We start from the raw sequence: 72,089 nt of genomic DNA, 5'->3' as shown, positions 1-72,089 counted from the left end.
AGGTGAATAAATTAGACGTGGTCACTTAACTCTTTCACAGACTGTATGATTTAGTTCCCAGTCTTCACAGGAGCAGAAAGGCACGTGAGCCCAATGCCCCTCTAGTGCCCCCTTCAATCTCCAGCATAACCCAAGAGATTAACTAGGTCTCCAGGGGGAATGGGGATTGGGAAAACAGAAAAGACTGACTCTTCTTTTTCTTAGAGGCTCTGCTGATCACCTTGCCTGTCTTCTTGATGGTAATGTCTTTTCAGTGATGGGAAGCTGTAAAACAAGCAAACAATTAATCCACCTCTCAAATCAACTATCTGTGACTATTTTATTCAAAATTAGGTTATATTCTCTAAACAAGTATTTTCATCACCATTTAGTTCAAGACGTTTGCTTCTCTTCTGTCTTTTATATGTATTTGCAATCCAGTAGTAGGTTGTCAAACTAATTAATTAACTTGTATTCTTACTCTATATGTATTACTAGTTATTCACTGTTGATTGATGTCACCATACACTCTCAAGAACATTATGCTTTTCGATTTTATTCTCTTTTTTTGCATCTTCTAGAAATACTTGTGTGACCGAATCGGAAGATGAGACTGAACTGTCATGAAGAGTTTTGGAATTCAGGTAAGTGTCTTTCTCTCTTCCGTGGTAGTTTTCTTGCAGCCCAAACTTGCTCGTTAAAGGCGGCTCAATGACTCTGACACAGGATTCCAGTGAGAAAAAGGCTTTGCCTCAATGTAATATCTTTTAAGGATTACAAATGATGTCTCCCGTTACAAGACCAATGCCCAAAACTGCTTCCCAATACTGCTTGACCGACATGCAAAACAAAATGTGTTCCTGAGACACAAATCTAGAATTACTGCACATGTGTCAGGAAAAGCTGCTTCATGATGGAAATGTCTCAGTGAAGTGTGCATCTAATGAAGCTGCGCTCTTCACACTTCTCTGTGGTCCTGATTTCCCGGCAGTTTTTGGCTGCCGGAAAATTTAATCCATGCGGAGTGACGTCGGTACGGATCATACTTCCTGGTTCGTGAAACGCAGCCTGAACGCGTCCGGATGTCACGTCGGCGCTGTCCCGGATCACATTGGTATGTATTTTATGTTCGGTCGGTGTTTTTTACGATTCGTACGCAAATGGTGTTTGCGTACGAATCGTACTTGCATGTTTGTAATGTTTTTTTACCGTGTACGAGTCAGATGGAGAAAACGCTCCGTCCGACGGTTCGTACCCGGTTTATCCAGGATCGGAATCTACACCTATATGTGTAAACAAAATAGCTAAACATTTATTTGTATTTATTGTTATTTCAACAGAATAAGCAAAATATGAAAAACACGAAAGAAGAGCAAAAACGTTTTCAAGAAACCAAAGTATCTATGCACCCCACATATGTAAGTATAACAACAAATGTGAAATATTAAAATGTAAAACATTGATATAATATGTATTTAACCTTTTCTATATACATTTAATTGCAGTAAAATTAAGAAAATTACATAAGGTGCAAAATGTATCTGTTCACAAAAAGGCACAGTTTTGTTATGCTATATGAGGTATACATACAGGCAAGAAAGAACAACCGCTAACCACACCAATTGGAAATGTACAAAATAGTATTCAAATGCTTGCTATGGGAGGGTAACAACTAGAAAAACAACTGTTATACGTGTTAAGGAACACAAGCACCCCCCTAATATGACTGAAATCGAAGTCAGAGATGTACTAGAAAATCTTAAAGAAGCAAGCACTAAATTCCAAAAACCCACAGAAAGTCTCGAAGACATTTTGCCTCATGTCCCATAGCACATAACCGGTCAGCTGCCTGCCATACCAACTATCAAACAACTAATTCCAGAGCTAAAAAAGCCACATCTCATACACCACGTGCCCCAAAAACTTTTAGGGCCTCAGTTATAAAATGAGGTGCATCTCTGCGCTGCTGCAGACATTGTTGCTAAAAAATGATGCAACTGCCATAAAAGTGGCGTAAGTCACAATTGCGCATTGAGACACACGCCAAATTATCATTGCACCAGTTTTTGTTGCCTCAAGATAGAAAAATAGCTATAAAATAATAGACACAAATTATTTTAAAATCAATTCTAAGGCATAAAAGACATCCATGGAGCAGGGAGGAGACACCAGCAGTCAATAAAAAGCCCCCACACCAGCCAGGATGTCCAGGCTGATACTGAAGGGAAGAGGTAGAGGAAATAAAACTTCAGTGCAGAGGAGAATGAGATCCTAATTAATAATGTGACAGGCCACCAACACCAGCTGTTTGTGTCACCTCTAAGTTGCCATTATCAAAAAAAAGATGCCACTTGGCAGACCATATTGGCAAAGGTCAACTGTGTGGCTCAAGCAAAGAGGACAGTGCCAGAAAGGCTGGCATGATATCAAGCGCAGGAAAAAAGAGATAATGGCCAAAAACCTGAGGGCACGATGCAGACCGGAGGAGGGAGCCCAGCACACCAGGAGGAGCTGGATGCCCTGGAAGAGCGGGTGGAAGCTGCTATCCTAGAAGAGTTGTTGGCAGGACTTCCAGGACATTACTGAGCATGAGGCACTGCATGACCCACAGGGTATGCTGCAACAAGGGGCTGTTTGGGTAACATGGTAATGTTGTGCAGTGAATATAGCTATGTACCGGTCCTCTATAGCACCATGTGCATGGCAAAGGGCAGGTATGTGTGTCATTTACAGTTAAGTATCACATAAAAGACACATACACTGGACAGTCAGATGTTGTCCAGCTCACTCTAGATCCATCATGTAACTCACATACATGTTTGAAGGGAAGTATCATGCCACTGTCACCTCTGGAAACTTCCAAATGGAGTTGTATCTGCACCTTATCCCACCAGAACTACAAATCCCACTATACCCTGTAAACAACATAGGGCCTCATTTATGATGTTTGAACTAACACGATAGAAAGCCTTGGAAACTGTGCTGCCTCAGGATTCTTGTGAGTTGAAGTGTGCATTTGTTTGGTAGCGTGAGCTCGACATTCTATTCAGGTGTGAGGAAGGAAAGGGAGGGAAGAAACAAGTGCGCTTACAGGGAAGGCTGAGCTGGCAGACATGTTGAATTTCCAACGTTGCCAGCTCAGTCTCCGCTTGTTGCTCTGAGTAATCTTTGGCCACCACTTCCTCAATTCACTGGGGGACACACTGGCATGTGTTGAGTTGTTAGCAGGAATCCCTTTAAGGATCCTAACAATCGGGCTCCTGGTTGTCTTCGCACAGGACTTGGGTTGCACTGGAATTGTCTGTGCATGCTGGCCTGTTAGTCTCTCATGCTTGGACCTAAGCATTCATCGTTTGCTAGGTGGCCTGCCGACTCTTTATGTTGACAGGTTGGAATATTCTAATGTGGGCAGAGGTGCAGTGAGCACCTCTGTACCTGCATATGGTGGGGGAGGTGCTAATGCCTTGCTTGCTGTCTATAGTGTAGGACTGTCAATTTGGACTTCCTCGAAGATGGCACAGAGTGCTTATAATGTATCTCTCCTGTCTTTATTTTGACCTGTGTATTTGGCTTATGTGTTCACATGCATTATTGTCAAAAGTTCACTCCTTTGGACAAGGAAACCTGTGTGCCTTCATGTGTGGACTCCATTCTTAGTAAAACGTATTACGTTTTTTAGCCTGTGTGGGGAACCTGGTTTACATGTGCTTTAATGGTCACTCCATTATTAGGTTGGTAGTTCTAGAGGACAAAGTCCACCTTAGCTTTTTTGTTTTGGGGAATCTTTGGTTGTGATTTAATCATGGGGAAAACTATATGTGGGTTACATCTTAAAATTATGTAACTACGAGCTAAGTGCTATCTTCAGATGCATCAACAATTCAACATGAACATTTCATCCACATAAATACCAATGCACGTGAAGGGTTGCAACATTGGAAAAAGTGCAATTGTCAATAAGACAGTATTTGAACGATATTGACTTTTGACATCAAATACACTTTGTTAGAAATAGCAAAACTCTTATGTGAAACATTGAGTCATTGACAAAAAACACATTACAGAAGGTACGGGTACTTATAGTATGGCCCGCAGGCCGTCAGCAGTCCGGCAAGCCTGTCTTGGCGGCCCGCGGTCCTTGCAGACATCGTACCAGTGTTTGTTGTTTTTTTTTTACAGTGTCTGCAAACACAGACTCTGCTCTGTGGGGGCCGGACGATTCAAGTGATAGTCCGAGTGGAGCTGCAGGGGCGCTAAGAAGAGGTTAAATACAACAAAGCCTCGTTATCATGCAAATGGTCTCTTAAAGACCTGTGAAGTACTCGGGTGGGGCTGTGTGTGTGCCCAGGAAGGGAAGCTGCCTCAGCTGCCACACAAGCGGGGGTGAGGTGACAAAGAATGACAGAGGACAGCAGGGTGTGAGAGTTGGGTGAGGTGACAGAGGGTGACAGAGGGCAGTAGGGAGACATAGAAACAGACAGAGACAGATAGAGATAGAGACAGAGACAGACAGAGACAGAGACAGGGACAGACTGACAGATAGAGACGGAGACAGAGGGAGGGAGTCAGGGGAGACAGAGGGAGGGAGAGGGAGACAGAGAGACAGGGAGACAGAGGGAGGGAGACAGAGGGAGGGAGACAGAGGTAGGGAGACAGAGGGAGGGAGATAGAGGAAGAGACAGAGGAAGGGACAGAGACACAGAGAGGTAGGGAGACAGAGAGGAAGACAGAGGGAGAGACAGAGGGAGGGAGACAGGGAGGGGGACTGAGGGAGAGAGACAGAGGGAGGGAGACAGAGGGAGCCAACGAGGGAGACAGAGGGTGACATATAAAGGGAGGGAGACAGAGGGAGGGAGGAAGAGGGAGGGAGGCAGAGGGAGGACGGCGACAGGCAGAGAGAGGAGGGCGGCAGACAGAGGGAGACAGAGGGAGGGAGTCAGGGGGAGACAGAGGGAGGGAGAGGGAGGGAGAGAGACAGAGGGAGGGTCGCATAGGGAGTGAGGCAGATGGAAGGAGGCAGATGGAGGGAGGCTGAGGGAGACAGAGAGAGGGAGACAGAGGGAGGGAGACAGAGGGAGGGAGACAGAGAGAGAGTAACACAGAGAGAGGAAGACAGAGTGAAGGAAAAGAGGGAGGGACGCAGAGAGAGGGAGACAGAGGGAGGGAGACAGAGGGAGAGAGACAGAGGGAGAGACAGAGGGAGAGAAAGAGAGGGAGGGAGACAGAGAGAGGGAGACAGAGAGAGGGAGACAGAGGGCGGCAGACAAATGGAAGGAGACAGACAGAGAGAGACAGAGGAAGACAGACAGAGGGAGGAAGGAGGCAGGCAGAGAGAGGAGGGCGACAGACAGAGGGAGGGAGTCAGGGGAGACAGAGGGAGGGAGAGGGAGCCAGACAGAGGGAGACAGACAGAGGGAGGTAGAGGGAGGGAGGCAGAGGTAGGGAGGCAGAGGGAGGGAGGCAGAAGGGGACATAGAGAGAGAGGGGGACAGAGAGAGAGAGGGAGACAGAGAGACAGAGGGGGACAGAGAGAGAGGGGGATAGAGAGAGAGGGGGACAGAGAGAGAGAGGGGGACAGAGATAGAGGGAGACAAAGAGAGAGGTAGACGGAGAGAAAGGGAGACAGAGGGAGGGAGACAGAGAGAGGGAGAGAGACAGAGAGAAGGAGAGAGAGATAGAGGAGAGAGAGAGAGAGAGAGATAGAGAGAGAGAGAGAGAGAGAGAGAGAGAGAGAGATGTGTGTGCCGGGTCCTGTGCCTCAGTGGACGAAGAAACTGAACGATAAAACATTGTGAATTAGTCAAAAATATCTTAGCCCATTCTTAGTGATTTGATTTTTAATTTGAGATTTATAAAGCACAGCACATACCCTGGGGTGTCTAGGCGCTACGCTTGATAAATATTGAACGGAAGGAGGAAGGAAGGATTTATGCTATACCAGCCATGTTTTTAGGCCTTTTCTGAATTTGAGAAGATTGCGTTCTCTCTTCAGAGCAGTAGGCAGGGAGATGCATAAGCTGACAGTTGTGGCTGCAAAACTCTTTCGTCCCCATCTCACCTTATTGACTCTAGGGACAATTAAGTTTCCCGATTCAGCAGATATGAGGGCTCTAGTTGGAATGTAGGGCTTTAGAAATTTCTTCAGCAATATGGGTTCTGAGTTATTACAGGATTTAAATGCTAAACACAGTGATTTGAATTGTATCCTCTTGGCCACTTGTAGCCAATGTAGTTCAGCCAGGGCAGGAGAGACTGAGGTAAATTTAGGAATGCCCAGCAACATTCTCGCTGCTGCATTCCGGACCATTTGAAGCTTGCTTATACTGCGCCTCGATGCATTAGAGAGAAGGTCGTTACAATAGTCCAGTCTTGAGGATATCACCACTGACACTACTGTCTTCCTTAATTCAATGGGTATAGCTGGGAGAATTTTCCTTAGGATTTTCATGATGAAAAAGAAGGCAGAAGTGAGTGTATTAATGTGTGCTTCAAAATACAACATATTGTCAAAAGTGACACCAAGTTTTTTTGCCTTGTGCACTAGGTTGGGAAAGGGGCCAAGATGAGCTGGCCACCAATTGTCTGTCCAACATGATGGATTGTTCTCCAGCACCAGGACTTTGGTCTTTGAGGAATTCAATTTCAAACAGTTATCAGTCATCCATTTTGCTATGTGTCTCATGCAAACGCAGAAGCTTGATGCTGTCTGACTGGCGGAGCTGCTCACCAAGACGATGATCTGAGTATCGTCTGCGTAAGACACAATGGGAAAACCATAACTTCTCACAAGGCAAGCAAGAGGAGTAACATAAAGGTTGGATAACGTTGAGCTCATTGAAGAGCCTTGGGGAACCCCACAAGGTAGTGTAAATGGGGGGGCTATCATATTCCCCAGAGCAACTTCCTGAGATCGTTCAGACAAAAAGGAGCCTAGAAGGGACAACGCCTTGCCCTTGATACCGATGGAACTCAACCGATCCCGCAGCCGCCCATGATCAACCGTTTCAAAGGCTGCTGACAGGTCCAGGAGGATCCGGGCCGCATCCCCTCCTCTGTCTAGGATCTGTCTGAGTCCTTCCATAGCGGTGATGAGAGCCAACACTGTACTGTGTTGAGCACAGAATCCAAACTGAGAGGGATCTAGGATGCTGTTGTCCTTGATGAATGCTGAGAGTTCTGTATTTATCGCTCTTTCAATTACTTTAGCAGGAAAAGAAAGTCTTGAGATCGGTCTATAGTTGAGGCGTTCCTTAACGTCCAGGTTATGTTTCTTTAACAGAGGAAGTATTGAAGCCTTTTTCCATTCTATAAGAAAATACCCTGAAATGATCATTGAATAAAAAATACTTTTCAAAGGAATGGCTATAATTTGTGGAGAAATATGAAGAATATTGAGAGGACATGGGTCAGAGGGAGAGCTGGATCTCGTAGCAGCAATGAGTTTACTGGTTTGTTCTACTGTGAAGGTTGTGAAGGAAGGAAGTGACTGGGGTGATAAAAAAGAGCAACAATGCGTTGTGACAGAAGAGGTTACAAGGGATTTTTTTTAAGCTCAGTCAATGTTTGCACTCAGTGGTTATCCTGCTGTATAAATAGGTGAAAACAGACTTGACTTTATTCTGGAAAGATTCAGCTAGCACATTGCAGAAGTCTTGGTTCATATTGGTTTCAGGTGCAGCTGGCATCTTAGCCAATATTCTTACATTAGCGAACTGAGTTTTGAGACATCTGTTTGCTGCTGTCATTTCCTTGGAAAACTATTGAGCCTTCTCCCTAAATATACGTTTTTTATAAGTTAGAAGGGACAGCGTATATGCTGTTCGTCATGTTCTCTCTAGTTTGCAACACATTTGTTTCTGGGCTCTCAGAATATCATTAAAGCAGGATTCGGATGATGTACTTCTGACAGGTTGATGCTGTTTGGGAGAGGCTAATTGTGCAAAGGCCGAGTCCAGCCAGGCTTGGTATTAAGCGGTGGCAAGGTCAGAATTAGTGGACACATTTGGTAGTGTTTTTAACAGAATTGGACTTAAGGAATTGGCCTCAACTTTCTTTCAAGGGCGACTAGTATAATGATCTCTGGGTGTCTTAAGAAACTTTTTATATGGCAGTTGGATGTGAAATAGAACAACCTTGTGATCGGACCAGACCAAAGGCAAAGTCTCTTTCAAGCTTTGAAAGGGATTATCTGTAAAAATTCCATCTAGGCAATGTCCTGCTGTGTGAGTAGAGCCCTATACAAGTTGTCTGAGCTCTACGCTAAAAGGGCTTTTGTATATGGGTTGGTGGGTATTTCCAAATGGAAATTAAAATCCCCTAACACCGTTAAGTTAAGATAATTGGCTTTACAGGCTAAATAACCACCTAAGTTATCCAGGAAAAAAGCCTTGGATTTAGGTGGACGATAACATAAAATTGAATTAAATGAACATTTGACCTTGCAACTCTATTTTAAAAACAAAAGCTTGACATTCCTTGATTTTCGTGTTAACTTGGATATAGGATTTGAAGCTAGTTCATGCTATCCTGTGACCAGGGGAAGCTCTGCGTGATACACAGGCCTAAGTGAGCCTGAATAGCAAGCCACAGGTCACTCTTGGCCAAACACAAGTTACACCTAATCTCCCAGGTCCAAATCTTTTTCCCTAAATGTCAAAATTGCACCCTGCATCACACCTAGGGGTCAAGCGTACCATCTATGTCATACCTAGTGGTCCAAGCGACTAACACCTTTCAATTCTTTTAGATAACAACAGAGTTAAGAAACCGGTGGCATTGGGCAAGACCACTATTGCTTCTGCGAGCATGGTGTCCGTGATCGGATTAGCACCTCCAAAGGTGTTAAATGGCCTGGTTAAGATCGGTGCTATGATGGGGCAGAATATTTTATAGAGAGGAATGGGAACCCGTCCAGGCCTGGAAATTTAAGCACTTTCAGGCATGAGATTGCTGTGACAACCTCCTCCGTGCGAATGGGAGCGTCCAATGATGCTGCCTGATTTGGAGACAGTGTGGACGTAGATTTGAATTGCAGGTAGGCTGCAGTGTCGCGTTAGAATGGGGTGTCTGCTGTGTAAAGCTTCTCATAGAAGTCACGGAACGTGTGGGCTATTCCTTCACCCCCTCTAACTTCCCACCAGCCATCCCTCTGTAGCGAGGAAACCAGTGATCATTGTCTTTGAGCACGTAGCCGGTTAGCAAGTAGCTGGCCCTTACGGTCCCCCAATACAGTAAGAATGTTTTAGGCGTACTGCCACGTATTCCGCTTTACCCAAGTCTAGGGCGGCGAGCTGCGCCCTGGCTGCCTTGAATTGTCTCCAGACCCTAGGGGCCCCGGTCCTGCTATGCACCCGTTCAAGTTCCTGCATATGTGCTGCCAAATTGGATCGCACCTACTTGCACTCTCTATTGTGGGCTGCCGCAATTGCTATGATCTCCCCCCGTACCACAACCTTCATCACCTCCCATAATGTTGGAACCTGTATGTCTGGGGTGTCATTAAGTGTGAGGTAGTCCTTAATACCGTTAAGAAGTTGCTGTTCCACTACCTTGTTATGGAGCATATTCTCTCTAAGTCTCCAGCTCCCGGGTCAGTGTGCTCGTGGGGTCATTAGTACCTGTACCGTCAAAGCGTCAGGATCAGACAAGGCCATAGCTTCAATGCACGTCACCCTTACTAAGCTGTTCAAGCATAAGACTTGTGCGCGTTGGAGTAGAATGTGTATTGTTTCAATGTTGGGTGGGGTGGACTGCCCTCCAGATGTCTATCAAACCCATCTCCCTCAGCCATTCCTTCCCATCTCTCGAGAGCTCCCCCGTGGAAGTAAGATGCCTGCGATCCATCTATGTTGGAGTCCTTGACTATGTTTAGGTGCCCCCCTACCAGTGTCATGCGATGTTGTGGGGCCAGTACATCTGCTTAGGCAGCTTGGAGGAATTTCTCCTGACCCGAGTTAGCGGCATAAACAGAGCCGACCACTAGGAGTTGGTTGCCAAATTGAAGTGTATAGACCAGTAACCTCCCCTTGAGTTCTGCCACTTTCTCCTTTACCTCCCCCTTGCAGTGCCTAGATATGATAATGGCCACCCGTGCCTTTTTCTCCCCCAGAGAAGAGAAGTACTGATGAAGAAAAGCCCTTGAGCGCATGTGATGGCTATCTTTGAGAAGGAGGTGTGTCTCTTGTAAGACACACACGTCAGCCTCTGCGCTCTCTAAGTAGGATCGTATTGCGTGCCTCTTCACCAGGTTGTTGAGCCTCTTAACATTAATCATAAGTATTTTCACAGTTTCCATAGCTAAAGCAGGGGTTTGCGGGAAAATCTAAGATGGCCCCTAGAGAATGGCATGGCTCCCGGTCTGGTGAGGCGGCTATGTATAGGTGAAGACTGCGTGTGTTGGCATGGAAACACTCCTGTGGAGATGCCAGGGACCCCCAGGAGATCTTGAAACAGTGGATTTTGGATATCAGACCCCACCCCCCAACCCCAACCAACCCAACAGGAAATACCCCACAAAGTTTCCAGAAGTCGCAGTGATTGACTGCGCCTCCTTGGTGAAACAGTTTGTAGGCCGCATCTGTGGCCGATGGTGCCCGGCCCACCCACCATCCCCCGGCACTGCAATGGTCCACTAATCTGACCCCCTGCTCAGTTCACTCGCCAGCTCTGAGTCCGGATTCTGCAGTCAGGGAGGCCAGGACAGCTCGGCACTCCTGTGCCATCATCTCCGGATTCGGTTTTGAGGGGGTCGCCGACTGCCTCTGACTCGTTGCCACTTCTTCCATTGGTTTTTCCTGTCTTTGCTCAGGGACTCTGCTGGTGGGGGCTGATCAATGCCCAGGACTTGGCACACTTCCTGCAGGAAACAAATTTGCCATAGTTTGCCATCCCATTTGAAAATGATGCGGAATGGATACCCCCACGAGTAGGAGACGCCCTGGTTGCGAAGGTGGGTCATGACCGATCGAAAATCTATCCATTTCTGGAGCGTGATGGCTGCTAAATCCTGATATGGGGCTATGGTGTGCCACTGGTATGTTAAGGGGTGTGCATCCCTCACTCGCTGCAGGATGAGCTCCTTAAGCTGAAAGTCCAGCAAGAAGGCCAGGATGTCAGGGGGGGTGCTGGGGCCCTCTGCTGCAGGCCGACTCTGTGAGCCCTGTCAATTTTGATGGCAAAATCCTGAGATTCTTGCAGCACATGGCGAAAGAGGCCTTGGAGAAACCCAGTAATGTCTGTGCCTTCTTTGTTAGAGGGATATCCTTCACCCGTATGTTGTTTCTGTGTGAGCGGTTTTCCAAGTCTTCCACATGGGCCTGGAGGTCTATTTGTTGTGCCTGCAGGCAGATCACTTCTTGCTGCAGTTACACAACTTCCTCATCATGGGATTGTTCGTGGTCTTTCATTGTTGCCACTCTTTCTCCCACTGCGTCCAGGTCCCTACACACCTCCTTCATCCCGTCTGCAAAATCCTTTTTAAGGGCGTGCAGGTCATCCCTCAGGGCCGAGAACAGTTGGGACAAGAAGGCCCTTATGACTGGTTCATCCATGTTCTCCTTCTCCTGCCCCCTGGGGGGAGCTGGAGAGGAGCGGCCTCCTTCTCCGGTCGCCTCCGACATCTTGGCAAACATGTCCTTCACATTCCTGTCTTCCTTCCCCTTTTCTTTTTCCTTCATTCCCCGCGTGGTGAACATGTCTGGTCTGCGGCTGTAAGAGTGAAGTAGCCGTCAGGAGGCGGGGGTCCTCCCTCAGGAAAAATGGAAGGCCGTCCGCTCGTGGTGTGGAAGCAGGCAGTTGCTCATCTACCGATCATCGAACACTGGCACCTCCCTTGTGATGGGTGCGCTGCAAAACTGTTCTGAGGTGGATAGTCCGGTCCGGTGCCCTATACTGCCAACGAAGCGGAGTGGTGTGCGACCCAGTAACCAGTGGCTGTGATGTATCCTGTGCCAGTGTACAGAATCAGCAGGGTGAACCCAACAGCCCTCTCAGCAGCATAATTCGTCCTGCAGCGGGGACGCCGCCAGCGCGGTCGCTCTCGTCACCTGGTGAACCCCTCCTGCACCAGAGCTCTGTCTTCTTATGGCCCGGACTCGATTAGTGATAGGCAGCACATTGGCCCCCTCAGGTCTTGTGGCAGTGCACCCCCTTCGATGTGGTACTATGGCACCGCTGCACCTTTGGCTGCCAAAGCACTGGCCTTGTCTTCCCCCAGTCTAGTAGGGCACACAGCGGTCATTGTCTTTGTGCTAGGCCTCAGTCCCGCTCCCTTCGGTGGGTCACAAGTCCCCCGCTTTCGACTTGCAGCTGATTGCAATGCTGAGACCCCCCGGGTGTCCCCAGGGATCCCATGCCGGCTGAGCAGGGGCAAGTCCACGTGGCCATGCAGTAGAGAGGCCTATATGATGGGGCAGGGCATTCTGTGGCACTGCATCCCGCAAAACGTTTGGTGCTGGGGGCCAGCCTATTGCCCCATCTTCAAACCTCACTCCGGGCTCTCGATGGCACCTCGGCAGAGACTGGTCTCCGGTTTTCCACGTGAGGCCACAGGCCTGAAGCAGTGTCGCTCAGCATGTCTGTCTCATATGGCAGGGGAGAGAAATGCCACTGGGTCGCTCACCTCCAGTGACCAGAGACCTGATGCACATTGTTTGCGGAGGCCCCAGGCGTGTGCATTTGGCCTCAGGAACCCAGCCTGCTCTGACTCCGTGTCAGGTTCTTACCGGATAGGATTCTGCAGGAGCGCCACCGAGTCCCCACGCTGCTGTTGCGAGGTGTAGAAGCTAATTCCCAACTGTCCCTTCTCACACCATGTGGCTATCAAACCCTAGAACACACGGGTAAGGAGGGAAAGAGGGGAGACAAAACAAGGAAAGGAGGGTAGCATCCAGAGAACTGCCTGCTTGGTTGTCACTGTGGTTTTGAGAGAGTGGACGTCTGAAAAAGGCACAAAGAACATATGTTAATGAGAAGTGAGGTGAATGTCCCTAAAAGCCCCCTCCACCTGTCCTGGCTACCAATAGGAGGCTCGCCTACCTAGTGGACTGGTTGTGAAGGTTGTGAAGGGAATCCTAAGAAGTTTACTGGAACTGCCCCTGGTGTTATGGGAGACACATCTTTGATTAGGATCTATGAAATCATAAAAGGAACAGGATAAGGATGAAATGCTCGTAATATGAGAACTAACACCCCCACCCTCAATGCTCCCCCAGCACAGTACCTTGAGTTGTGAAGAAAGGAGCCTTGTATGTAGTCCCAACTGCCAACTGTAGTGAATATGGCCAGCTCTCCAAGTAAGGAAACACAGGAAAGTGGGTCTCTGGAGGATGGGGCAGATAATGAGCGAAACGAGAGAGGAAGCGTGGAAGGACAAGGGTGCAGGAGCAGTTAAACCCGGCCGGCCCATGGGACAAGATCCGGTAAGGTGGGCGGAGTACACTACTGCCTGCTGAAGTATGCTCGACAGAGCAAAGGAACAAAGCGCCAAACGGCGCGAGACAAAAAGGAGCCCCCGAGCCGGAGGAACCAGGCTCGGGTGTCAGAGCTCTGACAAAGAGGGTTGCTGTAAAAATAGAGCAACTGTGGAATCCTCGGAAGAGGATGGGCGAAGGACACGGGAACAGAACGACTACCGAGGTAGTCCAGGAAACTCAGAACGCTGGAGAACAATTATCGCAACAGCCTGAGGAGCCCCACTGGAACGCGAAGCTCCGAGTAAACCGGAAGTCAGGCTTTTCAACTCGCCTGACCATGTTGCGCCTGCGCACTCAGGAGCGGCCATCTTGGACAGGGAACGGAGTCATCTGGGGGCTGGAATCGGCAGGCGTGACAGTATACTCCCCCTAGAACCCCTCCCACAGGTTTAGGCTTGTGAGGATGACGTCTATGGAAAAGACGGAGTAATCGAGGGGCGTGAACCTGACTAGCGGGTTCCCATGTACGTTCCTCTATACCGTAGCCTTTCCAGTTTATCAGATACTGCAATCGCCGTCTGTTTCTTCGTGAATCGATAATGGCTTCCACTTCATATTCGTCCTCTCCCTCTATGGACACTGGAGCAGGTTTTGGGGGAAGCCGGGTCTCAGGTTCCATGGGCTTTAACAACGAAACATGGAAGACAGGGTGTACCTTGAATGACACTGGCAACTGCAGTTCCATAGCTACGGGGTTGATTACTCTTTTGATTTTATAAGGCCCAAGGTACTTAGGTTTGAATTTACAAGGACCCCTTAGAGGTATATATTTTGATGATAGCCATACCTCGTCCCCGGGTTGATACAAAGGTTCTGTCTGTCTGTGAGCATCCGCCCCTTTTTTATACTGTGCCTTAGCCTGGTCTAGATTGTCCCGTGTGACCTTGTGTATATCTTGAATGTTATGAATGAAGTCACTGACCGCTGGGACAACACAGTCCGCGATGGTCACTGAAGGAAGGGTCTTTGGGTGGAAACCGTAAGAACAGTAGAAGGGTGTGTTTTTTGTGGATGCATGTTGACTGTTATTGTATGCATACTCTGCCGTCCATACCATCTTGTCCCATTCTGTTCTGGAGTGTAGTGACTGGCTTCTTATGTATTGTTCGAAGCACTGGTTTACCCTCTCAGTCTGGCCATCGGTTTGGGGATGATGACTTGAGGACAATCTGACTTCTATTTGTAGCAGGGAGCACATTTTCTGCCAAAACCGAGAAACAAACTGAGCGCCTCTGTCTGAAATGACCACGGAGGGAAACCCGTGTAACCTGACTACATGATGGAGGAAGATTGTAGCTAGTTCAGCCGCCGTAGGGAGGCCTGGTAATGGAACAAAATGGGCCATTTTAGTGAATAGATCTACAACCACCAATAAGGTAGTGTGGCCACTGGTCGTAAGAGGTAATTCTACTACGAAGTCCATGGACACTGTATGCCACGGCATCGGGGGGGTAGGGAGAGGTTGGAGTAACCCCATGGGCCTCTGTCTGGATGTTTTACTTTGGGCACACACGTGACATGTTTTCACAAATAGTTCTACATCCTTTCCTAGATTTGGCCACCAAAACCACCTTCTGACTGAGGCAAGAGTTTTCTTTATTCCAGGGTGTCCGGCCAGAGGATGAGCATGACACCATTCTAGAGCCTGTCTTTGCAAATCCAAAGTAGGAAGAACCAGGCCTTCCTGTACATACAGGAACCCCTTCCTGGTAACGTGTTCCACTGACTCTACCATCTCTTGTCCGCTCCCTGTCTGTTGTTCTGTCCTTACTTTAGTGCAGAAATCCTCCTCTGACAGTCCTCCCACTATTCTATGTTGTGGTATGATGTGGGGTGGATTTACCGGTTCTTCAGGCATCTCAAATCCTAACCGAGACAACGCATCAGCCTTACCATTCTGTCTGCCTGCTCTGTATTGAATAGTAAAATCGAATTCACTAAAGAATTGGGCCCACCGTAATTGCCTCATGGATAGGGCCTTGGCTGATTTTAGAAATTGCAAGTTGCGGTGATCTGTGAATACCATAACGGTATGTCTGGCTCCTAACAGGTACTGACGCCACTCCTCAAAGGCCTTCTTAATGGCTAACAGTTCCTTGTCTCCAACTGCATAGTTTAGTTCCGCGGGTGTGAATTTATGGGAAAAAAATGCCACTGGATGTAATTCGCCTGTAATGTGGTCTGCCTGGTGTGGAAATATGGATTTTTCTGGTCAGTTATGTCCCCTATCTTGGACCCCAACGGTTCTATGTGCATGTTACAAGTACATGTATGTTCCCTCCAGTTCCAGTTATGAAGACGCAAATACATGTGCGTCCACCGTTAACATGTCCTCTGTCAGATCCGCCATGAATAGGCCGGATATTCCATTCCTAAGTATGAAAGGCCACCGGCTTTATATGGTTCACTTATGCCATTTTACAGTCCAGGCAAGTAGGCCCTGATTCTGTCATCAAACTTTTCTTGCTTTCTGCCTCTGAAGCTCCAGTCTGAGCCTGCATCTGTGACCATGAACTTTGTCTCATTCTCTGCGCGGCTCACGAAGCCTGACATCAGCCTGCTGTCTGCCAAAAACTGTATTTCACCTTTGAAGTTATCTGCTCCGTTCCCTGCCCGATGCATTCCTGTCTAGTAGCTTAAGTAAACATTCTTCCAGCTACCGAGCAAAGGCCCGGCTTCTCTGTCTTCATGCAAGTAATTCATAGCCCTGTTACTATGGAAGATTCCGCCCTCGCATCTAGTATAGACACTTAGACGCTTGTACACGCACTAACAGTCAGTATAGTCAGTATAGAATAAGATTCTACTCTAAGAGACCTCTCTTTTGGATAACATAGTTCTTTAAACATAGGATGTTAGATATGATTTGGGATTAGGTTGACTTGACCCTCCAGACTTCTGTCGCCACATGTAGAGCTAAATGTCAAGTCCCCTTCACCCCCTAGTTGCACGTCAATTACACGTCATGCTGCTGCGCGCGCATATCTGCCAAGTATTTCTGCTGACATTGTGAAATTCTTTCATGTAACCACCCTCTTATGACATCACATCTGATGACGTTCTTTAAATCACTCCCAGTTACGCCTATTTTTGCCACGTACGAATATATTATCACCACTATCAATTGTTACGCCTCTTGTATTTGCTCCACTGTAATGCCTATTGTATAAAAGTAATTGATTGTCAATAATGTATGTACTTCACTTCCTGAACCTTCGTGGTGATGGAACCTGGAGCAACCGATTATAATCGACCACTGGAATAAAGCCCATTCCGAACCTCTAATACCACGGATTCTGCCTCTTATTTACTGAGCTATTTTATTATGTTTCTGTATCAAATTAAGTCCCGGTAATTAAATTATTTACCACATGAATGGCGCCCGAACAGGGACACTTTCTCATCTCACGCGCCGGTGGTGCGTTGCAGGTCCGGTCTCCTGCCACAGCTGGACGGACAATAACGCGTACCAGCAGGATTTCCTGTATCTCCCTCCGGTCAAGCGGGGGCGACTGAGGCTGCGATCAACACCCAGACGAGGCGGTGAGAAGTGCGAAGTGTCCCGACCAGAGCCTAGCTGAGAGAGCAAGATCCGAGGTATACAGAGGCCCACCAGTTTCCGAAGTCCCAAGTCGAGTCCAGTGTCCGAAGTGTTCGAGTCGAGTCCAGTCCGGTTCAAGTTCAGTTCAGTTTCCGAGGCCTTCCGTTTTCGAGCTACCCGGTGAGTACCATTACTGGGGAGGCGTTCTGGTGTGCACATAAGTTGTGCCGGTCCAGACGGGTTTGGGTACACAAATCCGGTCTGCACTGTTCCAGCAGTGTATCTGTACTGTTTAGCAGTATATCTAGTATATCAAGTATATAAATTCAGAATAATTCAGTTCAAGTCGAGTATTATGTTTAGTGATTAAGTTTTCCTTAGATCGTCATCATCATTGTTGCTCAGTTAAATGTTAAATGTTAAATGTTTCTAGTACGTTCTGCATATTGTGGTATGAATGACTGTTCATTATTGTGATTACTGTATTAAGTTTGTTCAAGATCAAGTATCAGATCAGTTCTCAATATGCCGCTCTTTTCGAAATTAAGACAGATCACAACTAGAAAAGGGGTACTCGAAGAAGCCGTTCCTATTCCTCCTAGGGACACTCCAGGGTACTTCATGTATCATAAACATGGCTTAGATGCTATATTATTTCTTGATTTATGGGTAGACTACACTAAGGAATTACCAGAAAGTCAGAGGTGGCCCGCGGCTGGGACCTGGGATGCAGAGTGCATCGTGAAAGTAGAGGAAGAATTATGGAAAAAGAAAGCTAGACAATCACAGAAAGACGCCATTGAATTATGGCGTAAAGAATCGTATAGACGTACAGAAAAAGCACGTAGACAGGAAGAGAAGAGTAAAGAGAATTCAAATGAAGTCCGAGAAAATCTATTAATTGAAGAAGGTGCACGAGTGAAATCAGAACAAGTAGACAGACAAAGACATGCCCTTATGAATGGTATGTATCCCCTTCTGGCAGAAGGATTACCTAAGGCTACTCCGGAGATACCAAAAGACCTACCAACCCCATTATTTCCAATGAAGGTACATCCCAAGGGGCATCCTAGAACCGCAGAAGATGTTTTTCTTTCCTCATATTTAGATGACGCAGCTCCCGAGTATGCTAATCCCGCCCCACATAGACCGCCTGCCAGGGAGGTTCAACGCCAAGATCCAGTACCCATATCCCTACAGCAACAAGTTCTGACACAAGTTCCGGCAAGCACATCTGTTTCCACATCTGTTCCTACAGCTACTTCTATAGCTGTATCCACACCTATAGTTGCTGTATCACGTTCAACGAATCCTTTCACACCCGATACCCCAGACGGGGCTACCGGAGGTGCTACCAATATCTTTTCTACGCCACCCAGAATAAATAAACTTACTTTTCAAGAATCTGCACATTCACGTACCCCCAAACTCATAAATGCCCGTACGCTTAAGGAACTTCTTATAGATTGTAGATATGACCCTGTGCCCGGAAAAGAGGACGAAATGACCCTGGCATCATTACGTATCAGACGAGCCGCGGTGTATTTAGGGAAGTTACCAGGAATGACTGCGCATCTAGATAATATATACCATTTTGTCCAAACAGGGCGAGATTCTGAATGTATTAACAGAGCTATGGAATACCAGAAAGTGGAGATACAGGGGGAACTGTTACGTTTCCTTATAAATTGTGTGATCAGAAATCAAGACCGACCGGGGGTAGACCCGGAAGCAATGCAAATTCTTACCAGATGGAGCCAGAATATATCAGAAGGGAGACATGATAAGCAAAACTGTATAATAGCCATGTGCCGAAAGATCCGTAAAGAAATAGAACGCCTACACGAAGAAAGATTAGCGGTAGACCAGTTCGAACAAAGCGAGGAAGAAGGATCAGGACTGCCCACAGGACAGTCAGAAACTATAGCCTATGTAGGTAGAGGAAGATCTTGTAATAGTACTAGATGTCTTACTGACCCGATACGTCCGATATGTCTAGAAAATAACAGGAATTTCCAAACACCAATAATAAATATAAGGTCTAACGAGCACTCATTCCAAGCAGCTGACAAATTACTCCGAGAACGAAGGGGTTATCATTTTCTCGATTCTATGGATGAACAAGAATTAGCCAGGTCAGCTGTCCATTGGGTTGACAGTCCCGGGAAGTATAGTGATGATACAATAACACACACATTTTTGAAATCCACCCTGTACACGATTGTCCAGTCCTGAAGCGTAATATCGCCACAGGTATTACAAAAGAAAGACCACGGCCACTTAGACAGGATCAGAATGAACAAGGAGCCTTACAGCATGCACAGTCCATGCCAGCTCCACAACAGTCTATACAGTTTGTGCCAGCCGCACCAGCTTTGCCTGCTGCTGCCACACAAACCACGACACGACAGCTGTACCAGACCGCACAGTATGACTACCCTGATTATCAACGATACGCATGAACCAGCCTAGAGAGGGAAGTTGACTTACCCCTTATCGAGATCCCTGTAGATCAAGAAGGACCTTATGTACACAGTGAATTATTAGGCCAAGACAGAAAATTTTTCCTCGATACAGGGGCAAGTCGAACAACTATAAAACGTAGTGAGGTTCCAGGGGCACCCCTCTCAGGCTCACAGAATATTTCCCTTGGTTTTTCAGGAAAACCTATTGTTAATGAAGTGTCACAACCTCTTCCACTTACGATAGGACCTTTGACCCGAACTACAGATTTATTGCTTACTAAATCATGTCCAGAAAACCTGTTAGGAATAAAAACACTGAAAGCTCTAGGAGCTATAATATGTTGTTCTCCGGAAGGAGTAAGATTGTTTTTACGTGATTTTAAAGGTCATTATGTGTCTAGAGACATGGATCCCCGATTGCAGACTTTACCTACACATCTATGGGCACAAGGCCCTACTGATGTTGGTTGCATGAATATTACACCATATCGAGTTACACTAAAGGCAGGAGTGGTACTACCACGAATGCGACAATACAAGTTACCACCAGATGCTGTAGTGGCTTTACTACAAATCATTGACGAGCTCATTGCCCAAGGAGTGGTTGTAGAAACAGACTCCAATGTATGTAATTCACCGATAATTCCGATTCTTAAACGAACAGATCCGAAGGCCCCGCCAGTATATCGATTGGTTATTGATCTGCGCGAATTAAACAAATGCATTGTGCCACAATTCCCTGTGGTCCCAGATATCTCGTCATTACTGACAGCTATTGATTCCGAAGCAACATTCTTTACTGTAATTGATCTCAAGAATGCTTTTTTCAGCGTCCCAATAGATCCGGAAAGCCAATATTTGTTCGGATTTAGTTTAAATGGACGTAGCTTCAAATTCTCACGCGCACCTCAAGGATTTACAGAAAGCCCCAGCATCTATAGCCAAGCACTGAAACGAGAACTCGACAGTATCCACATGCCAGTTAACACTGCCTTGCTTCAATATGTCGATGATCTGCTGATCACCGCTAGAAGCGAACCCGAATGTGAGAAAGCATCACTGACAGTTTTACAATTTCTAGCCGAAAAGGGGCACAAGGTGTCCCCTTCTAAGCTGCAATTCTGTGTCCAGCGAGTTGTTTATCTTGGACACTCGCTGTCCAAGGAGGGAAGGCAGCTTACACCAGACCGCATTCAGTTAATAGCTAACATGCCAATACCCAAGACACAAAAGGAGGTACGGGCTTTTATAGGCCTCACTTCATATTGTAGGCAGTGGATCCCTCAGTATGCATTTCTAGCAAAACCACTCATTCAGTTGACAACACAGGAGGCAGCCACATCAACTGTTCTCCCTTGGACTCAGGAACATACACAAGCTTTTGAAAGCTTAAAGAAAGCTTTATGTCAAGCACCTGTTTTAGCAACGCCATGTTACAGTAAACAGTTTACACTTTTTGTTACAGAACGCGAAGGTACTGCCTTGTCAGTACTCACACAGGAACAAGCAGGAGCACACAAACCATGTGCTTATTTTTCTAGTACATTAGATCCCGTAGCTCAGGCTCTGCCTGCGTGCCTGAAATCAGTGGCAGCGACAGCTTTAGCAATCAGACAAAGCGATGCCATAGTGTTAGGACATCCATTGACAGTACAAGTACCACACGCAGTAGAGGTTCTTGTGAATCGAACGCAAACACAACATTTGACTATAGCAAGACTTACAGGGTACGAACTAACACTGTTTCAGCCACATATAGAAATCAGACGCTGTAACACATTGAATCCTGCCACACTTTTACCTGTAATCGGAACAGACCCACTAGCCCATGACTGTATTGATGTTATTACAATTACGACGAAACCCAGACAAGACTTGACCGATGTCCCATTGTCAGACCCAGACCTGACGTTGTATGTAGATGGTTCATGTATGAGAAAAGGTACAGGAGAACTAGTGGCCGCTTATGCAGTCACAACAGATACTGAAATCATTGAAACAAATTGCATAAATACCTTGTCAGCTCAAGCAGCAGAGCTCGTCGCTCTGACACAAGCCTGTATTCAAGCCACAAATAAAAAAGTCAACATATACACTGATTCACGTTATGCATTCGGAGTTGTACATGATTTCGGCGTGCTGTGGCGAGAGAGAGGTTATTTAACTTCTCACGGTGGCCACATTCAGCACGGACCCCTCATTCATGCTTTATTAGATGCAATACATCTACCCACTGCAATATCAATTATGAAATGTAAAGCTCATACGAAAGTTACTGATATCATTTCTCAAGGCAATGATTTAGCTGACAGAACAGCTAAACAGACTGCTCAAACTCAAACATCCGACATGACAAAGACAATAGTCCCGACGGCAACACATTGTATGACGATTAAAGATCCTACTCTTGACGTAATTGATATACAGACACATGCTACACCAGACGAAATAAAGAAATGGACTGAATTAGGAGGGATCCAAACCGATCAAGGATGGATGATGAAGGAAAAGTCTGTGTGGTTCCTTCCTGATTCAATGGTCCAAGTTATAATTAACACTGTACATAGTCCAGCACATCTAGGAGAAAAAGCTATGCTAGATAGCATTCAACACATTTGGTTCAATAAACATTTACGAGCAGCAGCCAAACAAAAAGTTCGTACCTGTATGATCTGTTGCCAGTTCAACCCAGGAAAAAGCGTTCCCGTAGAACAGGGTGGATTTCAGCCTCCTGATCATCCTTTTGAAGTCCTCCAGATGGATTATATCCAGATGGAACGATGTAGAGGATTCAAATATGTTCTCGTAGTTGTGTGTGCTCTTTCCCGTTGGACGGAGGCATACCCGGTTTCAGATTACACTGCCCCGACTACTGCCAAACAGTTGGTTCGAGAATTCTTCCCACGATACGGTTTACCACGTGTTGTCTACTCAGATAACGGCCAGCCGTTCTCGTCCGAATTAATGAAACACGTTTCACTTTTGTTAGGCTATCAGTGGAAATTCCACTGTGTCCGACACCCCGAAGCTGCTTCGGACTGAGAGCTGGAGAGATGCTTTTTCACCAGATCATGTAAAATTACTCGACTGGCTTTAAAGGATTTAATCACCTGGCAACCCTCCCAGACTTTCATGACCCGTGTCACTCTGGAGGTCAATTCATACCGACCTTCGTTAATTAGAAGCCCAATGCACGCGCAGTGATTGATTTTTGCGCAGGGCTACACTTCTACCCCTTCGTCCCGAGGAAGACCCGCCGTGACGCTTTTTTAAAATTTTGCGCCTAACATAGGGTCGAAACGTCGACGTACACCATGAGTCCACACAACGTCTCAGTTCCAAAACCAATTCATACATGAACAGGATGCGTATGTGATCAAGTATATGGACTCAATCTTCCAAAAATTACTTCTACCCAATCGTGTTTGTTATATTAAGTGTATTAAGTGTATCGTTTGTATTCACCTTTACATGTCACTTCTTCTTCACATTTCTGTCAATTGTATTTTTGTAGCCCTAATTATTCATTATTCTTTCTTAAAAATATCGATTCAAAAGTATTGCTTGGGTGTTGTCATTGCTTTTCCTAAATCATGGATACATGTTACATGTAATGCATTTATATTGTGAACATCCCAAAGCAATTGTAATTCCCCGACAGAACCATTGTATCCGTATAATACGACACCCCGAAGCAGCAGGTCTCGTAGAAAGACATAATCAGATCCTGAAAATAAGATTGTCCAAAATATGCAGAGAGAAAGGTGTCGACTGGGTAGTAGCATTACCAGTTGCACTCTTTTACATGAGAATGATAGCACACTCTCGAACAGGGCTATCCCCGTATGAAGTGATCTTCGGCAGACCACCAAATATGTGGGGGACGCCCATACCACGCAAAATAACTGATATTGACTGTAATATGCTGACAGATTACTTGGCTTCCTTGATGTCTGCACTACAATCTTGTCGTTCACAGGTAGCTGCAGCTTTTCCTGACAACACTGAGGTGGAACCCCATGACGTAGTTCCGGGAGACTTGGTCCTCGTGAGGAACTTTGATCGAAAGACTCAGCTGGAACCTAGGTGGAAGTTGCCTCAGCTGGTGTTGCTCACCACAAGGACAGCCGTGAAGATCGAGGGCAGAAAAGGCTGGATTCATTCAAGTCATATCAAGAAATTTCATGGACTACCAGCAGATGTGAATACCACACCTCGTGTGTCTTCACCCATTGACTCAAAACTTCCTTTTGTGGAAAAAAGTAATTCCGAACATTATAAACTAAAGCTCAGGCCCAATCAGTCGAGCAATTTGATTGTTTAAGTCCTCTCCAAGGTGAAGCGGTTGAATTGTCTCTGACATGTATCCCTTGGACCTGAATAGAGAAAACACCCGAAAAATGTTGAAACGACAGGCGTACTGTAAATCACTGCGTAGTTATTGCATAGTGACATTAATAATTTTGTTTTTCTTAAGTCTTTTTTTAATTACTACAAGTATATTGTTGCACATATATTATCCTATTTCTAGACATGTTTACAATGTTACTGCTGAACATTCTTTTAGTGAATTACCTCCGCTTGAATTGTCATACAGATTTGCGCTGCGCAATAACACTTTTATTAGTATGTTACATCATTCCCATCAGGTTAGCAATGCTACAAATTGTTGGATATGTGGCCGACTCCCTCCCTATCAGAACTATAAAGGAATTCTACCTCTTTTTCCATACCCGTTCACACACAACGGCTCCTGTGGAGCATGGTTTAGCTTAATCAATTCCTTAGATTCAAATTCTGCAGTTTATCAAGACAACTGGGTATGGGGAAATCTGAACTTAGTTTTACTTAAAGTCTGCCACCCCAACAAGGAGGGACTTCCCAAAAGAACAGGAACTGATCTAGAAAATGAAGTATATGGATTAGGTAATTTTACGCTTAATCTCATGATCCTAAATGTCGAATCCGAAGCTACTCCAATTTTGCCCGCTATGTCAATATTTCCAGTAAAAGGTGAATTATGTGTAAGAAAGAATGGTTCCATACATATGGGCCATAGTAGATGCACCACTGTAGTAGAATTTAGTGATCAAGGCAAGTCTACATTTAGAGCTTCCCGCCATTCCTATTTCATATGTGGTCAGACGGCATATGTACGTTTGCCTCTAGATTGGGATGGTACCTGCTACATTGGATTTCTTTTGCCACCTGTTTTTCTAGCTCCTCCTGATTATCACAGAAATACTCATTTAGTACACAATAGAGAAAGGAGAGATCTCCCAATAGTCGACTACACTGAAACAGCATGGGAAAAATACACAGATTTCAATAAAGGTCTCTTTCCCTATATAGGTACCGTTACTAATAGTAAGCTGATACGTAGATTGACTAGAACCCTTGAAGCAGTAGTGAACGAAACTATTTCCGCCCTAGGCAATTTAACAGAAGAGCAGTCTGCCATGCGGATTGTTGTGCTTCAAAATCGTCTTGTCCTTGACGTCATCCTGGCTGATAGGGGCGGAGCTTGTAGGGTCATCGGATCAAGCTGTTGCATATTCATACCAGAAAATTCGCCATCTGTATATAAAGCCATAACCCGCCTTCATAAGATTGTAAGCCAGATACACCAGAATCCAGGCACCTGGACTTGGTCCGGTTGGTTTTGGAGCGTGTTATCAGCCTGGGGATGGAGAGTTCTATCCTTCCTAGGTATTGGCCTTCTCATATTATTCAGTTGCTGCTTATGCCTGCAATGTGGACCAGCGATTTGTGGTCTGTGTGCCACATCGTGCATTCCACATCAAGATTTTCGTTCAAAATCCCGGAAGAAGAAAGAAGAACAAATGATGCTATATGAACAGATCAATGGATTGATGAAGATTGATGTCTCTTGACGGGCAAGTAGGGGACAAGGAGGGAATGTGTAAATATGGATTTTTCTGGTCAGTTATGTCCCCTATCTTGGACCCCAACGGTTCTATGTGCATGTTACAAGTACATGTATGTTCCCTCCAGTTCCAGTTATGAAGACGCAAATACATGTGCGTCCACCGTTAACATGTCCTCTGTCAGATCCGCCATGAATAGGCCGGATATTCCATTCCTAAGTATGAAAGGCCACCGGCTTTATATGGTTCACTTATGCCATTTTACAGTCCAGGCAAGTAGGCCCTGATTCTGTCATCAAACTTTTCTTGCTTTCTGCCTCTGAAGCTCCAGTCTGAGCCTGCATCTGTGACCATGAACTTTGTCTCATTCTCTGCGCGGCTCACGAAGCCTGACATCAGCCTGCTGTCTGCCAAAAACTGTATTTCACCTTCGAAGTTATCTGCTCCGTTCCCTGCCCGATGCATTCCTGTCTAGTAGCTTAAGTAAACATTCTTCCAGCTACCGAGCAAAGGCCCGGCTTCTCTGTCTTCATGCAAGTAATTCATAGCCCTGTTACTATGGAAGATTCCGCCCTCGCATCTAGTATAGACACTTAGACGCTTGTACACGCACTAACAGTCAGTATAGTCAGTATAGAATAAGATTCTACTCTAAGAGACCTCTCTTTTGGATAACATAGTTCTTTAAACATAGGATGTTAGATATGATTTGGGATTAGGTTGACTTGACCCTCCAGACTTCTGTCGCCACATGTAGAGCTAAATGTCAAGTCCCCTTCACCCCCTAGTTGCACGTCAATTACACGTCATGCTGCTGCGCGCGCATATCTGCCAAGTATTTCTGCTGACATTGCGAAATTCTTTCATGTAACCACCCTCTTATGACATCACATCTGATGACGTTCTTTAAATCACTCCCAGTTACGCCTATTTTTGCTACGTACGAATATATTATCACCACTATCAATTGTTACGCCTCTTGTATTTGCTCCACTGTAATGCCTATTGTATAAAAGTAATTGATTGTCAATAATGTATGTACTTCACTTCCTGAACCTTCGTGGTGATGGAACCTGGAGCAACCGATTATAATCGACCACTGGAATAAAGCCCATTCCGAACCTCTAATACCACGGATTCTGCCTCTTATTTACTGAGCTATTTTATTATGTTTCTGTATCAAATTAAGTCCCGGTAATTAAATTATTTACCACACTGGGATAGCAACCCCCCCCCACCGCGGCCTGCGATGCATCCGCCTCCACTATGAATGGATACCTGGGATCCGGATGTTGGAGTACAGGTGCTTGGGTGAAAGCTGTCTTTAGTGTTTGAAATGCTGTCTCGGCTTCTGTTGTCCAAACAAAGGGAACCCCTTTTTTCAGTAGTTTGGTAATAGGCGCTATCGTCTTGGAAAAACCCGAGATAAAACGCCTATAAAAATTGGCGAAGCCGAGGAAACTTTGTATCTCTTTCACCTTTTGAGGAGTGGACCAACGATGGATAGCTTCAACCTTTTGGGGATCCATACGTAACCCTGTTGGAGTTATAATGAAACCCAAAAAGGGGACCTCCTGGACATGAAACATACATTTCTCAAGTTTACAGTAGAGATGGTTGTCCCTTAGTCGCTGCAACACATTTCTGACGTGGTGTACATGTTCTTGCGGGGAAGAGGAGTAGATAAGCAGGTCATCAATATAGGCAATGACGTAGACCTCCAGCATTTCCTTAAGAGTCTCATTTATAAAGAATTGGAATGCTGAGGGGGCATTACACAGCCCAAAGGGCATTACAAGATACTCATAGAGGCCATATTTCGTACAAAAGGCCGTCTTCCACTCATCTCCCTCAGCTACCCTGACCAAGTGATAAGCACCCCGTAAATCTAGTTTAGTAAATATTTGGTCATTTCTCACCTGATCAAGGAGAGAGGAGATGAGCGGAAGAGGATACCTATTTTTGATCGTAATCTTGTTCAGAGACCTATAGTCAATGCAACATCGTAAGCCCCCTTCCCGCTTCGGTATGAAAAACAGCGAAGATGAGGCTGGGGAGCGGGAAGGACGTATAAATCCCATGGCCAGCATGGAATCCAGATATTCCCTTAAATACAGGTTTTCTTTCTCCGTGAGGGAGTAAACCCGGCTACAGGGTATTTTGGCTCCGTTCTGTAGCTCAATCCGACAATCATACGGTCGGTGAGGGGGAAGACTAGTGGCCTCTTCCTCGTTAAAAATGGCTTTCAAGTCTTGATATTCCTGTGGTAAAGAGTTATCCTCCTCCACCCTTGGTACCTTACTGATCTGACTAGACATTACCGTATGAGCCAAACAGTCTTCAGAATTGAACTGGATTGTTGCCTTTTTCCAATCTATCAACGGGTTATGCAACCTCAACCAAGGGAGGCCCAACAAGACCGGGAACTGAGGGGATTGGATCAAGTCAAATACTATCACTTCTGTATGATTAGGCTCTAAGAGGACTTGTATGGCCTCCGTCTGATGTGTGATGGGACCTGATTTTAAGATGCTTCCATCAATCGTGGTGACATTTTCTATGTAACCCTTGTTATAAGCTTGTACGCCATGATCCTCAGCCCAGTTCTTGTCTACAAAATTCCCTGAAGCGCCCGAATCTATCATGATTTGAATCTCTGTCTTTCCTTGGTTCCAGATTAATTTGGCGGCGACAAAAAAATGACTGGGGTGAGCCATACTAGGGTTAGCTGAAGAGACACTTAAACCAGAATAACCCGGAGTCCTGGTCTCACTAGGCCCCGGGTTTTCTAGTTTTCCGACTTCTTGGTTACTACTGGTTTGGTAGGACAATTTCTGAGAAAATGACCCGCCTTCCCACAATAAAGACACAGCTGATTATCTCGCCTTCTGCGTCTTTCTTCAGAGGTTAAAGGCCCACGTAATGTCCCTATCTGCATAGGTTCCACTTCGTCAGCTGCAGAAGCGGCTTCTGTTCTTTTCTCCCGAAGAATCACTGTTCTACTCTCGATCTTTCCTTTTTCCCGCTTTCGTTCTTGAAGACGATGGTCTATTTTGACCACTAGGTCAATAAGTTCTTTACAATCCCTGGGGAGATCTACAATCTGTGATAAAGAATCTTTGATGTCGTCTCTAAGGCCCCGATAAAATAAAGTACTGCGTTTTTCTTCTGGCCACTCAGCCTCAACCACCAACCTCTGAAATGAGGTGATATAGCTAATCAAATCTGTCGTCCCTTGTTTGAGAGCTAGTAACTCTGTATCTGCAGACTGGGTATAAGTGTGTTTGTCAAAAAGTTTTTTGAATTCTCTTTGGAATGCCCTATAGTCCTGTAATAAAGGGTCGTCCCGTTCTATCAACGGAATCGCCCATTTTGCTGCTGAACCACCTAGATAAGAAATCATAAAAGCCACCTTTGCCTGGTCTGTAGGGAAACATTGTGCTTTACATGTGAATTGTAGTTGACACTGGCTAATAAAAGTGGAACATTTTGTAGAGTCTCCTGAAAATCTTTCGGGTGGTGCAAGAGGAATAGACGGAGGAGTAGTTACTTGTATAACCTGTGCTGAGCCCCTAGCACCGCCCTCCCCAGGTCTCTCTCTCTGTAGGGTATTTACTCGAGCGGTCAAGGCCTGTGTTTCTAACTGCAAATTCCCTATCATATTAGCTAAGTCCGTCATTGTAACCTGAGGTAAGTCCATGGTGCCCGGGCAGAACAAACCACTAGGGCTTCGCGTTCTGTCAGGTTCTTACCGGATAGGATTCTGCAGGAGCGCCACCGAGTCCCCACGCTGCTGTTGCGAGGAGTAGAAGCTAATTCCCAACCGTCCCTTCTCACACCGTGTGGCTATCAAACCCTAGAACACACGGGTAAGGAGGGAAAGAGGGGAGACAAAACAAGGAAAGGAGGGTAGCATCCAGAGAACTGCCTGCTTGGTTGTCACTGTGGTTTTGAGAGAGCGGACGTCTGAAAAAGGCACAAAGAACATATGTTAATGAGAAGTGAGGTGAATGTCCCTAAAAGCCCCCTCCACCTGTCCTGGCTACCAATAGGAGGCTCGCCTACCTAGTGGACTGGTTGTGAAGGTTGTGAAGGGAATCCTAAGAAGTTTACTGGAACTGCCCCTGGTGTTATGGAAGACACATCTTTGATTAGGATCTATGAAATCATAAAAGGAACAGGATAAGGATGAAATGCTCGTAATATGGGAACTAACACCCCCACCCTCAATGCTCCCCCAGCACAGTACCTTGAGTTGTGAAGAAAGGAGCCTTGTATGTAGTCCCAACTGCCAACTGTAGTGAATATGGCCAGCTCTCCAAGTAAGGAAACACAGGAAAGTGGGTCTCTGGAGGATGGGGCAGATAATGAGCGAAACGAGAGAGGAAGCGTGGAAGGACAAGGGTGCAGGAGCAGTTAAACCCGGCCGGCCCACGGGACAAGATCCGGTAAGGTGGGCGGAGTACACTACTGCCTGCTGAAGTATGCTCGACAGAGCAAAGGAACAAGGCGCCAAACGGCGCGAGACAAAAAGGAGCCCCCGAGCCGGAGGAACCAGGCTCGGGTGTCAGAGCTCTGACAAAGAGGGTTGCTGTAAAAATAGAGCAACTGTGGAATCCTCGGAAGAGGATGGGCGAAGGACACGGGAACAGAACGACTACCGAGGTAGTCCAGGAAACTCAGAACGCTGGAGAACAATTATCGCAACAGCCTGAGGAGCCCCACTGGAACGCGAAGCTCCGAGTAAACCGGAAGTCAGGCTTTTCAACTCGCCTGACCATGTTGCGCCTGCGCACTCAGGAGCGGCCATCTTGGACAGGGAACGGAGTCATCTGGGGGCTGGAATCGGCAGGCGTGACACACCGGGCGTTCCTCCGCTCTCCATCACCCCCCCTCCTCTGCACTCTCACCTCCTGTGGGCTATGATGGCCCCCCACAGAAAGCACCGCTGGTACTCTCAGCCCCTCTGAGGCAGGGACCCCCAATGCCGAGGCCCGCTACTCAGCTCAGCTACTCCGTCCAGGCTGCCCAAGCACTTTGGCTGGGGACGTTCCCTCATTCAGACCCCACCACAAAGCAGTCTCGGAGCTTCTCGCTCGACCGCTGAGCACAATCAAGGGTCTGGAACGCTGAAACAGCTCCAGGAAGACATTGGACGGCCAGCTGGAGCGGGGAGACAAGCGAGCCACGTCCTACCCGCTCGCTATCTTACCACTCATTATTTTGAACTATTATTTCTGTTTCCTAATTTTATTTTTTCCCAAATACTCTTCAATCTAGCTTTTTCTAAATTATTGTTATCCCTGCATTATACTATTTACTAACTTAGTTATTTATATTTCTAGTGTTTATATATTTTTTTTACCTCACACTGTCTCTGTCTGACTGTAGCTGCTTTCTTCTGGTTTTTTACTCAGCTCTCCCTCTCCCCTTATATATTTTGTGGATGCCACCCAGAGGCCAACAAAATATTCAAAGGGGACTTCATTGTGAGCTTCCTGCAAGGTGAGGAGAAAAACATATCAGCCCTTTTACAGGCAAGACAGGGAAACACAAGCAGAGGGGACACCCTGATTAAGAGATGCGCGGCATTTCTAGACAAACTTTCCCTGCACACGCTAAATGGACGAGGTCATTTGGACTGTCCCGCGGCATTCACAAGAGTGACATAAAAAACAGGCACAACCATCGACATCACCTTGGCGGACCTTGACCTTTTTCCTTTAATTCCCAACTTCCAAATAAAGGAAAGAGTAGAAAGTGACCACCATCCTCAAACCTTTACACTTACCACCATTCTAAAAAGGGCAAGCCTAGGCTCTATCGATCCCAACTCAATCCTGAAAATTAAAACAACTCACCTGGAATAAGAGTAACATAGACACCATCACAGGGACATGCTTCCCACTACTGGCATTATCGGAAGTCGAACCGCCCTCTATAAAGGACTGGGAATTGTTTGTCAACAACTTAAATAAAAAAAATTAAAACAACGCTAACAGCCATAAAGTCCACAAAATCACCGGGGCAGCCTGATACACAAACAATTTGAGAACAAAATAAAACAGCTGAACAAATACCTAAGATCACTGCAAACTCAAGGCTCAGATTTGACACAACAGACCCTCACATTAATAGCAAAAATGAAAAGAGACCTAAAAAATTAAGTCAAAGAGGCAAAGCAAGCATACAACGAACAATTCTGGATGAACGTACTCCATGCCAGTAAGCAAAGAAATTCCAAACTTTTCTGGGCAAACATCAACTTCTTATTAAACGGCAAAAACAGACATTTCAATTCAGATATAACAGAACACACATGGAGAGCCCACATTGAAGCCACATACAGTTTGTCCCCACTCTCAGGTGAGTGTAATACTCCCAAACCAGCAATAGCGAAGGGGATGAATGCCAGTGAGACAACAAGCCCTATGGATCAAAAACTTAGAACCATCGAGAAAATAGACACCAAAATCACCAAATCACTACCCAAAAACCCAGTCCACTACCGACAAAATCAAACAGAGGACAATTCCCATCCAGAGGCTCGGGAAACAACAAGGTCAGAACCAACAGACCACCACCTACAGATAACACAAAAGCAGGTTTTCAACACAAAAAACACGTAAGACCAGTCGGGGCACCGGGGCCAAATGGCCTGCCAAACACTTTATTCAGAAAAGATCCATTCTTTTGGTCCGGCCACCTAACTCCTCTGTTTACACCTATGTTAGAATCCAGCACCATTCCTGATTCCTGGTGAGGAAGCATCTTACAACCCATATTTAACTCAGGGCCTGCTCTGATCCATCCAATTACAGACTGATAGCACTCATCGAGGTCGAGGCAAAAAACTATGCATCTAGCTTGCTGGCAGATCTTGAGGACTGGATCAGTAGCACAAACCTCATTCCGAAATCACAAACAGGGTTGCAGGCAGGGATGGGCACTTTAACAAACATATCCACAGTCACCTTTCTGGCCAACCAAGCCATCCCTCAATCAAGCATCCCTTTTGCCTGCTTTGTAGATCTCAAAGCAGCCTTCAATAAAGTGCCCAGATCCAAGCTATGGGCAAAAATGGAAACTTGGGGAGCTCCCACGGAACTACTTGAGGCAATCATTAATCTTTACTCTCAAACATGGGTCCAAATAAATAAAATGGGACAAGCAAAGTCTAACTGATAAAATCCCAACCATCAACAGCTTACAACGGGGGTGCAGGCTGGCACCCTGCTTATTCAACATCTACACAGCTGACCTAGACGAAAATCTTCGTTCGTCACAAGGCGACCATCCAAAATTGAGCAATGCTCCAATAGTAAGTCTTCAATATGCGGATGATATTGTCCTACTCTCAAACGCCGCAAGGCCCGCAGCGGCTGATTTCCCAACTAGCAATCAACTGTCAAAAATCAAAGGTTGTGTGCTTCTCCAGAACCCACAATAAACATCCTCAGTTCATCTGGACGCTAAATAACAACCTCTTGACCCAGGTAGACATATATAAAAAATTGGGGTATACCTAGATCGCCAGCTCAACTACAAGCAACATCTGGATCTAGGGCAAGTTGAAGCCAAACAACTACTATTCACATTCAAAATTTGCCACCTTTGTGAATACAGAGACGAGTCATTACTACACCTCGTATGCATCTGCCCTGCGCTACTAAACACTCAGAAAACCCTCCCCCGGGAAATGCTGAGAGAACAAATAAGGACCTGCAGAGCAGCCATTATAACATTTCTTGAAGGCTCGTCTGTCTAACTATCCTGCATAGCAATAACATTTTGGAACCTAGCGGCAAAAGACCAAGATGAGAACGACTGCCGAAATGAACTAGACTACACAGAACTGCCTCGTTCAACTTTTTTAAACCCCACAGTCCATATTCCCTTAGCACTCACACTTTATCATACTTTGGAGAAGAAAGTGAATCTGTGCACAGTTTAATCAACTCACAACAAGTTTGCTTATTATAATTGTAACCTGATCAATTGTTCTGATGCCTCATGTACCAAGGTGGTTTGTTCAACCATTTTATGATTTTAAAGAAATCAAATAAAAGTATGACTTACTTACTAGTGGTGATAATGTAATACTCAGAGAACCTATTGGACTCTACTACTACTAGTAATACTACTCTGCCATGCAGATTCCATGCCCAAGTAAGGAATTCTTCGCATATTTGTTGTGTACTTCTTCTCATCTAGGCCTATTATTATTATTAGCAGCAGTTGATGGTGAAATGATTACCGTATACCATAGCTGGATGAAAGTATGAGGAAGAGGAGGACGGCACTGTTACATTTTCCTACCAAGAAAACCTCATGTCCTACTGTTTGCCCGTTGGCCATACTTACTTTTTTCAAACACTCAGATTCACCAATAGCTCTAGCCACTCAGTCCAGTCCTGTACAGGTTGGCTTCTTGAGATAGGCATTTCAAAAATTGCCACCAAAAGACATCCACAACCAGATATTTTTACGGTCTGTACCCGAATTGTAGTGATGTTTGTTGTGTATGTATTTTCAATCTTGCTAGTGAAGAAAAGAAATGGGGGAGGCGTATTTGGCATCTAAAAAATGTGTAATGTTTTTTCCAGCTGTACAGATCACCAGTGCCCAGACCAGCGGGGATGGCGACGACAGCCAGCAGGGAGCAGATGCTGCAGCTGCAGGGGTTGAGCCACCAACAGTGGCGGGCAGGGGTAAGTCATATTGCTAGCTTATTGACAATTTAATTTATACACTCACTGCAAGGATGTTCAATGTACACTGTAGTGTTGAGACTAAGTTGTGAATAGTTGAAGACACCCTTTACTTAGCATTAGCATATACAGCGAGAGGTGAGTAACTAAAGGCCTCTTCTATCTTCAACTCAGAAGAAAAAGTTTTATGAAAAAGAGTCAAACCTCAATGGGTTGACGGAAAAGGGAAAGAAGGATGGAAGGAGGAAGGATGGTGAAATGTAGTACGACTGGCAAAGAAGGATGCTTGGATGAAGGCCTGGAAGGTATATATAGATGGCTGACAGGATGCATGGGTGGCTGAAGGATGGGTGAAAGGTAAAAGAAAGAATGCCTGCCTGGGTGGGTGAAAGTATATGGGTGAAAAGAATCCTCCTGGCGGGTTGATGGGTCAAAGGAAATCAAGGTCGCATAGGTGATTAAATGACAAATGTATGTTGGTGAAAGGTTTGTTGAAAATGATAGCCATGTTTGGATGGATGGGTGGTATTCAATCATAGGTGAAGACTGGATGAAGAAAATGTAAAAGAAACTTAAACCAAGCCTTAGTAGCAAAGCAAAGGGTGAAGAATAAAAATAATGCTAGAAGAACACTGAAATGATAAATAGAAAAATCCCTTGGAAGAAGAATAAACAAGGAATGTTTTTTTTTTACATCAAGGCTTTTGATTCAAAGAGGTTTGAGGTTGTATTTCAGGCTACTCCCTTGACTCACAGTAGTTTTCAAGCACAACATATATATTATGTACCCACCCATCATCAATTGCTCCCTTCGAGGCCCACTCCCTACCCATGGCATTTCGACAGTACAGTGTCAGTCATGGGTGGCCTATCTGCTGCATGGTTATAATAGTAGTACCACATGTGATGTTGTGCTGTATATCCTCATACATATTAGTAACTATTCACATCATCTGCCTTGTTGTAGTCAGGTTAAAAGCGAGATTGGAGCATGTTCCATTTAACAGAGCATGGCCATAAAAGAAAAAGAGATAATTGTGTAGTACCGCTGCCGTACCTGCAGACAGTAGTAAAGTAACTCTATGACACGCGTATGTATGTCTAGGGTGTGATTTGAACTGGTATGCCTACAAGATTAATTTAATTAAACAAGAGGGAGAAGAAGAATACTTGTCTACTCCATGGTGCCTAATGCCGGACACTCTAATCACATCCAAATCTTAGGGGCCGAGGAATCAAGTATACCACAAATGTTATGTAGTGCTAGTGCTACTGTGCCACTCTAAAATTTTATGTGTTACTGTTTTGCTAAGAGTATTGTTTACAATTGTCTTTTTTCTTTCTTGATATAGCTACTCTTTCTGAAACCCACCAGGCAGAAGATAGCAGCCAAGACCCGTCAACAGAAGCTGGAGGAAATCAGGGCATTTTATCAGTGGCTGGTGGCATTGGAGGAGGAGGAGACATAAGCATTTTGAGCCTCCAATGCCCCGGGCCCTAGCCAGGCCACCACAGTGCCTCTGGTGGTATGGGGCCATGGTCCGGCAGCCGCCTGCCACCGCAATTCTTCAACCACTACTGCTCCCCCTATATACTTCAAACCTTTCAGCATTGCATGGTCCTTAGGATGGCGTGACTAGAGGCCAGGATGGAGGAGCGTTTTGACCAACTGGAGAGAAAGCTTTGAGTCCTAGCCCACTGCTAGCTAGACCTCTCTTCCCCCTTTTTTAATCTTTTGTATGGTGGGTGGGTCTTGTTAGGGAGAGGGTAGGAATGTGTGAGTTGGGGAAAACTTAGGTGTATAGTTTTTTTATGGGCATTTAATTTATATGGACAATTTAAATTTTGTACTTGCTTCACTGGACATTAGTTGGGGTTGGGAGAGAGGTGGGTCAGGTGTTTTGGGTTTCTTTACTTCTTGTTTATATTTGTTGAGGGAATACATGTATAGTTTTATATAAAATTTTAAAATTTAGTGGGTTAATCTTCACACTGTTTCCTTTGCTGCAGGGCAGCAGCCAGTGTTTGAAATCTACCGATAGTGTAACCCACCAAGAGATAGATGTGGTACCCTCACTTGTCCTCCTAGTCTAGGCAGTCTGCAAATATATTAACCTCTATAGACTTGAAAGGGGTGTGGTTGTTTGAATTCATTTCCATAGTTTATAGATTATTGCATCTTCAATTAATCCCCCACAGATCTTCTCTTACCTGTGATTAGGCGAAGAAGTGGCTGCAGGGTGATGGTTTCTCAAGGTGCCATGGTGGTGGTAGTATCATCATCATCATGAAGGCATCTTTATTCGGTTTCAGAGAAAAAAAAACATAAAAGTGCATAATATCAACTATAGATTTTGTAGTTACCATAGCCCAATTACATACACATGATAATCACTTCAGTTATTTCAATTATTAAAAGGAATAAAAACTAAGAATACCATCCTTAAAATCAGTCTAAAACAACACTAAAAGGAAATTAATTATTAATTCACAGGTTTTTGCCCTAATTGAGATGCAAAACAAAACGTCCCTCAATCACCCTACTAGCGTTATGCATTCTTGATGTCACAAGCAAATCCCATTTCAGCTTGCTTGCAAAAATATTCCCTAGATAGTTAAAACTTTTCATTTTATCAATTCTCATTGAGCCAACTGCATGATTTCTGTTTTTGGTCGTTTGAGGTCCACAGACCATGACATGATTTTACACAATTGACCTTTAAGTCCAGCGACAGCTTAAATTCGGAGAATGCATCAAGATATTTTTGAAGGCCATTTGCTGTTAGGGCCATGAATACAGTGTTGTCCGCATAAAACAGGTGTCAGGGTTCAAGCCGTGCGCCTACCTAAAGACTACATTTCCCAGGTTCCCCGGGGTTTCAACTACCGTTCCCAGCAGCCTTTGCTGCGGGACCCGGATATAGGAAGGCAAGACGGTGGTGAAGACGTTCGCGATTTTGGGAGCTTAACGGGAGCGGCTGCTCTCGTTTGTTTCGGAGCCTACGAGGCGACTTCGTCCGAAGATCGGGGCCGACTGAAGACAACAGACCAGGTATCGTTTTCAGCCCGTCGGCCGACGTTAGCGCTTGATGCAAGCAAGCGTCAGGAAGCCATTTAACTGTCAGGGGACCAGCCATAGAGGTCTGGCAGTGGACGGCAGCTCGTGTGAGCAGAGTATTTGTCCGTGGCCCTCAGGAGGCTTTTGAGTGACGGATACAAGTGGCGGAGTGTTAGGGGGAAGGCGTTCCTCTGCATTGCCGTCACGAATTACCGAATACCTTGGGGATTACAGGTGCCAAAGCGGACGGCGGTAGCTGATCACTACGCCCTACCGTGTTTGGAGGTATCCAAGTTTTGGAGGGAGATTATTGTCCTACATCCGGAGTATATGCTGTAATATACCCCGAGACCGTTCTTTTTTTTGTTTGCTCATCAGGGATTGGTGAACCCGCAACAAGGGGTCTATGGTCCAAGCACATTATCCTGAGTACATCCATTTTTGGGGTCCTGGTTTTCAGTTGGAAAGGGTATGTTAAGTAGAGCTCTACAGTATACTAGGGAGAAGGAGAGCGATATCCACGCTGCCAACTAACGGGGTTCTTTGTGTTCTACAGGGAGAGGGAGGATCAGGAGTGATTCGTTGACATGCAGGCCTTACGATGAGTACCTTCAGGTGAACAGTCATTTACTTTAGCGAGACTTTATTGAGCGTAGAATGTGATCAAGATATTAACCTGTGTGTCTTGTCTTTTCAGCATCCTTTCCCTGCTGACCCTTCCCTTTCCCTTCCTAAGGGTTTTTCCCCGGATAGGGGTTTTTTCCCTCGCCGTATCCTTCGAACACCCTGTGTCTTTATGTCCTCCAGGGTGTTCGGAAGGTCCGGAGGTGGAGCTTATTGATGCGTCTGGATTCCGCAGAACAAAAACCTGACAACAGGAGCAAAACCTGGACGCTCCCAATGCGTGGACAGTCAATATTTTTCTGTACCAGGAACGCTTCTAGACCATTAGTGTAAATTTTAAAAAGAAAAGGTGCCAGAATGCATCCCTGGTGGACACCCTCTGTTGATGCAATGGCCATTGGCACCATATCTAATGCTTACAGATGTAGAGGTGTGGAGCCTACGGAGAAGAGAAACCAAAGGTTCCTCGACTCCCATTTTCCCCATCAGGGCCCTCAACTTGTCTCGATTTACCGTATCAAAGACACTGGACAGGTCCATGAAGAGCAGATGGATAGAAACCCTCCTGGCCTGCAGGTACTTGCCCATAATCAGTGACAAGTTGAGGCACTGTTCCGTGGTACCCAAGCCCCTCCTGAAGCCATACTGTGAGCTTTCAATAATCCCTAAGTCTCTGGCCCAATGTTCTAATCTCGCAAGGACGACCCTACCCAATACTTTTGCGGTGGCATCAATTAAAGAAATAGGCCTATAGCAAGAGGGATCTGACCTGTTGCCTTTTTTAACACAGGGATAACTGTAGCCTCCTTCCACAGCCTTAAAAGATTAGACAGTACTGGGGCCCATAGTTCAGGATTAGTTAAAAAGATTCAGTGGGACACCATCCGGGCCAGGTGCTTTCATGCTGATACCTTTAGCTATGGCTTCCTCAACCTCAGCTACAGAGATTGATGCACTTAGATGGTGTGCTGAGGTCAAATCGAAAGGGGGTTGCATGTATGTGGTCTTTAGGATTGAATATGGTTGCATGGTGGAATACCCAGGCATCTGCCAAAATGAGGGAATCCATCCTGCCTGTCTCCTCACTGAATAGAGGGCTGTTTATGACTTCCCAGAAATCTTTTGAATCCTTGAGGGTGCTTGCTCTATCCAGGTCATCCCAGGCTATGCGCCTTAGTTCTTCCTTCCTCTGTTTTACTGAATCTTTGTTATCCTTCCTGCAATTTTAATCTGGGCCCTATCTCGAATGTGTGCGTGTAATGCCAGTTTTAGAATTTTGTGTGCTCTAGGGCATTCCGCGTTAAACCATCTTTTCTCAAGGGGTGTCCGCCACCTTAATTTTTGTAGTCACATTTTTTGCTACATTCGTGCAGATCAATTGAAACTCCTGAATAATCTCTGCAGGTGGTGGTAGTAGTAGACAGTAGCAGGTTGCTAGCCGACTAGTCAAACACTAGTGAAAGTAGTACACCAGATTTTGCAGCGAGGTTCCACTTCCTCCTAGTCGAACTCAAACTGTAGGATGAGGAATATTCATTGCAGGGATCTAAATAAATTGACAAACTGAGTTAATGTCTTTTTATATGCAAGCTTTGCAAAAACAATGAGACAGTCACCTGAGGGAGACTAGAGTAGGACTAGTAATAGTACACAAGAAGAAGAATGCCAAACGAGAAAACATGATAAGCAATGCTAAAGAAAAATAAAACATATTCAGAAAGGTGGGATAGAACAAGTTACAATTAAATTGAAGTCGACTCAAGCTACAAATTCGAGTTGACATGTGTAACCTTTATTGCTGGAAGGATAATGATGCTGGCAATTATGATGGATTATGTACCTCTGAAATAAATGTGAATATCAATACTGTGCATAAGCGGGCAATTTAATATTTGTCCTGGGCGGTGAACTTTTCTCCGTCGCGGAGTTTGCAGAGTTTTCTGCACTCCTGTTGAGCTCGCGGACTGCCGAAAACTTTGCTTCGTGATCTGCAGCTTTCCGATCTTGTAGTTTTCCAGTTTTACCAGAGCAGCAGGAATACAGCACAAACTGCAATTAGTACTGCACTCGCAGAGTTTTTTTGTAACTTTACGGAGTTCCGCGTAGCAAAACTCCTCAAACTAAGCCCAGGCTTATTGAATTTATATAATATTGCAATTGTTACTTTGCTCACCATGCCACCCCAGCTGAGACCCAGCTGTATGAAAATTAGTCTTGGCCCTGTGCCTCATGGTAACAGTCCAGCCAGAACTGCCAAGATAGATCTTTCCTGGACCGCAAATAAGCATCCTGGGATCGGTGTGAAGGCACAACCCCTCATCAGCCAGGCTAGCTTTAATCCAGTTGCACAATGAGCCCTGGACCTACGTCTGGGCATACACTTAGGGTGAGAAAGCAAAAGACACACAGATGATGGAGGGAATACAGAGCAAATCAAACATTCACCCCCAGTCAAGAGATCTGGTTTAAATACATTGTTCTTTTGCTCACCATTCCACCCAGTTAAGACCCAGCCATATGCAACTGAGTCTTGACCCTGTGCCTCGTGGGAACAGTCCAGTCTGAACAGCCAAACCAGGTCCTCCCTTGACATTAAACAACATTAAACAAGCATCCCGGGACAGTTTCAGGGCAACACCGCTCATGAGCCCGGCTAGCTTGAATCCAGTGGCACAATGAGCCCGGGACCCACGGCTGGGCATACCCGGCGCACTGAGGGTAAGAAAGCAAAAGACACACAGATGATCCCATGATGAACAGGTATGCCCAGGCATGGGTCCCGTGCTCTCTATGCCACTGGAGTCAAGTTATCTTGGCTGATGAGAGGTGAAACCCTGAAACTGGTCCTAGGATGTGTTTTCCATGCCAGGGAGGACCTGGCCTGTCAGTTCGGGCTGGGCTGTTCCCATTGGGTGCAGAGTCACAACTGATTTTCATATGGCTGGGTTTAAACTGTAATGGCACGGGGGGGAAAAAACAACGTTTTTAGGCCCAAATCTCTGTACTTCAGTGAATGTATGACATCGTTCTGCATTCTGTCCATCAATTGTTCACTTTGCATTTGTCTCCCTGAGTGGGACGGGTATGCCCAGACGTGGGTTCAGACTGGGATAGCATGGGCAGCAAAAAATTATGGATTTAGGCCCAGATCTCTGTACTAGGGTGAATGTATGACATCGTTCTACATTCTGTCCATCAATTGTTCTTTTTGGGCTTTAGAAGATAGCAAATTAAATTAAAATATCTGTAGGAGTCAAGTAAACAAACATAAACAACACACACAGTTGTAACAATTGAAGAGAAAAAATTATACTGTATTGCCAAATTGGAAGTTTTATCTCTGCATTCCTGTTGAACTGTCCGTTAATCTTGGGTGCCTGGTGAATGCAGTTTGGTGAGGTAAGTGTGAGTTGTTTTTCCAGTATGGCGCTGGGTAAATGGTCTGTAGATGGAAAAATAAAAATGATATTCAGGAATCAAGAAGAAAAGTTAAACTGCATAAAGAAGTTCTACAAGGACATTTTCAATGGCAGCATGACTAAATATAGGTTTCCGGCAGCTACCTCCAACAACAGGCCCCACCTAACTTCCACTTAGATTTCAATTTGAGCCAGACAGCACTGAGCACACACACACTCACACAGCAACAAATAATGTTCCTAATTAAGTAAAAAATCAATGCACCACTATCAGTCAGTCACAGCACACTCACCACAAACACTACACAGATATGTGTAGGTCTGGTATTGTTGTTTACCTTTAGGCCACTTCAAAGTCATCATCTTCAAAATAGGTTGGTTTTCAGTGAATTTGAAAATTTCCATCTTTATCTGGTAGTCATGCTCATACCAGTGTCTCAACTATAAAACAATGCAGTGTGGAAAGTGTGGAGTGGACCTGGTAAAGGAATCTTGCTATCCGATCTCTCAAAAGGAAGGACAAAACATAACTTTCAGGGGAAGTTATTGATCAGCCGTCAGTAGGCCATCAACATTGTGAATCTCAATCATCATCACTAACATATTAAGCGTAACAAACAAACACCCAGTCTCACACTGCCACCACATGAATCATCTCTCGTTCTCAAGTCTCAACTCAAGATGACACATGATGATAACATATTATTCACTATTTCACATCAGCACAAACAACAATCGCTCAGTGTGCAATTCATGCCATCATTTACCTGTTCTTCCAGTGTGCTCACTGTGACCAATTGGTGGCATATTGCAGAATGCAGATCATCCATTTCTCCACTGTAAATCTAATTGTATATTAATATCACATGTGGAGCAGTTCCTCGAAGCTAGGAGGAAAGGATAGATAGATAGATAGTCAGGGCCCAGGACTGGAGACAGGCACACATTTGTTTGTATTCTCCATCAAATGTCTGGCTTGAGGGAAATTGGTTTAGGGCGAGTGGGAACTTCTTCACCTCACAAAGTTGCAACTTCAATCTGGCAATACAATGCATCGAAGAGTAAGGCGGTGAAGATCATTGGTCAACCAGACACACACAAATATAATAGAGTAAACGTTCCTCAGCTATTTACTTTTTTTGTAGGTTTTTTGGGGCGTCAAAGAATGAAAAAAACTAGAAAAGCTTAGTAGTCAGAGAAGTAGAGCTAGTCCTCAAACTCTGGTGGTTCACCTAGAAGTAGGTCATCTAACACACTCCTTCCATGACCTGAGTCTCCATCATCTTCCTCCTGTAGTACGTCAGGTATGGTGCAATCTGGTGACATAAAGTGCTGATTCATTTTGATCATGGTTATTCTTTCCTCGTTTTGGGGCGAGAGACTGGTCTTTCTCATTGTCAAACAGTACCAGCAGCACTGAAAACATGCTCAACAGAGGCATTGGCTTTGGGACAAGCCAGATAGTTTATTGCTAGCCTGCTGAGTAGTGACCATTGGCGCCTCTTCCCATACCCATACAGCAATGGGTTTTGATGAAAGTAGACCTCTGTTTGGTCATCCAGAGAGGCCTGGACCATCCATTCATTAGTCATGGGTGCTCTGCCTTGCTCTGCCTCTTTTGCCTTTGCCTCAGCACTGGACTTAAGCCCTGCCAGTGCAAACCATTCCTTTGCCGATTTTAGGGCTGATACTCCTGTTCTTGATGTTGACGTTGTTCTTGCTGTTGATGGTTTTGGCTGCTTTGAGCGAACCACACTGCCTTCAGGCTCTGACCTTGAAGACTGCCCTGCAGTACGTTTGTTTCCTGGAAGAGGGTGCCTCTAATTCCTGGCCTAACTTTTTCTAGCTGATGGGCTTGCACAGCCATCCGAGTTTTGTATTTGGCAACATGCCCATCTAAAAATGGAATGAAAGCAGTCAGTATTGGTTTGTACCGTGGATCAAGAATGGTGTATATGCAGATAAGTGAAGGATTAAGCTCTTCACCAAGTAATATGTTTCTTATTTTCCCCCTCCAATCCTGCTTACATTGCAGACACCTCCTTTAGCTGTTCCTGTAGCATGTGCAACAATGGGATTGTTTGGCCATGTTACTGTCCTCCTTGCTGACTTCATGTGTGAACACCTCGAAAGGAAGTCAGGTATTTAACTAGTCCCAAATGGTTCATCTCAATGATCATGCCTTTCACAGTTGCATCCCCTCTTTGCATGACATATTCATTGATTGTTGTGTACTGCTCAAACAAACATTCAAGCACGTAATAAGTTGAGTTCCAAAATGTTGGCACCTCCTGGATGAGTGATTTGGCAATCTATTATCACATTGAATGATCCTCAGCACTTTCCGGGCTACAAAAGAATGGCTGAAATGTGTTCTGATTCTTCTGCTTGTGGACAGTAAGTTGCGGACTCAGTCTACTTTTTTGAGAAAGTCTTGAACAGTGATATTAATGCAGTGAGCCAAACACAGGACCCTGAAATAGTCACCATCGGCCATTGCCTTAACTATATTACCAACATTTTCTGTGGCAACAAAACCAATGTTAAGCTCTCTTCGTCACAGCCATTTAGAGACATTAGTGTTAAAGTCTTCTAAAATATTTGCAGAAGAATGGGATTTCTCCGTGCTAACCATGGCTACTGTTGCATGTTTCCAAGTGCCATTAAAAACCTCAGCAGTGTGAACACCTGCATATATCTTTTCTCTAACCGCCACAATAGCGATTCAGTGTGCAGTAATGCACATGTAATCAGTGGCTTAGCTAATGGTTCACATGTCTGTTGTCAGGTGGATATTGTTAACAGCACTCTGCTGCAAAACTTGTCCAAGCAATTCCAGCACGTTGTGGTGTAGCACTGAAACAGCAACTCTGGAGAAATAGGACCCGTTGAAACCCTTCCATTTCGGAGTCAGAGGAAGAATCGCCATTGTCCACAAGAACAGCATCACTGTCTCAACTAGCACTGATGACGCGCTCAGCACTGCCGAACACATGCACTTCCAGATCCACACAGACCCTAACTCCACCCTCAGAGGCACCCTCATCTACCGACCCCCCTGGCCCCATCCCCAGTTCAGCAACTCCATTGGTGGGGTGAGTCCGCTGAAGGTGCTCCCAGCTTGCTCCACAGAGACTGCTGCTGCTGACACAATTTTGGCTTCCCAATATAGTGTAGTGATGATCGTTATCTACCTATGAACAACGCTAAGTTAGCATAACCGCGTTAAATGTTAGAAAGCCATTTTGCCGCTTTTGCTGCCTTTGCTGCTTTTGCACACGACACTGTAGTCACATGTTATTAGAAATGAGAAATGCTTACTCGACTTTGCTTCACATGAGAACTGTCTGTTGTTAACATCTTGAACAGTGAATAGCGACCTTGGTCTGTACACAGTGTAACAGAAACAGTCTGGATCGCTAGACGGTGTATGTTGTTGAGTTCAGGTTGATCGGCCCACTAGTTTAGCCATAACATGCACACAGCTGCAAATACCTGAAAGTCGAATGCTTTTAATATTGCAGTGTTACATGTTTTTAACACATTCTGAAGAAGAGCGTTCCAAGGAGCAGAGCATAGCTGATCCTGTGATGTGAACTCTCTGAGCTGAATTAAACGGAATGGGGTTCCCCATTCAAGCCTAGAGACCTTTTATTAGTCTAATAATACAATTAGTGTGTTAGAGAAAGGGAGGTGGCCTAGAGCCACTGTCATTTTAGTATGATTGCTCCTTTCATTTTCTATGGTATTGTAACTATGCTGATGGTTTTGATTTTAATCGTTTGTCTGCTAATGTTAGCCAAACTGCTGCATATTAGGACACGAGGTTTATAAAATAAACTCTTTAAACTTTTCCTGTGTCTCTGTTTATTCTGTTGTGGACTGGTACGAGAATAATTACGAAAAGGTGTTTCTGATCCCCACCATTCCTGAGAAATATACTAAGTCGCTTGTTCTGGGTTGTCTGTACATTGGGACTGCCGAGCTAAACCTCGGATAACGAATGGGACACTGATGCTGGCCGGATAGGGGTTCTGGGTTCTGAGGTGAGTTTTTGGTACACCGCAATTCACTGAGGGCCTGGGTTCCTGCGCATAGTTCCGCGCATAAGCGGAATCCCTGCAAAATGGCGCACCTAACGTTTGGTCTATTGATTTGAGACGCCTAAGTAGTGCTTGTATTAGTCCACAATACCCTCACTCTGGTTTCTGGATAACGGGAGTGACGGTTTAACCTACCTGTGTTTCTAATAACTAGGTTCATTCAAGCTTGATCATTAAAAAGGCTATTTAATCTGAACCCTAGTGCTACTGATATATTGTAGATTTACTGTTAGAGTCCTAATGGCGGTCGAAATTCCGGCTCATAGCAGAGCGCCTCTGAAACGTCATTTGGCGAATTATGGGGTGTCAGACAATGGTATGGCTGTGATTTTTGTAGTAAGTGCGATGCGCTGTTCCCGTTTGAGTTGTTTTACTCCTGGGTTACATTGCCGGCGGTGAGTGAAGACGATGATACATACCACAGTTATACTCACACGGCATTACCAGCCAACTATACGCCATATAGGACTCAAGAAATTCCTATTTCTGCCTGGCAGCATAACATTTGGTTTAATGGCACCCTTCCCCATGCGGTGACACCGGCGAGAATGGGCCCTTTGTCAATCCCAGGGGCCACGTGGCCGTTGTTGGCCGGATTTACGCCTCATCCCCGTTACCTGCAGGTAGCGGTGGCTGAGTTGCGCATTCTGCACACTGCCCTGATTACAGTACATAGGGCTCTAGTGCAGTACGTGTCACGCAACGTGCAGGTGGTCGCTACTGCTGTTGTGGGACAACCGACGGACCACCACGCGGTGGTTATTAGTCCTGTTATGGTCAATTCGGTGGTAGGCAAGCGACCCCAGAATAGGGATGATTTCCCTTATTGGCTTGCTGAGAAATTTGATCAAATGGAAGTGGTTTATCCGCGTACATCTCCTGTGGAGAAGCACAGGATCCTTACCATTGCTTTGCCTAAAGACTTAGTCCCGGATATGGCAGATTGTGAAAACTGGGGTAAGGTCTTTGCAGCGACATACTCGAAGTGCTATGGCACTCCGTCTCTGTCGGTATTGCCCTCCATTATAAAACGTGTTCAGGAGAATCATGGTGCGGAGGCTGCTATTGAATTAGGTATGCGGCTTGTCGGAGTCTTTGATGTGGTTGCTACCATGATATTGGACTACCTCAAAGGAGATGCTATGCAGTTCCAGGTGCATAATAAATTAGATGCAGTGGACGAAGACGACAAACCGAGGGAATTCGCAAAGATCATTGCGATGTCCTATACACAGGTTGGTCGTAGCGCTTTAGGGGTTAAGCCAACTGTGGAAAATCCTGATTCTCAGCAAACAAAGGCAAATTCGTCTGGTAAGGACGAGCACCCTAGCTTTCCTAAACAAAGTTGGAGGGCGAAAAAACAGGAAAAACAGTAAAAGAAACAGGGGTCCCGTCCTGCCTCTCCTGTTCAGTCAAGTAGTGAACGCACTTATGATTTGCGCGATCGTGCTACTATTAAGTCACCTGATAGATTTCAGGTTTCTGAACAACGCTCTCCTCGTTCTTCACAGGAAACATCGGCTTCACAATCCGATGGCGGAGGCGCTGGGAAAAGTCGGGGTGCACCGCAAGCACGTGAGCAGTCCCGACAGACTGACGGCAAAGGCAAGCAAGAGGACTCTGCACGTCAAAGACCCCCATTTCAGAAGAAGAAAGTTGCTGCTCTGACAGCGAGGTATGCCTCAGATGGTATGGACGCAGCTTCAGAACCTGACATGGGCGCTAACGCTGCTAGACAGCGCGGCGGAAGTTACAGTAGTGCGACAAGCACTGCGTCCATATCTGGTGGCGACAGCAACTGATATAGTCGTGAATATTGAAACTGCTGACACTCGTGTGTCTCCCCCTGATAGACTATATAATATAGTCCTTCACATTGAAGGTGACATACAATGTACAATTCAAGGGGTTTTTGGGGATAATCTGACCACTACCTATGATATTCGGTTGGCGGAGGCAGATTGGCCCCCGGCTTTCGTATTGGCTGCTCCTAGAGGGGAGGAAGTAATCCTCCCGTCCTTTGCGCACACAGTACCTAAGGTCCTAGCTGATAAGTATGCAGGAGAATGGGCTCAGGTGCAAGCGCCTGCGTTATATCGGACTCAAGTAGGCTGGGATAAATTTTCCCCCGGCCATGAGATTCCGTTGCGGACAACGCCCCAGCCACAGACCCAAAAACCCCATGCGTCGTGAAGCTAGATCTCACGTAGCATCTATCCTTGAGTAATTGGAATATCAAGGAGTAATCGAAACATGTGTGTCACCTATGAATAATCCCTTATTTACTGTGACGAAGCCTGACGGGTCATACCACCCAGTTTTGGATTAACGGCACCTTAACTCTCATTGCCGGATCTGTGCAGTACAGAATACCCATAGTTCGGCTCTCGTCGATAGTCTCGTGAGAAAAAGTTTTAAAACCACACTTGACATTTCCAATGGCTTTTATAGCCATAACCTGTCCTCTCTTACTCTTGAGTGGACGGCGTTCACCTCTGGTGGCAAACAAAAACAGTTCAAAAGATTACCAAAGGGCTATAAGAACAGCCCGGGAGTCTTTGCCGCTCGCGTGGTCTCCCTCTTGGAGGGTATAGACCCGGATGCGTACTCATACGTGGATGACATTTATCTCACAGATGACGAGTTGGACCCGCATCTTCGGCGCGTTGATCGCATTATTGTTTTGTTTGCAGACTTCAGTTACAAATTCAATTTTGCGAAGTCGCACATTGCAGAGTATACATTGTTGTTCTTGGGGTACGAACGCAACAATGAAGGTCGAGGATTGGCTCCGCACTTTCTAGAAAAGTGCGCATGCCTCTGTGCTCCTACTTCACTGAAGAAATTACAATCCCTGCTGGGTTTTCTGAATTTCGGTCGAACTTATATCCCGGATTCTGCCCAGCGTATCAAGCCACTTTACGCCTTGGTACAACCTACTTTTTCCAAATCCTGTTGGCTGCCTGAGCATTCAGCTATATTACAGCAATTGCAAGCTGATCTTCTTGCTTCTAAGTACTTACTGACACGTGATAACCACACTAAACTGGTCATAAGAATAGTGCCCGGCACAGTTGCCATTACAATCTGAGGACGCAGTCGAGAAAGGAAATGCGCCCATTTTTAATGGGGAAAACATGGGCGTGGACTTACCTTGGAATGGTGTAGAGGTTGCTCCATTACCTTGTTTATCTAACCTGGTTAATACTCTAACTAAGGATCAAGGGCACATAATGGACCTTCCAGCTGCAGATTTAATTTCTGCATTATCTTGGAACATAGCTGGTCTTCGGTCCAAAAGAGGCAATCAAAATTGGTTGGCTTTTCTCTCCTCATATCATATAATTGCCTTACAAGAAACATGGGAGGCCAAAGATCCTTTTTTTATGGATGGCTACCAATCTTTTATTAAATATGCTACACCCTCGGATATGGGGAGACCACGAGGGGGCCTCCTGTTATTATTCAGCCTAAAGCTTCGTTATAATATTGAGTTATTACCAACTAACTCTCCTCACATCCTAGCAGTGAAAATGGAATGTGTTAACCTGCCATCATTTTTGGTGGTGAATTTTTACAATTCATTTACTAGGACGGAAGAACTGGAACATCTCAAAGCACTACTCAGTTTCTTGGATGAGTTTGATGCATTGAATGAAAAACCTTATCTTCTTTTACTTTTTGGCGATTTTAATATACACTTATGTTACCTTAACTGTTGCTTAAATAATTATTTAGATTTTTGCCCAAATGAAGTGACCCACTTTGAGCACACTAAAGGCGGGATCTTTCTAGAGAATATAGTATTGTCTTATTATCTCTACATGCCGGTTCAAGACTTGTCGGACCCGGTTCACACATTTACTGGTCATGGCCACGGTAGTACAATCGATTATATTTTTGTACCACGTAACATGCTGAACCTATTGGGCACGTTTTGTGTTACAGAAAATGGCCTAAGTGACCATAACCCACTAATTTTGGAAATCAAAGTTAAGGCTTTGAGGAAAGATGTTCCTCAGCCTTTGATCTCTAATTCAAATCTTGAGCCTACAAGCCAGGGCAGACGACTTAGATGGGATGTCATTACCCCGGCTGATTTCCTCGTCAATTTATATGAAAGCAAAACAGAGGATTTTAGCTTGTGTCTTTCTTCAGGGGAGGAACCGAAAGTGATTCTGGATGCTTTCGAAAGAATCACTAAACACGCCCAGGGGAGTCTCACCTCCCATGGGAAACCTAAACCCAGGAAGTTTAAAAACTGGTTTGACCATGCCTGTTCTAGTGCTCACTCTGCTCTCTTACTGGCACTTAAAGAATCTGGGAGCACCCCCAGTAAGATAACTGAGGCAAGAAAAGGTTATAAAAAAGCAATAAAGGATAGGAAACGCGAGCTAAAGTCCAAGGCATGGGACGATTTGACGGATGCAAGCATACAGAAAAATAGCAGCCAGTTTTGGAAGGTGATGAATAGTCCCCTCTTTAATGAGACGGAGAATACCATCAAAGAATGTCTTATCCCGCCAGACAAATGGGTGGCTCACTTCAGTGGTCTCTATTCGGAGATACAAGAAGCTAATCCCACAAATTACGTGGATTACACTTTAGCTTCAAGAATCCTTTTTAAGGAGGAGGAAGTCCGGGAGGCCATTGAGGCCACGGCGTCTGGTAAAGCCCCTGGTCCGGACGGTGTCCCAGCGGACCTCTATAGGGCAGACCCACAGCTTTGGGCGAAACTTTTAACCTGTGTTTTTAACGCAGCTTCTGTGGTCGGTGCCCCTAGATCATGGGCAAAAGCCGTTATTGTTCCACTTTTTAAAAAAGGTTCAAGAGAAGACCCGGCTTGCTACCGGCCTATTTCTCTCCTTGATTCTGCCATGAAAGTCATGGGTAAAGTTGTTCTTGCTCGTTTAACTGTGTGGTTGGAGGAGCAATCCATCATTTCCGATCTACAATATGGGTTTAGACAGGGAAGGGGCACAGTGGGCCAATGCCTCAATTTACACCTTATTATAGGAAAATATACAGTCGCTAAGCAGGGGGACCTCCATTTAGCTTTTATGGATTTGTCCACCGCTTTCGACCTTGTAAATCGGCAAACATTATGGGCATTACAAGCCGGTTTGGGGCTTGACCCGGTTTTGATCTCTTTCCTGGCTGTAATCCATGACGACACAACCGCAGTCGTCCGTTACAGGGATGATGGAAGCCAGACTGATGCCTGGCAGGTAAAGCGGGGAGTAAGACAGGGGTGTATTCTTGCTCCCCTACTCTTCTCCCTTTACATCAATAATTTGGGACCGGTTCTGAATTCGATCTGTAAAGACACCCCGAAAGCCGGGTCCAAAATGATTCCCGCTCTACTATACGCGGACGATACAGTTTTGTTGGCCAGAACCGCGAGAGGATTGCAAGCTCTCTTAAATGGATTTTATGATTTTATGGTCTCTTTAGACTTATTAATTAATTTTAAAAAATCACATTCTATGTCGATTGGTTCAGGGAAAGCAAAAAGGGTGAAATTTTTCTGCAATGGGCAGGAATTAACGAAAGTCCAGACGTTCCCATATCTAGGGGTAGCATTTGACGACAGATCATCCTGGGTCACACAACGTGCTCAAAAAAAGAATATCTTAGCTAGTGCCACAGGCGCTTTGTTGGGCTTTGCAAAGCGCTTAGGCTGTAAACCACTCCCCGCTTTATTAAAAATATACAGTGCGAAGTGTTGGCCCATGGCACTTTATGGTAGCGAGGTCTGGGGTTACAAGGCTTCTCCTAATATCCAAGTGGTTGAAAATAATTTCTTTCGGAAACTGCTGTCTCTACCTCCCTCTGCCCCCACTTTTAATATTCATGAGGACTTAGGGATGGGTTATATCAGTGACCAAATAGCAGTGGCCCCGCTACTAGGCTGGTTGAGGGTTTGGGCACAACAGCCACCAAACCTAAACCAACAAATTATTCAGGACTGTCAGTCCTTGGAAAAAGCCCTGTCTATTCCTTGGTTAAGTTACATCAAAAATAAATTGACTTCAATAGGGTGTTCGGAATTGTTCTCTAGTCCTTGTATGATTAGTAAAGAGCAAATTAAAGCTATCAAGACCCAATTTTTGTCAAGAGTAATGTTGTCAAGAGAAAGTGATGAGCTGGGGAAACCGACAGTGAGGAGGTTTGTGATGTTGAGTTCAGGGAACAAGATTCAGCCCTACCTAACCTACATTAATAAACCTTTCCATATGTTTTTGCTAATAAGATTTAAGCATGGTTTGCTTCCCTGGCTCTTGGCATACCCGAAAGGATTTTTTAAAGAGGGAACTCTGGGGCCCTGTCCCTGTGATAATATTTCTGAACAAAATTTGTTGCACATGATATTTTTCTGTAAATTTTACTCTGTACAGCGGAAAAAATATATCTTGCCGATTTTAAAAAATTGCCAATTTAAGCAAGTTAGGCCTGCCTTGGCTTATTTACAAATGTTGGAATCTCCATTGATTTGCTTTGGGGTTGCCTGCTTTATAGTGGGTGCCCTGAGAGTCAGAAATAGGGCCCAGTTGACATAGTTACCTGATAATGATTATTGTGCCCACTACGTTGTCGTAGATGAAATGTTTTTTAAGGTCATTATGAAATTTTACCACGTTTTTAGTTATAGGAATGAATTCTCTAAGTGTTATTTTATTGTACATTGCGCCAATCTGTTTTGGATTTATTATTTGTGTTAATAATTTTTCTGTAATGCATTTTCCTCTATTTTGTCTGCTGTTTTGTGCTTTGATGGTTTTAAATTTTAACCGAATAAAGCAAACTTAAAAAAAAAAAAAAAAGTTGGTTTCACATACTTAACGTTCAATGAGGGCGACACCGTCCCCATTGCTTACAAATCTCATTTGTACACTTCAGCTGAACTACGTTTTTCTGCTGTCGAGAAAGTTCTGACAGCAGTGCAGATGGCGATTCTGAAAGAACGAGCGCTGTTGCAAGGGAAACGCATGTTGGTGGTGACACCCTATCCTGCCCTAGAGGCGGTGACGAAAGCAAGTGTTCCAAATTCTAAAGCTTTGCATCCAAGGTGGATACAGTGGGCCACTTCCTTGACCTCGCCGGATGTCACTTTTATATTTGACGCGGCACTTCAGACTCAGGAGTTTTTGCAGTATGAATTCGTTCAACCGGCTCCTCTGTCCTTGCGCCCGCTTGAGGATTACCATTGTGTCATATACACTGACGGGTCTGCGCAACCCGCAACTGGATCAAAGCACGCCTATTCAGCAGCTTGCGCAATTGTAGTCGGTACTTTCATAAATGGTGAATTCTTGTCCGATGTCGTGCACACGCAGTCATTGGGTGATTGTACCGCTCAGTTGGCGGAGCTCCGTGCTCTGGTGCTTGCACTGGAGTTTGCTGATCCCCGAGTCACTACTCTTATTGTGAGTGACTCCTTCTATTGTGTTCAATCTTACAACGACAATCTGCATTTCTGGTCTCAGTATGACTTCCATAATTCCAAAGGTAGCACGATTAAGCATAAATTGCTTTGGGTTCGAGTGGCAGATCTTAAAGAACGTCTGCCCCTCGTGAATGTAATTCACACTCTTGGTCACCAACGCGTTGGTGTCCATGCTGTCGGTAACAGCTTGGCTGACGAGGCAGCTAAAACAGCAGTTGCAACATACTTAGTAGCAGCAGTTACAAGATCCAAAAGTAAGATCGATGATGACATCTTGGCAGCTATTGCTGCTACAGAGCAGGGCATGAAGCCACCGAAAGGTTTCCCTGCTCGTTACCATTATCGCTTAAATCCTGATAAAGTCCCGTTAGTGAGGATTAATGACGTTGGTGACAGATTGATTCCCAACGCGGAATGCAGACCTTCTTTGATATTAGCAGCCCACGAGGGCATGGCGTCAGCACATACCGGCGTTGCGGCTACTGTATCTTTGCTTCAACAACGTTACTGGTGGTGCGGTTTGTATAAACAGGCCAGAGCTTATGTTCTTAATTGTGAAATTTGCCAGCAGATTAAACCTTCTTCTGCGGCACGCCCACCACAAACTCAGTTGTACATATCTAGTAAACCATTGGGTTGTGTTTATTTAGATCACTGTGGTCCTTTTACCTCTGATACTGCTTTCAAATACATCTTGGTTGCAGTGGATTCGTGCACACGTTTTCTGTGGGTATGGCCACAAAGGAGTGCTGATTCTCACACTGTCATTAATGATTTGCGTGTCTTTGTTGGAAGTTTTGCGTGTGGTACCTTTCATTCTGATCAGGGCCCGGCGTTCGTCTCTAAGGCGTACAAAGAGGCCATGAGAACTTTGGGGGTCCAAGTCAAATTTTCGTCTCCATACCGGCCTGAGGGCAAAAGTGTCATGGAGTGAATGAACCGTGACTTAAAGCAATCTTTGACAGCCAGAGTTTTGGGTACTGGTCGGAACTGGCTTGCCCACTTGTATGACGTCCAACGTGCTCTTAATAATCTCCCTAGAAGGTCTCTGGGTGGGCGGACCCCATACATGATGCTCTTTGGTGTTCGAATGTTTGTTCCAGACCTTGATGGTCTAGACATGGCGGTGTCAGCTGCACCCTTTGACGTAGATGAACACTGTGCTGTATTGCAGACTCTACAAGAAGCCAGAAACAGTCTAGCGAAGGAACACGTACCCTCCTCATCTGCAGCTGAAGATCAGATTCCGGTAGTCGGCTGGCTACCCCGAGTTGGTGATCTGGTCCGTGAGAAGGTGGAGAACAAGAAGTAGTTCGGCCCCTCTTATCATGCACGGGTTCCAGTGCTTGGAGTGCAGGGTACAAGAACTGTCATTTTACCTCCTCTTCCTGGTCGAAAGGATAACAGGTACATTTCGATTGACAATGTCAAACTACAACGAGTGGCCGATTCTTCTTAGTATGACTCCGGCGGTTTCATGCCCTTCAATGCTGAGAAATTCTGTTGTGGCCCGAGCTTCTGACATAGTGCCTGATGTTGTCATCGAGATGAGTGCCGTTAATGGTCCCTTGTTGCCACAAACACCTAGTGGCATACTTGAAGAAGTTGATTATGCTGATCCTGCGGATGTTACCTTGCCTGTTTTACAATCCACCACAGTTGCCCTCTCACAAGACTCTTTTGATTCTCGTTCAGTGACTTCCATTGCCTCGTCCAAGGTTTCGATTTTTGTGGCTTGGTTCAAGAGACATTTTTTGATACCCCCTTGGACTTACATTTAGCTGGTGCTCATATGTGTTTTTTTGTTTATGTCCACTGGCTTTGTGGTAGTATTTTTTAGACTTATCAATGGACACTACCTGAATGAACGTTCTACAATTCGACTAATTAATGGAACTTTGGCCCCCCACTCCTCATCACACATAATGAAGAGGGACCAGACTTTTGTGAACATTACTGCCTGGCCTGTACGTGATGGGATCGCTTGGAATGCTGTTAAATTTCACAATTCATGGTCCCACTGAAGTGATTAATGTGCCAAATGAAGATTTTTTTATTTAGATACTGCTAATTATGATGAGCAATTTTGCTATCAACATTATGGCACGCATTTCCTACACAATGCAAATACGTTTCGAAATTTTGTAAATTATACACAATCGGAACACTGCCCCGCCCCTAGGATGGGCAGCTCTGCCACGTTGGTGGAAAAATTCACCTATTTTTCTGATTTAATGTGTCAAATCCGGCCTCCTTTTATTTTAGGGTTGCACCTGAGTCTGCTTCTAAAGTTAGACACACACCAAATTGTTGTATTCCAAGTCCTTTATGGACGAGTTGGCAATTGTCGGGTATGATCTGTGGAAGCTTTCATGGTATACTGTACAGTAGAGTCAGGAAGGATAGGAAAGAAGAACAACAACAAAATACAAATGTAATGGTTTGCTTTATGTGTGTTGTGCAATGTGTCACATGGGTTGCCTGAGCACTCAGGGAGCTGCAGCTGAGAAATGACAATGGAGCAATCCCTACACTGTTGTGCACGTCATATACCAGACATGGGGTTAAAATGTTTTTTTGTTGCAAAATCATGTTACTTATGAAACTGAAAAAAGATAAAAAAATGTTTTTTGAAAGAATCAGACAAATTAAAAAAGAAAAAAGGAAAAACATATAAAAATATAAAATATAAAAACAAAAAATAAATTAGAAAAAAGAAATTAAAATAAACTAAAACATGTTTTTATTAAAATACATAAATAATTATAAATAAGTAAAAAGAAAATACCCTCAAGTGTTTAATTATTAATTTATTAAGCTGCTTTTATGTCATTGATCAACTATCCATGCAAGCATATGACAAAAGGGCACACTGACTGAATGCACAAAATGGTGTCATCATCAACAACAAGAAGCAAGAAGAAGGCATTTGCGAAAAAAGATAAGACATGCAGGCCTATTTCAAAAGCACACTGGTTGCCTTCACAAAGTGGCCGCCAGCCACATGGCCAGGCCACAACAAAAAGCAATAAGCCAAGGGGAAGAAAGGAAAGGGATGCAGACTTATGGCAAAATCTCACTGACTGTCTTCACAAAATGGCCGCTAGCAACATGGTCACAATAACAAGCAGGAGGCCTGGAAAATAATGAACACAAGCAGGCCCATGGACACAGACTTTACAAAATGGGCCCTGGCCAGAGGGGAACCAAGGCAAATGCTGGCCTACTATTGCAATGCAAACACACTCACGCACTGGCCAGACAAAGGAGGCATGCTAAACAACAACTCATTTGTAATGCAACAATGGTTAGAATGAAAATCCACAGGGCTAAAAAGGTTTGCAAGTTAACTTACAACCACACGCATCCAACAAGGGCATTAACACACATGAAAACTAAGTGAAATATCACAAATCAAATAATTTGGTATTTCAATTCCATGCTACCTAAATGGTATTTATATTCAAAATAAACACCACAGAAACAGTTGTTTCGTGCACCCATGAAAAGCTTTGTGCCTCGTGGTTGAAAGGCCTATTGTCAGACTACTGGGCTACATAGTTAATTAAATCAATATTGCAAATTGATTTCAAAACATGGAGAAAATGTAATGAACCGTGAAACATGTTTCCTTTATAAAAGAACAAAAAATACTGATAAATAAACTATTAGGCTGTTACTGAAACTACTGGCCACCCACCACAATAAATTAAAACAATTGATGAAAAGTACAAATAAATCTAGGTGCCTGGTACCAATCGAACTAACAACACCAGTTTTACAATTCACTCGTTAGGAGTATGTGAACATAACATACAAACAAGCTAGAATATGCAACAGACTAGTGGGATTTCAGTAGTATAATTGACAAACTGAAACAGTTTTCAAGTTCTGTCAAATTACAAAACATCACATCTAGGCATGAATATGGTTATGCGTTGACATTCCAACCTGTTAAAGAAAATTACTAGGATACTCGGTCAGAACCAGGGATAAATGACAGCACTCTGATATGCCCCCAGACACACACTAGTAGGGCACACTCAGGGGCACATTCAGGGACAAGAGCCTGCACATCATCTTTGACTGTGTATCACTCCAAGGGTGTCAAAGGTACAATAATGGAATCTGACTAACATCCTGAGAGATATGTGAGCACACCACCGCTACCCAGACTGACTCAGGGGATCATCATCACTGACTGCGTGTCACTACAATGGATATAATGTCAATATGATTTAGTAAGGTATTACCCAGGCACAACTCCTCTAGAAACACTCTAAGGGGCACACGCCGGGACCTGAACATTCACACCATTACTTAACTAGTGACACTCAAATAAATGTCAAACATATTATAAATGTATCAGATGCACAACCAAAAAGTTTGTCAGTGCACCACTTTAGTCCTAGACACCCAGGGGGGCACTCAGTGACCAGGGTATCCATACTGTCTCTGACTCAGTAATAAACAAGCAAATGTGTCAGCAGACTGTTGCTCCCCTGTCAAACACTAAGGGGCACACTCAATGATCAGAGTATGCTCACCATCACTTACTAGTTGACAGTACAGTGGTGAAAAAGGCACAGTAATGCGGTCTGGCTAACACCCTGGGACCCGTGCCAGTGTCACCCACTTATCCAGACACACACTCAGAGAAACACTCAGGGACAGTAAAGATGCACACTGCAATTTGCTCAGTGCTGTCTTACAGGATTTGAATGCCCAAGAAAGACTCTGTTCTTGAACAAACTGGTTCTGGATATTTTGTGGGCTTTGATGATTTCTCTTCTGATTCTTCTGACACTCCACTTTCACATGTTTCATTATTTTGCACTTAGTTGCAATGCACTCATCTGGTCACTCTTTGGATTTATTTTTGAATCACACTTTTTCTTTGTTTTCTCTTCCTTTGAATTAGATTTCTGACAGTTTTCTTTTTCCCTATAAATGGGCATTACCTTTCAGAACGCTCTTCTTCGGAACTTGTGGATGAGGTACTAATGCCTCATTTGTCGTCATAAAAAATGCGAAGAGAACAAGATATCAATGTACTCAATTAAGAACAAGATGGTAATAAATGAAACAAAAACGAAAGTAATGGAAGTTAGCAAAAGGGTATCGAACCACAGTAAACATAAATGGTATCTGCAAAGTCGGCAGTTAGAACGAGTGAAATGTTTTAAATACCTTAGTATACAGTTTGACGACAAAGGCTCATTCTCACAACATAAAACAGAGCTGACAAAAAGAAGTAATTGTTTACCTATGGCCTTTCATTCACTACATAGCTCTCTGGGTGGGCCAGCCTATCTTCCTCTACTAAAGGGTATAAAACCGAAATTGCTGCCCAGCCTTACCAATGGAAGTGAAGTTCTTTGCGGTACGGACTCTACGCTATCGAATAATGCTATAACAAAAACTTTTAAAAATATTTGTTTTGACTTCTAGCTAACGCATTGTCAACCCAGATCCGACTGGAATTTTGCTTCTGCAATCAGCAAATTGCAAGGATGTGTCAATATGTACAGATATGGAAACAAATTAAAACCAACACTTTTAATCCAATAAGCAGTCTACTCTGGCAAGAAATGCAGCGGAATCCAACCTCTCATTTTTATTAAAAACCTTCTAATAGCACTGAAAGGGCTGTCAGTACACAAGATTTGGGATATGTCACTAACACCACTATCTTTAAAAAAATAATTAATAGATCAACAAAACATCTATCCCTTCTGAAAAATTTATTTACAAAGCGAACGCATGCCTGGATGATAGTGAATGAATAAACGATCCTTAAAGTTTAGCTATATCCAGAAATACCTTGGACAGTACAAACAAAAAATATATTTATGAAAGCAAAATTTGGCAACCAACCAGGACTAATGCATTCTATGCCTAGGCTGAGACCAACTAAGCCGATTCTCTTTAGACAAAGCAATCAATGGGAAGAAAATATTATACATTTGGTTTGCATATGTACATCAATGAAGGATGAAAGAAGGAGGTATTTAAAGGATTGTTTTTTTGAAAGAGGTGTACGATCATGTAGACAAGCCTAGACAGTTTGTTTTAAGCCAATGGATATATTAATGAATGCAAATGTTAATACATTTCTGATTCTTGCAAAAAAGAAATTGGAAGTCAGTGATTTGAGCACAGTAAATGTGGAAGTTAATATTAGCTAGAGAAGAATTCTGAATTGCACACGCATATTTGCTCATATGTAATGAATTTATAACTGTACATTTATTCCTATTTTAAGATTTGCCTTGATGACTTGCAATAATGATTAGCTAAATTAGATTATATAATGCAATTTCTAATATTTGATGTGGAAAATGTTGGGTTAAGGGTTATGATGGATCTCGGATTTATAGTTAGGTTTTATTGGGTGTGTATTGATGATTTTCTAATTGTAAGATTTTAACTAATCATGCAATAACGTTATTATTATTTATCTATATCTCTGTGATTCTGTATCACAACAGACTATGGTGCACTTTTTATTTTTTTGTCAGTTATATTCTAAACTGCGGAGATATTTTTTTATCCCACTACTAAGGGCTTTGAATATCAGGAAATGCAGGCGGCCCTGTTTCACCTACAGCTTTTGAAAATAGAATATCTTTGTCAAATGGTTTACAAATGTATCTCCACTGCAGTATGTCTACATAAGAAAGTAGGAAAATTATTACCATGCCATAGCACAATACACTTTTTTCGTTGGGCCTGAAATGTTTATTATGAATTCATATGCTGTTTATTGATATATGGTGATTTTTGATAGGTTTAAGTGATTTGTATGTATTGTATGCTGCTCATTCTGTATGGATTATATCGAGACTTATTATCCCCTTGTGAATGCACTTTGGCACATGGGCACTTTGTTTATTGATTCTCTGTAATATTAATGTGAATTGTTTTGAATTACAGACAGTGATTATTTATTATTTTTATTTGATTGTTTAATGTACTATTTTATGGGTATCGAAAATAACCAAACAAAAAATATTTGACTGACTATATAAAGATTTGTTTATTTCCCAGTTGGCCTTGAAAGGCTATGCTTATTGGAAATAAACCATTAACTTAAAATGAGTTTGGGGTAATGAATACTGGCAGCTGTGAGGATCTGACACTATAGTTAGAGCATGGTTGATTCAAACTAAAATTATAATTTTAAATGATAATGTTCAACAGACTACATGTCTGTGAGTTGCTAAAATTAAAGACATGAACTCATCTAGTATTCCCTCCATTGTCCCATTTCAGGACTGGCAACAGTTAACAAATTACACTGATGATCAGCGCAATGGAATAATACAGAACGGTACATTTAATTCCACACTTTGAGGTCCTGATGAGTGGTTATTGTGGTCAGTGGACACAAACGGTTGTTATGCACATTTCTTAAATCCTACACAGGGTTTTAAGACAAGAAGAAGTGACCCTTGTTATGTCTAGCCTCAACACACAGGGGTGTTATGACCTATTCACTAGGGACATTGTGCCAGCAATGGTTGGAACATTCTGCACTCTCTGCGATAAAACAACAGCTTTCCCTTCTGTTGGATGACATTGTGTTAGATCCTAAGTCTCCACATTCAATAGGATTCATTTACGCTACCCACAAAATATGGAAGTCATCACAAATTGAAGCTGCTACACATTCAAGACAAATTGATTAAGATCACTCCTGGAAGGATCTTACGAACACTGGTCCAACCTTAAGAATAAATCCCTTCATTATTTGAGTTCCAAAATTGGTAATAGCAAGGCCCTATTTGATGACTTCAATATGGTTAGACGTATTAATTGGATCGGTCAGTCCCACAAGTCTTTTCCTGGGGATTGTGTTGTGTTAAGCTTCAGGTCACCTGCTCTAGTCAAGTACATACTGGAAGCTGCCCACCACCTCCCCCCTGCCCCTAACACAATTAAGATCCTCCTTTGGGCTTCTTTTATAGGCCAGGCTTTTTACATCCCCTACGGGATAATTGTAATTTTCAAACATTTCCCGTCAGGTCTGACATGCCCCTTGCGACTTTCAACCGCTTTGATATTCTTTCTACACCGGAGGATAATGATTGACAAATGGCTGGCTCCCTACGTATCCCAGTGCTTGCTCCAGGGTTGGTGGGTCCTAATTGTCATCTGAGCCATGATTTTACGATCAAGACACCCCCCCCCCCTAAAGATAGTTCCTGTTTGATTATCTCACCTGGTCACATCTTGATACCATCTGTTGAAACGTTTGATTCTCATCATGTCTCAGGTCAAGCAGCTGAAACCAGGGTCGAGAAGTCTACATTAAAAATGGGCTCCTGGAATATTGCTGGGCTGGGTTCAAGGCTCGAGATCCCTGATTGAGCTGACTTCATTGACGAGTTCGAAATATGGACATTTCAGGAGACTTGGGCACTGTATCCCCACTTTCGTACAGGGTTTTTGAATTTCCACAAACCTGCTGTTAAGAGCCATAGAGGCAGACCCATGGGGGGCTTAACCACCTGGATCCGTCAATGTGAAAGTGTTACAGTGTCAGAGGTTCCAATTGATAGTCCTGATATTTTGATTATCAGGGTCAAATCTCGTAGCGGCCCCGATTTTCTTATAATTAACATCGATGTAAGAGGTCTCCCGGGAGGCAAGTGCTCTCCCACTTGTCTACTACTGGAGAATTTTCTGGAGACTGCTTCTATGTTCACGTATAAGATTGTGGCTGGAGATTTCAATGTTTGTTTTGAGCCATTGGGGGCCGATTGTGGGGACTTCACCGAGGAAGAAGATTCAACTTGGGGTGTTCCCATGTTGGAGCTGGAACCAGTTAACAAATGGTCTCAAGCTGCTCTTTTTATGAAGGGTTTATGTTTAAATCAGGGCATGAGAGCAGTAAACGGGCAAACTAAATCTGACAGGATGGGGAGGTTCACATTTGACAATGGTAGGTCAGGGAGCCGAATTGATTATATATTAGCCAGCTTAGATTTGTGGCCACTCATAGACGACATGGTGGTAGTAAGTAGAGTCGAGAGTGACCACAATCCCCTTGCACTGTGTATCAAGGTTAATATTTTTACAGCCTCCCCCACCCACCCAGATGGCAGTTCCCCTATAGATGTCATCGTTACCAACGATCTTAGAAGGGTGAGATGGCCGAAGATCGCCACTTGTGAATCTTCACGTGTGGCCATCAGGGAATTAATCAACAGTACCCTGGCCAGACTTAATAAAATGGAATCCCAAAACTTGATTAAGGATAAAATCCGGGATTCCCACAACAAACTCTTCGCGGAGCGCAAATCCTTTTTTGTGAAAAGCCAACCCGCCACCGGTAGGGGTAAAGAGTTGAGACCACGTACGTGGTTCAATAAGGACTGCAGAATGGCTCAAAGTGCTCTGAAAGAGGCCATTAAATCAGGCTCTCTTTCTACCATCCAAAAGTGTAGACTTGCTTACAAAAACGCCCAATACAAGGCAAAGCAAAATTGGGATGAGGAGCGTTGGAGGGATTTATATCAGGCTTGTCATGATCGCAACATGGTCCAATTCTGGCATCTCCTTAAATGGGGTAACTCCCCCTCGGATATTCGCCCCTCTAATCAAGTAGAACCACAACAATGGGTAGCGTATTTTGAGGAACAATTTAAGGTTGGTGCTTTAACGGACAGGCAGTTTTCTTGTCCTCTAGTTGTTGAAAATACACTAAAATTTTCCCCTGATGAAACTAAGTTAGTCCTAAGTTCGATCAAGAGTGGTAAAGCCCCAGGACCAGACTGTATCCCTCCCGACCTATTTATTCAGGAGCAAGATGTATGGATTCCATACTTGACCCTCCTGGCTAATGCCCTTGCGGGTGGTGCTGTAGTCCCTGACTCTTGGCTCGGGGCAGAGATACTGCCGATATATAAGAAAGGCGATCACTCTGCCCCGGGTAACTACAGACCCATTAGTCTAATAGACGCAGTGCAAAAAATTATTGCCCGCCTTGTACTTGGTCCGTATTTGGATGTCTGACTTTGATGTGTTGTCTCCACTTCAGGCAGGGTTTCGTTCTCACACTGGGACCCTGGACCAAGTATTCAGGGTAGTACTTCTGTATTGGAAGGTTGTCTTTTTGGGGGGAGGCAAGTTGTATGCAGCCTTTGTAAACTTAAGGTCTGCGTTTGATCTTGTGCCGAGGGACAAGCTATGGAAAGTTCTCTTGGACATGGGCATGCCAAAAGATCTGGTTTCTTTTTTGGTCACCATACATGAAAACACGTACGCCCGTGTCCGATGGGGTAAACCCGGGGAGCTGACCGATAGATTTAAAGTATCCAAAGGTGTACGACAAGGGTGTGTGCTCGCTCCCACCCTGTTTTCATTATTCATCAACGGGGTTGTAAACTACTTCTTAAATAGCCCTACTGATGCACCTACCCTGGCAGGAATGAAGATTCCCCTGCTCATGTTCGCGGATGACACCCTTTTGATCTCGAGGACGAGACAGGGACTGCAGCTGGCCCTGTCTCGCTTCGAGATCTTTTGCCGCGAGCATGAGTTGGAAATAAACGTTGGGAAGACCAAGTTTATGGTTTTTCGTGGCCCTCGGCGGGTTAAGGCGGAGGTGTGTTTGGGTGATGTCAACTTATCCCAAACGGCAGTATTTACTTATCTTGGAGTCACTTTTAGCGAGACGTGCAGCTGGTCTCACCAGCTGGATCTTCTCGCGCTCAAGCATGCCCAACTGGGAGGAGCTTTGTTGAAAGAGCACAAACACTCTTTAACAAAACCAATAGCTCCACTCATGAAGATCTACGGCTCCAAGATTTTAACTGCAATTTTATATGGAGCTGAGATCTGGGGTTTTAATAACTTGTCCAAATTGATAACTGCCCAGAATAAATTCCTCCGGACAGCTATTGGGCTTCCTCAATCCACTCCACGCATCCCTCTTTTGTTTGACCTGGGAATTCAGCCTATAGAGGACTGGGCAGGGTATAGACCCCTGGCGTTCTGGCGCCGCTTGTGGACGACTCCCGAACTACCTAACTATGCAAAAGCCCTTCTGGAGATCAAAGGGTTGGAGGGGTCGCATAGGATTCCCTGGTTGTCTAGCATCAAAACCCTGTTGTATGATCTCGGGATGCGTGATTTATGGGTTAACCCTGATACAGAAGTTTTCCCGGCAAAAAAGGTGCTTAAGGATGCGTACTGGAATTACATTAAGAATAGGAGATGTGCTTCCCTTACAGGTTCCACGATGACTGCTTCTTTCCTAGTTTTTAGGGATGACTCTGTCTATGAAAGTTACTGGGATACTATCTTGAAGTTCCTAGATCGTAAGTTGTATCACCAGTTCAGAGTGGGCGCTCTACCACTGCGAGGACTCACCAAAAGTTGGAGTCCTCTTGGTTGTGATAAATGCCCATTCTGTGTAGACAAGATCGAAACCATGGACCACTTCCTTTTTTGTTGCCCAACTTATCAACTTCCTAGACGTATCTGGCTTCGACCTGCATGCAGACTAATGAGCACCCGTTCTGCACAGGTCGCTAGTAGAATTTTGAAAACCGATACTTCCATTCCTATAGTAATTGGTGTTGCTAAATTTATTAGTTGGGCATGGATCCTTAGGGCTAAGAAACTGAAGCCGTAATCTTTGTTCCCTGCTGCCACACAATAGTATCTACTTTGGTCCATGGCCTAAACAGCACGTCCCTCTTTGCACTTTATTGTATTTTTAACATGATATGATTATTTTTAATCTACTATTTTATCTACTATTTTAAAGGTTTTATAGTCTATTTTTGTATTGTACATGAATTGTATTGTAGTCGAATTGTCTAATATGTGTAGTATGTCTTTTATGATGCAAATCGAATAAAGACTTTTTGACTGACTGACTGACTGATTAAGATCATTTGAAAAACTGCTTACTTTTATTGATTATAGTATTAATACATTGCCATCTTGAATATACAGGTTGAATAATATTGTGTCATCTGAGACTGATATTATGCAAAAGGATATGTCTACACTACATTATGGACAAAGCCAGCTTCGATCAATCATGCAACTTAGCCGTACAATACAGGTACTTACGTTAAACCGTGTACCTTGGTGCTACATAAATACCACTACATAATTTTTGCCTTTTAATTTGACACCTATACAGTGCTTAATGGCAAAGAAAGATGTCACTTACACTATGTTACACATTGAGAAGTTAGAATAGCTGCCTTTTGCAGGAGCAGAAACACCATCAGGAGTGTGGTAATGCATGGAGTGATATATTTGCCAGTTTCAACTTTACAGTGAACATCCTGTTTACAACATTTCCCCGTAGACAGATATGAGTCTTTGGGAGTTTTGGACATGAATTTTGGTCACTACGTTTCTAGAAGAAGTGTGTGAACTGTGATTAAGGTGGATTGCTTACTGGAAGTGAATGCTACTCTCATATCAGCCGCTCACTTGTTTATAAACAGGTTACAGTCATGAGGCTTGTAATGCATCAGTGGTAAACTTGGCTTTCTTTTTGAAGGGAGTATCAGCTGGTGATATCCTTCCATTGATGACCGTCTTTCCATCTGTAGATATGTGATGTTGAATGACCAGGATTGCTGCGGGATGGAAAAATGTATCCCAGATGTCATTTCTGTTTCCCAGATAGTGACATGTTCCAATAAAATGCCTTACCCCCCAACGCAAGTTACTTCAGAAACCAGTCTTTGGCCTTCCATTCTGACTTTGAAGGTTAATTACAACAATCTAAGTCAATTAAAAGCCCTATGGTTTCAGAAGTACGTGGCACTAACATCTGCACAGGAAACCGTTGAACTGCAAGTTACAAAGTGTTCTGTAGAAATTCAGTCTTTGATAAATACTAATCGCCCACAACATATTGGGTCCAGCTTAGTTAGTGCCTATCAGACTGTTTTTGGAGCTATACTATCATTTATTCATTTGCTAGTTTCCAGTATTTTCAGAGGTTTTGCTTTGGTGTTTTTCCTCATTGCTGGAATTCTAGTTCTATTTGTGATGATCTACAATGAATGTTCTATGTGGAAGCCACCCGTTTGTGGAGTTCCCAACAGTGCACTTGTGCCAAAAATGCATGATTCAATACTTGAGAGAATTCTGGCTCCTGGAACTGAATACAGACTGGTCACTGTCATTCCAAACAGCATGGGTTACCTGCCTGCAGTCTGGGTTTCAGTGCCTGTGGTGCCCGGTCAAGTGGACAATTGAAATCTGTCTTGCAACAGAAATTGACTGTTTCTATAGACAGTTGCTTCAAGAGGTGTTTTATGAACCATCCTTCTCCTTGGATATCGATGCTTTGGTTCCTGGTCCCTGGGACTTGGGTTTCAATTACATGGTTATGGAACAGGCACATACTTCCTCAACATCGGCTGATAATGAGGAGCTCGTATGTTCTCTGGAATTTCTCAATGTGGCTATTGCTGACTCATCGTCTGCAGGTCTTGAATCCTTTTAGGATTCAATAATAATTCACAGTTTGGATGCCATCATGGGATCCTCCCATTTAATTCAAACTCAACCCCTCATTTTTATAAATGCTCCGAATTTGTAATAGCATGTCTTGTAACAATATAAAAGTTACATTGTATTATTATTTCACTATAAAATACTTTTTATTGCTTGGCTTGTATTTTATTTTTACTTTTGAACCTGAGTCCTTCACAAACAAGGTGTGGGTGTGGTGAATTCCCTCTTAGGCCGACTTTAGTTCCCTCTTAGTTTTCCACTTTGGATGCTTTTTGTGCTGACTATGTAGTCCTTGCGCAGCAAGGTCACTTTTTGCACGTTTTGCCTTTCTAGACATTGTTTTAGGAATACACTGTACACAGTGCTTGCTATTGCCATAACTTCGTCCGCACATTTCGTATAGGGCAACAAGAGAATTCATAACAACATATGTTTTTCTAATGTTCGCTCAGACCAGTTTCTAACATTTAGACATAATAGAGCCACAAAGCTGTGTTCTTCCAACATTAGCTTTAACTACTTAGAATACCCTTCATGTGTTTAGAATGCAGAGAATTTGATTTGTTTTGAAAAGTTTTATATAGCACTGGATAGACCCGGAGGTATCAGAGCGCTTCACATGAGATAGGACATTGTTTCAGGAAATTGATACATAGTTACATCAGTTACAGTTAGAGTTGCAGTTACCAGTATATGCTTAGGAGAAAAACGTGGATGCAAAATAGACAGGAGTAGAACCCGTTAACCCAGGTGAGACCGGGTAATTGGTATAGCAATATAACAATGTCTCAAATGGGGAACAATTAGCAAGGGCAGTTAGAAAGAAAGGATATATCATAAAACAGGGGAGAGAACAAGAGGAGACCACAAGGTGGTGATGTAATTAACAAATTAGTAATTGCAGGTAGTTATAGCAGCACTACTGTACAATTAAAATATATAATAAAAGGAGAAAATAGGAGAAAAACGTGAGCTTACACAATAATATAAGATATTAGTTTGTAGCATATCTAAGACAAACGTCTTATGGGGAATGGAAGGCAGTAGGGTTAACAGGGGAGAGGAAAGCCGACAGAGTCAGGAAGACCTGAATGGGGGAAGTACTCCAGGAGGAACAAAGCTATCAATGCAGTCGAGGAGAGAGACAGATAAAACCGTGAAGAAATGTGAAAAACAATATCGGATGTCATGCTGGGTAGGTGATGGCCGAGGGGGAGACCCAGAGCCAGACTGCTCTATAGCTGCATAGGACAGCTCCACTGGGCAGCAGGCAAGGGTACTCGGGCTCCGCTGTAAGTACAAACAGTTTATAGTTTCAGCCCGTGGGGCATGTGCATAGTTCCAAAGAATGCATGAGTCCCGGTGTTACTGGGATGCGCCATCCGCCTCATCCACCAGCTCACCCCCAGGTCAGAGGACGTAGGGAGAGATCACTGGTAATGTCGGAGGAAAAGGTTCCCTAGCAGAGGAAGGAGTGGAAACGTCTCACTCAGAGGGGTGTTTTGTATGTAGAGGGACGGTGCATAGCCGCAGCCCTGGACCTTAAATGGATCACTTATTTATATGTGTCATTTCTTCATAAGTTGTGTACAGCAGTGCTCCCAGGAACATATGGGTGAAATCTAACAATGGAGTATGAGCATAGCTATCCATGCAGCAGCTACATAAAAAAGCCAGGCTTGGTCCTCCCAACACTCAGGAGCGCTCTCCATCAGTTGTCTGATTCGTTGTCCTGCGCTGCACTACAACAACAGGCCCTGCAACTCATTTGCACCTCTAATCCCCTTCTGCCGTGTGTGAAAACAAAGCAGTTTGTCTCCGGCCCTTCATTGCTGTCCCCGGGGGGCCGCCATCTTAAGGTCAGGCAACTGTGTCTGCCTGCTCTCTTCATCGCTGCGTCTGACAACAGTGCTCCCGCCGCCACTGGACCCAGGATACGGTGAACAGTCTGTTCTCCCCCCTGTCTGAGGTAGGTTACTTACAACGTTGCCTTCGATGCTGGGTGCTTCTCAACAGTGCTGAGCGAGAGCCAGGGATGCTTGGAGAATTCAACATGCACATATGTGCAAGCTGAGCTTATATCATACAGAGCAGAACTCACATATTCCGGTATGGGGTACCACTGCCACTCTCAGAGATCATACTAATGATAATGCTATTATTCCTCTCAGGCTCTTAGTGTAGGATCAGCAATGGATAGGGAAAGGTTTCTAATATGATTACCATATATATTGTTTTTATAATGTTTGTAATACTGATCATTTTATACTCTATATGTGCCTAGCAATAGCAGCACACATGTTGCATGTTAGACTGCGGTAGTTTCAAACTTTATATTGTGAACTTTCCTAGAGTAATTCATGTGTTTACCAAAGGCACGTATGGGTAATGAATGAAAGCGGGTGAGACCTGCTTCCACGATTGCCTGGGGAGTCAGTGTCTCATGTTCAAGGATGCCAAAATCACTTTTTACTCCGGATAGGTTAGAGGTTCATGTGAGGCACTGTGATCTGCGGAGTCCCACATGGATCCTCCATCAGCCCGACCCTGTTCAACATCTACATGGCCCCGCTCGCATCCATCGTCAGAGCACACAGACTCAGAATCACATTGTATGCAGATGACACCCAACTCATCCTCTTCATATCCAACAAACCCAACATCACCAAACACAACTTTCAAGACAGAATGGAAGCCAGATGGATGAAGAACAGCTGCCTTCAACTCAACACAGGCAAAACTGAGATACTCATCATGGGCCCACACCCCGAAGCCTGGAACGACACCTGGTGGCCTCTCGCTCTTGGGGACCCCCTTCCCCCACAGACCTTGCATGCCACCTTTGAAATCGTCCTGGACTCCGAAATCAAACTAGGATGCAAGTCAAAGCCATCACCTCCTCCTGCTATCAGAACCCTCCACCTACTCCGCAAGACCTTCAAGTGGATCACCCGAACATAAACCTGGGCGTAGTTCGCGAAGTAGCACTGCGCGAAGCTACGCAAAGTGCACTTCGCACTGCGCGAGCTACGCATAGCACTTCGCGAACTGCGTAGTACCCTGTTCGCACTGTGCAAGGTGCCGTTTTCAATGATTGCACAGGGTGGACAAGCATCCGGCACTGTGCAATCATTGAAAACGGAATCTTGCACAGTGCGAGCTGTAGTTTTCTGCCGCTCGAGTAGATTTTTACTCAAGCTGCAGCTTTCTCAACGTGGACTGGTAGTTTCTCATCGCGAGTGGTCGCGGGCATACGCGACCACTCGCAATGAGAAACCTGACCTCCTCGCGTTGAGAATCTCACCAGGATGTTTATTTTCCACGCTTGCGATCGGCTAATTGAGGTTGCTGATCGTGAACAAGGAAATAGTCTCGCCAGGATGTCATTTTGCTTGCTCACGGTCGCCAACTTGATGTTGAGGACCGCGAGCAAGCAAAAAATGACTGCTGCACTACGCAACGCTACGCTATGCATGTTTGCACTGTGCTACGTGCAATTCGCGTAGTGCGAAGTAGCGCAAACTTCGCAAACTACGCGAGCGTAGCGTAGTGCTTTGCCCAGGCTTACCCGAAAACAGAAAAACTGTCACACACACCCTCATCAGTAGCAGACAGGAATACAGCAACGCACTCAACACAGGGATTGAAAAAACCTCACCCATAAACTCCAGAACATGCAGAATGCTGCCGCCAGACAATTCCTCAACCTACCACACTACTGCCACATCAGCCAACACCTACAGACCCTACAGTGGCTCTCCGTCAAGAAGAGAATCACATTCAAGCTTCTCACACATAAGACCTTCCACAACACCAGACCCACCAACCAGAACCACTGCCCTCTGTTCCACACTCCCCAGTGCTCTCTCCAGTAGGCCCAGCTCTCCCTCGCAACAGTACCTCGGATCAAAAAGAGCAGAATAGGAGGGGGCTACTTTTCTCTCCTCACGGCTGAGGCATGGAACTCCCTCCCCCTCTAACTCTAACAGACTGCTTCGCTCCCCAAGTTCCTAAAGGACCTCAAGACCTGGCTCTTCGATGGAACTCAGTGAACCTCCAGGATCTGCAGAACCCCCCCGCTCTTCTCCCTCAACACCTTGAGACCCATTCCGGGTGAGTAGCTTGTGCTATATAAACCTGATTGAGTGATTGATTGTGAGCTAGCCAGGAAAGGGAAGACAGGCACTAATGAAGCAGGAGGCCACAGCCACTGCAATCTGACATCCTGTCTCCCCATAGCAGGGTCCATACAACAATATTTAAATGGATGAAAAGGTACAATGATGTTGTCACAGTCACATTCAGGGACATGTGTCAACACATAATGCACATCCCCAGGAGGCACACTAAGGGACCAGAACATGCACACTGTCACTATTTCGGTAGCATAACAATGATAACAAAGCACAGTGGTCGGGTCTGACTGACACTCTTGGACCTGTATGCACATTTTGCCACTTACCTACGCACTGCAGGGTTCTCTAACATATCCTTACTGACTCTGTGTCACTTTAATAGATGCAAAGACACTATGAGGTACTCAGAGTCACAGCCAGGGGAACGTTTTAGAGTTTCACCCCCCCCCCACCCCAGAAACACAATCAGGGGCAAAGTCATTGTCATTGCAAACCTTCACATCATTGCTTACTGTAAAAGATGAAAAATTAATTAGCCCTTTTTAGTAAAAAAAAGATATATTAGAGTGAACCATAGTTTTACATTAATTTCTGTGCTTCACCAACTTGCAAATAATATGTGCTCACACATCAGATACAGTTTGGTGGTACACAAATAGTTAAACTGAACTGTCTGAAATTCAGCAAGAATCCAATGGATTGCAACTGTACGTTGTGCAGATACGTGTCACTTGCAGGCCCTTGTCCAAAGTTCTTAGAAATGACACACTAGCCTTCGACTATGTACAGAAGCCAGTTCAGCGAGTTCATTCTTAGAAAGGGCCCTCTGAACTAGGGCATGATAACTTGCTCTGCTCTCGCTTGGGTAAAGTGTTTGTTCATGGCAAATATCATGTATGGAAATAGTGCGTAGAAAGCAGAGAGCACAAGCATCTGCTGACTAGATCAAACAGTGCTTGTTTGACAAAAACAAGATAACAATCTAAAAGCTCTAGGTCAGGCGGCAGTAACGTAGAGATTTGGCTAAATATTGGCACGATCATGTGCGTCATGTATAAAGTAATGTAAACGTGGACATATTTGTGAAAATGCTCACACCATGGTCTTGGTATTAATGATTAAAATGCCTGAAGGTTCTGAAAATTGTATATAAGGATGGTTTTCCTTTCTGTAATCAGATCTCTTTGCAGTCCTACTTGCAAATTGTCTCAACTACAGTTCATTGACAATAAAGACACTAATTGAAGCCTTTGTGTGTGCTCTTCTTGTTCTTCTTGTTCCTACTTACAAATGTTGTGCTTTTACAGATGGCGCCGTGACTCGCTAGGGACTGTTGGTCTCTGCAGGGGTTGATGTACTGCGGTCCCAGGACTCTTCGGGGGCCTTCCAGTCTTGGTGAAAAGCTGCGCAGCTGCTGATTGGACTTCGTTTCCTACAGAACGCAGACGAACAGGCTCCCGATTGACCAGCCTGTGGCATCAGAAACCGACAGCTCCCTCCGAGCCATCAGGTTATTTTAACCTCACAACAGAAGGACGCACACAACGGCATTACTGGTCAGATGATCAGGTAGGCAGTGCTTTATACACTGAGACCATTTCAATAAATGTATGTTGTTTTTCTCACATCTTAAAGGAGACGCACTGGGATTAATTAGGGATCCCTAGGGGAGGTCTGAGGGCACTTTTAAGATAAGTGCCGGAGGAAAGGCTGTCCAATCTGTGAAAGACCACTAGGGTCTCAAGG

The sequence above is a fragment of the Triturus cristatus genome, chromosome 10 (assembly GCF_964204655.1).
Source record: "Triturus cristatus chromosome 10, aTriCri1.1, whole genome shotgun sequence".
In the NCBI taxonomy this organism is placed as follows: Eukaryota; Metazoa; Chordata; class Amphibia; order Caudata; family Salamandridae; genus Triturus; species Triturus cristatus.
The sequence above is the reverse complement of the archived record's forward strand: the minus strand, read 5'-3'. Positions refer to the sequence as shown.